This window comes from Nannobrachium achirus (genome assembly GCF_963921795.1).
Source record: "Nannobrachium achirus genome assembly, chromosome: 8".
Lineage (NCBI taxonomy): Eukaryota > Metazoa > Chordata > Actinopteri > Myctophiformes > Myctophidae > Nannobrachium > Nannobrachium achirus.
The window spans coordinates 12,273,423-12,345,160 of NC_137817.1; the positions used below are offsets into that span (position 1 = coordinate 12,273,423).

The 71,738-nt window shown below is 41.9% G+C and overlaps 4 protein-coding genes across 5 annotated transcripts in view; 2 read left to right on the forward strand and 2 right to left on the reverse strand.

The window, feature by feature from the left end:
* LOC308289923 (zinc transporter ZIP4-like) overlaps positions 1-1,163 on the forward strand; it is a gene marked incomplete at both ends in the record, with an annotated part of 17,961 nt that extends 16,798 nt beyond the window's left edge. Inside the window, 2 exons of the mRNA XM_080731704.1 lie at positions 126-313; positions 1,032-1,163. Coding sequence (XP_080587830.1) covers positions 126-313; positions 1,032-1,163 — 320 coding nt within the window. The remainder of the gene's footprint in view (positions 1-125; positions 314-1,031) is intronic.
* Positions 1,164-3,795: 2,632 nt separating this feature from the next.
* Positions 3,796-21,183, reverse strand: LOC308289924 (kelch-like protein 21; the record flags this gene model as incomplete). The annotated part of the gene is made up of 12 exons (XM_080731705.1): positions 3,796-3,991; positions 5,114-5,321; positions 9,661-9,828; positions 14,832-14,978; positions 15,890-16,052; positions 17,436-17,579; positions 18,242-18,433; positions 18,974-19,108; positions 19,884-20,081; positions 20,520-20,607; positions 20,722-20,738; positions 21,094-21,183. 12 exons carry the CDS (start codon positions 21,181-21,183, stop codon positions 3,796-3,798), a joined length of 1,746 nt encoding a protein of 581 aa, XP_080587831.1.
* A 3,717-nt stretch (positions 21,184-24,900) lies between these two features.
* On the reverse strand, positions 24,901-49,279 carry klc3 (kinesin light chain 3). 2 transcript variants are annotated; one of them, XM_080731616.1, is made up of 14 exons: positions 49,198-49,279; positions 42,405-42,643; positions 41,529-41,594; positions 40,707-40,871; positions 39,734-39,809; positions 34,921-35,066; positions 33,746-33,828; positions 33,042-33,129; positions 31,290-31,391; positions 31,026-31,199; positions 30,274-30,373; positions 29,986-30,148; positions 29,803-29,869; positions 24,901-27,692 (listed from the first exon to the last, which is right to left on the reverse strand). In XM_080731616.1, the coding sequence occupies exons 2-14, from the start codon at positions 42,612-42,614 to the stop codon at positions 27,618-27,620; spliced, it is 1,515 nt and encodes a 504-aa protein (XP_080587742.1). In that variant the 5' UTR covers positions 42,615-42,643; positions 49,198-49,279; the 3' UTR covers positions 24,901-27,617. The 2 variants fall into 2 exon arrangements, with proteins under 2 accessions (XP_080587742.1, XP_080587741.1); XM_080731615.1 differs by having other exon boundaries at positions 48,993-49,235.
* A 21,729-nt stretch (positions 49,280-71,008) lies between these two features.
* Positions 71,009-71,738, forward strand: part of ckmb (creatine kinase, muscle b) — a gene marked incomplete at both ends in the record, with an annotated part of 4,124 nt that continues 3,394 nt past the window's right edge. Inside the window, one exon of the mRNA XM_080731578.1 lies at positions 71,009-71,101. Within this exon, the coding sequence (XP_080587704.1) occupies positions 71,009-71,101 (93 nt within the window). The remainder of the gene's footprint in view (positions 71,102-71,738) is intronic.

Below are 71,738 nucleotides of genomic sequence, written 5' to 3' on the forward strand. Positions count from 1 at the left end.
ATCTGCTATTTTTCAATAGTTAAAGCATAAAATATTGATACACAATATAGTGTACCCGTTCTGATGGTAAATAAATACCAATTACGCATCTAACCCTGCTCACCTGCTATTGTGTTTCTCTCTAGGTGATTTTGCCATATTGCTTCACTGTGGGATTTCAGTGCGCAAGGCCTTAATGTTGAACGTTGGCAGTGCCATGACCTCCTTCATAGGCCTGTATATTGCTCTGTCTGTGGCCACCGACCTCGCCACCAAACAATGGATTGCTGCCGTCACCTCAGGACTCTTTTTATACGTGGGACTGGCTGATATGGTGAGTGTTTGTGTGTCTAAAGAATTATTAAAGGACAACTTTGTTTTTTTTTACAACAAGGGTTCATATTTTAGATTGTAATTAGAGAAAAGAAAAAGTGAGTGTTAAAATGTTTTAATTTGCTTCGTTCTATTGTTTTATCCCGTTTACCGTGCTGAAATGTGGGGCATACGTACGCATGGGGGCATGCGTACAAGTGGGCTAAATATGACTTTTTAGACACAATAAGCCAGCAGTTTCTTTATTGCTATTTACAGTTATACTTCCCCCATAAGTCACATCCAACCATGAAAGGTTGCGTTGTATCTTGGGAAAGGGCTTATTCTGTGTAAAATGACATATTTAGCCACTTGTACACATGCCAACCACTGAAAAAAGAATCTCTAAAACAATGGAAAGAAGTAAATGAAATAATTTTAACACTCATCTTTTATATTCTTTAATTACAATCTAAAATATGAACCCTTGTTGTAAAAAACCTAAAGTTGTCCTGTAAACAATAGACACCTGCCAAAAAGGCTGGATTGTTTATATACATAACGGTAAGACTAATGAAGCATGTGTCAAATATGTGTTCGAAAATTTGACATAAAGGAGGGGAATTGGAGTCTAAATGAGTGCACGTCAGCCACCAGGGTACAGTAGATGTTTGCTAAACGTTTTCTCCCTCCCCTGCCCTCTCCTTATTCTTCCTCTATCCACCGTCTCTGCTCTCTAGCTCCCAACTATGGTCCACATCAACTACGAGAGACCCTGGCTGATGTTTCTCCTGCAAAACCTAGGTCTGCTGAGCGGCTGGGGCATCCTACTGCTGCTGTCACTGTACGAGGACCAGATAGGCGTCTTCTAAACCAGGGGTTCTCAAACCTTTTTAGGCTGTGACCCCCAAAATAAACATATATGAACTGGTGACAAGGGAACCAATAGACTTTAAAAGTGTGTACTGACTGACACAGACAGACATACATTTCTCATTGTATACTGCGACCTTCGGTCGCAATGAATATAATGAGGATACAATCTACCGATGATGAAACATTTACAGCAGGTCCCTAATTATGATAATAGAGTAGGCCTACATCACCAACAAATGTGGATCAGTGCTTACATCTCACACAACTGCAGATAGATCTGAGAGGATGGAGACATTTCATATTACACTAAACAACAGCACCATCTAGTGGTAAGATATAGAAACACACCTACATACTATGATTCTCAAGGTGGGGTCTGCCAGAGGACATGTATAACGTTGAGGGGGTCCCCGGCCGGAACATTGAGGAACAATTCAATTTTTAATGTATAAGAATGTCGATTCAGATGCTCCAATCTTATATCCCCACCTGCAGTAAAGATGTAAAGTAAAGAAGAATTATGAACTAAAATGTATCTAACAACTTCTCCAAGGATCCCCAACACAAACTATTAAAATGGGGGACTGTGGCTTTAGTTATCTGAGGGTCCTTGACTTGAAAACGTTGGAGAAACATTTCTATCAGAGCAATCCAAAGTACCAGGCCGGGGGCGCAAATCGTGGCACAAGGGCAGATTTTATTTGGCCTGTGGCTTCCTTCATAAAATGTGTTCTTTATAACCTGTCTGCTATATTTATCTGTAGACTGTGCAAGGATTCCCAACCACTTGTTCCATTACTCATTCTCAAGATGTGAAAGAAAGGCTATTTTTATATTATTTTTATTAATTTTAGATTTTTGTAGATGCCTTTTCTCACCTTTTCTCAACCAATCTGCAATGAAACTGAGAGATTTTGTTTAATTGTGTTCTATTTGTTATGTGTTACCACTTGTGTAGTTGTTGTAGTTGATGATCATTATTAAATCAGGCTAAAGATATTCAGATGCCAGAATCACATTGTTGCTGAAAAAAAAGAAGAAAGAAAATAAGTTTCCATCTGGTCCCATGCAGTCACTATAGAGTTCTCTTCTTGGCAGTGCTGTAAAACTCCCACAAGCTTGGTCAAACATAGCTTTGGCCTTAAAGGAGTAGTTCACCCCCAAAATATTTTTTTTCTTACCTATATACAGTATACTGTAGGGATGTGGCCAGCATTTATGTTATTTCATGTGGTCACAAGTTATCATTGATTTACTGTAATAAACTATTGACTGGTGCTGGACTGGTTCTACATCTTGACTGTTTTGAGATTTTGGAAATAACAGAAATAAGCGGAGAAAACATTATTAGCCTACGTAGTAAGCGAGCAAGAGTGGCATATAGCTAATGTATGCTAGACTCTGTTGAGGAATTCTGGATGTAAACAGAGTTGGAAACAGGGTGTTGATTGTTTGTAGTTTTGTTTGTACTGCAGCATCGATAGACCACATCTAATGGTTTTAACCGGGCCTATAGGCAACATTGATAATGTAAGGTCATTGTTACTAGGACTCAGTAGAAGACTCTGTCAGTCATCAAATTATTGACTTAGATTTAGAATGAAAAAATAAAAAGTGAGTGAACTACTCCTTTAATAGCGGATCACAACGTTTCTTATTCTGCATTTCAGCGCAGTACATTTATGGACAATAAACTGAAGCATGGTTTCAGGTGAGTAAGATGTAACCTGACTTCACTGCCCACAGCGACCCAATATTCAATTATAATAATAATGTTATATCAATTGATATGATGGAGAGAGCAAATACACAATCTAGTTAGCTGGGAAAGGGTGTAGCGGGTCTAGTTACTGCATATAGGCAACTCCCCATACTGTAGTCACATGGGGAGATGTGTCATGATTAGGAAAATGAAGACTCACAACTCATTTTTTGATTCCTTTAATACAAAACTTCTTCATTCCAAACAATATTTTGATCCACTCAATTCAAAAAGTGACTTTACAGAAAGACGGATCATATAGGCTATTATGTACAGTCAATAAACAGAATATACTGTAATGTGCAACATACTGTCATTTACAGTGAAACATGAAGAAATATTAAGTTAACAACTTAAACCCCAGCATCTGTATTGTGGGTATGCAGCTTTCACTGGAAATAGAATTCACCCTTTGTCAAGTCCCGCCCATTGTCCTGCCCCTCTCCACACCCATTGGTTGCTTTGACTTGGAGGGACATTCAGTGGGACATTCCATCCACTGCCATGTTAATTCAGTTGCTTCATATAGTTATTCTGTGTGCTCAATTCTCATTTCAAACTTTGTTTCAGTCAATTGGAGCTGCTAAGTGGCAGCATAGTGAATCAGCATGTTTTTAAATGTTTTTATATCTCCAAAAACTAGGTTTTAGCTAATTCAACATAAAAAAGGCGGAACCAGGGCGGGACAAGGCAGATAGAGCCTGTTGGTTGGTCAGTCAAGGACCAACCAGGAGGCTAACAAAGGGTGAATTGACAATAACAGAAAAGACCTGAGCCCTGAGGGACTCAACCATAGTACTAGTAGTGTTCATTCAGTGGTGCCAGGGATGTCAGGGCTCATGGAATACGAGGACATTTTATTTCCACTACCAATGATAATCATCAGAATCATAATCATCATCCTCAGCTAACCATGGGAAGTCATCCCTCAGCCTGAAAGACACACAGTTGAGAGGGTACTCAGTGTGGCGAGCACGGTGGCGAGAATTGGGCTTGGGCAACTGTCCCACGGTTTCCCACGAATCTGTCTCTTCACAGTATAGCTCAATGCTGTTGGGATACCTGCACAAAGAGAGACCAATAGCCATGAGAGAAATGTCTGTGGACAAGTCACAATTAATACATAATCGCAATTATTTTAGAATGTTCATACATTTTATTTACACATTCCAATGTTCAATGTCAAAAAGACAATCTTTAATCGCATTTATTTGTAGGCCTATTGACTATTAATCATCAAATGACACGATATTAGGGCTGGGGGCGGTAACCGCCATACCGCCGTACCGCGGTGTCAGGGTCCTTACCGTGGTCAAAAAAGACAAAAAATTGTCTATTTTTTATTGAGAACGAGCGAGTTTTAAAACAGGGGAAAAGCAAGGACCGCATGCGCTCCATGCCACTCGGCTCTGGGCCGCATACCACATGTTTGGAAACTCGTGCCGTGACACGGACAATTCTTATAACGCTATGGACACGGAGAGTTAGAGAGTCTGCTGCTACTACAGGCTGCAGCAGCGTTAAACTTTCTCGATAAACCACACAACACAGGTATGTTTATACATACAGTACCTTGTGGCAGTTTCTTTTTTATTCATACGGGCGTCGGGCGGAGCGCGAAGACTAAAACCGAAAATGAAACTAGCGCTAGACACTAGCTTTTACTTTTTCCACCCGTCGGCGATTTTACAACCTTTTGTGTCAAGTCTGGTAACTAAAACCTGTCTATATGTTTATATCACCACTCAATCAATGCGATTTGAGACGTGAGTTTGCAGAATCACAGTGCACGATCTATCTACAGGTCTCTCATCTGGTTTGTTGACTTTGTTCAAATCAAACACAGCGTACTGTGTCTGAAAAGTCCCAGTAGCCACGTTACTATAGTAACCGACATTCCACAGATCTACAAGCTCAGAACGTGTCGCGGATGCGACGTGTTGTGAGCTTGTAGATCTGCTCCTTTTGAAACCAGACCCGCTGTGCTGTACGGGGATGTATAACTGGTGCAGTCGGGCTGTGGAGTGGCGAATTTTGGGCAGATGATAGGAATAATTAATAGATACGGGGTGCGGTAATTACTGCAATACCGTCGGTAATGGGAAGACGATAACCGCGATAACAAAATGTCGATACCGACCAAGCTCTAATGATGATGGTGACAGGCCTTTAGTAGTGTCTTACTTGTAAGAGTGCCATTTCCAGTAACCGTTCAGCCCTCCTAGAACACAGATCTTTCCATCTGCCACCACCACACTATGCTCAAAGCGTGGCTCTTTCATGGGGGAACAGATGCTCCACTGGTCTGTCTTGGGGTTGTAGCATTCCACCGTGTTTATCGCCTCGTAGTATGGACTCCAGCCCTCATCATCGTCTTTCATATTTGCACCACCTATTTTATCAACAAGATCGAACAGATAGTGACTGTCAGTGGGCTCTATTGAAGTTGAAGTTTGTCCATTATGGAACTGAGAGCGATAGTCAAAAGTCACTTAACACATTTGCTCAGGGGCGCTGGAAGTGGGGTGCTGAGGGACCTTTTTTTTATATAGGCCTACATACACACACAGAGAGAGAGAGCTATATTAAAACAATAATGTATTTGACTTTGAGGAATAAAATATGTTGAAAAAAGGTGTTTGATTATCACATGGTCACCTAATCACATGGTCACCTTGCCATCTCCGGTCAGAAGGGAAGTCGAGTTTAAATGTTGTTTTAAAATAAATCCCGCTTTAATGGCACACCAAAGTCTATTTATTTGAGAACTAGAAACTGTCTGTAGGCTCATTGTTGCAAACTAGAGGATGACAAGGGAGTGGATTTTCACTCCTGTCCCGTCCCACTCCCGCAGAAAAAATCCTGTCCCATCCCAATCCTGGGCCAGAGTAAAAAAATAAATCCCGTCCTGTCCCACTCCTGTACAATGACTCCTGGTCCCATCCCGCTCCTGGTCAAAATCACTCCCGTTCACTTCCCTCTCCCGGAAAAAAATAAATAAAATATAATCGCGCAGATGTTTTTCTATTTTGATCCATATTGTATTTGATATCATGTTTATTATTATATAATGTATAGTTTTATAATGTTCGCAGTTCAAATACCTAACTTTCCTGTGCAATTTATTTCTGCGATTTGATGAACTGGTCTGGGATGATTCCCGCTCCGGCCCACTCCTGTTGATTTTCATTCCTGTCCCGTCCCGATCCTGGCATTAATACAAATTTGACTCCTGTCCTGCGGGAATCCCACGGGACCCACGGGAATTCCTGTCAAATGTCATCCTCTATTGCAAACCAACACTGTTGGGGAATAAAAAACTGTAGAAATAATAATAATAATAATAATAATACCCGATTTTGTAGTGTGTGCGTGAGTGTGTGTGCGCGTGCGTGCTGTGTGTTGCACTGTGTGCTAAACTAACTAGTAACTATACAGCTCCTTGTTACACCGTTGTGTGGACCCGAAACCGTAATAAAAATAACCCAAAACCGGATAAAAAACGTGAATTTTTGTGAATGAACTCCTCCAAGCTCAGCTCCCCTTGGGATTTGGGAGTTCCAGCGCCCCTGCATTTACTCAAGTACTGTGAATAAATCAAGTGATTATGAGCAGCTTTGCAGTCATTTCAGCTCAGTTTGAGAACAGTTTGATGTTTCTCCTGTCTCCTTCATGCCCTTTGTGAAGCAAAGTTTGTAAGTTAATATGTTTGAAGTCTGTTTAGTTACATTTATAGGGATTTGAGGAACATGTATACTTTATTACTACCATGCTTTTTGGTATATTGTGATTTTGTTACATCTAGAGTACTGACTACAGATCCATACCTACATTGGTTTTGCTTGCCTGTGATAACTGATGCTACAGTTTGGTTTTGTACTTACTGCTGTTCATGTCTGTTTGTTATTGCTAGAAATGTAAAGAATATCAGCTTTATTGCTTAAGAAATAATTATTGAATTCATATGTTTAATGTTTATGTACATTGTGTAAACTTGTAGATCGGCTACTTTTACATATGCTGTTTCTTTTACAGTTTCACAGCTTCTATAAAGATTGTCAAGCTCAGCTCCTGTCTTGGCTCCTTTATTTATGAAGATTGTTTAGCTTGCTGCATAGCCACATACGCAGACGTGTGGTGAGGGCAGAAGAGTTAGGGTAAGGGTTAGGTTGTCATCATGACACATGGAAACAGCAAAACGCTCCCTCATGGGACATAGGAAACTTGTGGATATAATTACTTTGCAGAATTAGATTAATACAATATTATTAAAATGACTGCTGCTGAATAGCTCAACCTAAACCATTACATAATTTATCAGTTAATTGAACATTAATGTGATGACCATATCCATATCCATATCCCATCCCAATAAGATGATTGTGACATTCTGCATAATGACTTATGAGTACTCTCATGTTTGGTTACTGCCAGAATATGTTTATGCCAATATTTTGGCAATTTAATTTGGTTTAAGAACAGGTATGTTATGTAAGCAATTTACCCCGAGTGAGAGGACATTATGCTCTCATAATGTCCGCAGTGAGGGTGTTATCGGACGAGGCGCAGCCGAGTCCGATAACACCCTCACTCAGGACATTATGAGAGCATAATGTCCGACCCCGAGTGGTAAATAGCTTTTCTACCACTTTTTCCCTTATACATGAAAGAAAACACATAGTTGTAACTTGCAAGGATCTTAAGTTACAATCATTATTGCCTATAAAACTTCCGCGAGACAGCAGATAGTTCCACCAACAACATCTTCTACTCACCAACAGATGGCGCCAACTCCATACTAATCCATGCGTCTAGCTTACAGCTAAGCTAACGTCAGTTAAAAGCACCGTTCCGGCCGTAAATAGAGGCTGTTCGCTTCCAGAAAGGCATAGGTTCAGAGAAAAGGGGCTTTAAAGTTGGCGGATTGCATTGGATCCAAATAAATCGGCGACGATAGTACGCACGTTAGTAAACATAGGACCGCTGCGACCTTCATTTGTTGGTTGGGGGAAAGGTGTTCCGACTACCTCCTGAAGTCCCCGGATGTACACTGAGGCGCATTGATCTCGGACAAGTCCCCACACAACTTTGCGGCAGTTGTCCTCTCATAACCTCCGGAATTTAGCCAATCAGAATCCAGTATTTGAACATGTGACTCGAAAAAGTGGTAGAACTATCTTTAAGAACAGGTATGATACCTATGAGGTAGATCTTTAAGAACAGATATGATACCTATGAGGTAGATCTTTCCATTTAGAGTGCAGGCAGCTGCTTTATAACGAGGAATATGCATAGGAGAGACTTCTGTCCATTCAGATGTTCCAGGATTGTAGTTGCCCACCTGAGGACTTGGAGGGCTGCCTATGGCCCAGGACAGACGCGCGCGGTGCGCACGCACGCACACACACACACACACACACACACACACACACACACACACACACACACACACACACACACACACACACACACACACACACACACACACACACACACACACACACACACACACACACACACACACACACACACACACACACACACACACACACACTTCAGCCATGGATAGACATAAAAACATAATTTAACAATAGCAAAGCAATATGGAAAATCTGTCCATTAACTCCAAAACGCTGCTTATATAATAGTCCGTTGTCAACTTTCCAGAAATATCACCACACATTTTTACTTATAAGGCACCCGAACGGAAGCTAAACCGGCTCTTACACTAGCAAAGAACGTGCATTGCCAGTGTTGTATTGCTAATTTAAGCTCGTTCCTATGTTAAGGGTTGTTTTACATCGATGCATGTCCATGTTAACCTGACTTTCGCCAGATGGTGGCAGCATTGCGTTGCATTGCTTTACCATCTGGGCTCGGTCCGGCAGAGTTGATAACACTCGTAAAGTCCCGGGCCGGACCAATCAGCGGCAGCTATGGGCGGGCTCTGAGCGGCTCTGAGCCAATAGAGTCTGATTGCAGACCACGTGGAAACCCAGGAGGCAGATTCTGGGTGCAACGTCATGCAGACAGGCCAATATGAGTGGTTGGAGTTGGCACTCCCAGACTGTGACAGAGAGACGGCCATATCCAATCACCTGCTATAGAATTTGAAAAAATGGCCCGCCCCTTACATCGGTTCTGCCGGAGCGAGCCCAGATGGTAAGCAATGCAACGCAATGCTGTCACCATCTGGCGAAAGTCAGGTTATGTCCATGTGCGTGCTTCCCCTAAAAAGGATTCAGGGTGGTGTGTACGCCACAACCCGAAATCCGCAAAAATGATTTTCACACAAAAGACCCCTTAGCTGAGAGAGAGAGAAAGCAGGGACCCAGCGACAGCTGCGCAATTCAGGAGAAGAAAAAAAATGACCTGGTCCGAAAATAAACAAATAATAATACGGACGAAAATTCACGAAATAACAGGCGGCAGTTTGCAAATGTGATTGACATAACGTGAGGTCTATTTTTTCATTTATGTGCTCTGAAATTCGCTCCGAAAAAAAAAACAAGAAAAAAAAAAAAAAAACAAGCAATGTGCAACAAACAAAACATATCCATGACTAAACAACATCACCGGGTAAGTAAACTATAACTTGAAGGGTGAACTATTCCTTTAAGCCCCCGTTGAGGGGTATTAAAAGCAGAAGCATGGAATCCCCCCTCCAGTAAATTGAAACCTGATTACTCTTCAGCAGACTGAAATGGCTGACGTGCAAACCTGTTCCATACCAATAAAATAGAGCAGTCCATCCAGCGTGACCACAGGATCCGTTTGGGAATGGGCTGACAACCCGACACATTTGATGAGCTGCCAGGTGTTGGTGCTGGGATCGTAGCGCTCCATGGAGTCCTTCCAGCCATGCAGTGCATACACATAGCCGTCCAGCATCACCAGTCCTATGTGGGGTTGTGCAGAGGAAAAGAACACATCACTACATAATGTAAAACATTTTTATTTTATTTTTTTGGACAAAATGTGTAGGGAAAATATATATATATATATATAATTCAATTCTAGAAAAGAACATTTCTACGAAATTTTAAGTGTGACTGCAGCTCGCTAAGTGTGTGCAACCTTGTGTAGCATTAACATTAACAACGTCATTAGCATTATAGCATTAGAATTTTTAGCATTAGCATTTTTAGCATTAGCGAGTTTGAGACCAGTAACATGTTGGGAAGTGGAGTTATGGCCGTTTAAAGCCCAGCCAATAGGAATACAGAGGGGGGGGGGGGCTTAAAGGGGCCACACCATGCTTTTAAAAATATATATTTTATATAAATATTGTTCCATAATACGGTTTTATACTGGGTTTAACCTAACACTGCACTTCCGCCATTCCTGTTTTACCAGTCGTGCCAATGAACTGCAGCGGCGGATGAGGTATCTAGCTATCTGTTCACACACCAAGTTTCGAGACAGTGGGTGCGTTCGGAAACCCGCACCGAGTGTGTGCTCGGTGTAGTGAGTGCAGTGGGCGTGACGTTGGAGAGTGCGTTCAGTGTGGCTTATTTACGAACGACCAGTTTTAACAGGGAGCTGTGTGCTTTTTCACTCTGAACTCTGAAGGCAAACTTTCTGAAAAGCAGCAGTTGCTAAGTATGCTAACATAACATTGACATTGAAAGGAGATGTAATTCATAGCATTGGCATACCTGCTGTTAGTTTACACGTTAATGTGTGTTAAACTATCAAGGCCAAACGACCAATTAAGCTGCAAATGCTGCATTTTGCGGTAATTTCCTCCATTCTTCACAGCTGAGAAGCGTTCGAGACATGGCTATGAAAACCAACCAATCAGAACACCGAACCACCGCACCACACCGCCTAACCCCATCTTCTGAGTAGGGTTGGTGAGTGCGTGCACTCAACACACCAGTGCGCCGCGCACTGGATTTCCGAACGACAACGCACCAAGTGCACCGAATAAACGAACGACAACATGGCACACCAGTGCGTTGAGTGCGCATTTCCGAACGCGCCCAGTACCATGTTGCGAACTGGAGTTATGGATTTTTAAAGCCCAGCCAATAGGAAGACAGCGGGGCTTAAGCAATTGGAGTTCGTCCCTATTGGCCATCTAAGTACACACACCAAGTTTCGAGACAGTACCATGCTGCGAACTGGAGTTATGCTGTTTAAAGCCCAGCCAATAGGAAGACAGAGGGGTGGGGCTTATGCAAATACAGATCATTTCGAGACGGTGCCATGCTGCGAGCTGGAGTTATGGCTGTTTAAAGCCCATCCAATAGGAAAACAGAGGGGGCAGAGCTTAGCAATTGAAGCTCGTCCCTATTGGCCGTCTAAGTACAAACACCAAGTTTCGAAACGGTACCATGCTTCAAACTGGAGTATAGCTGTTTAAAGTCCATATCTGTTTTGTGCTTTCCCCCATTCAAAGTCAATGGGGTTTTTGGGCGTCTTTTTTGCGAATTACGTCACCATGGTAATGCGGATCGGAAAGAAAAGTAATAGCAACCCATTCCCGGCCGAGCCGTAATGCGAGGTTTTCACCACTATCCTACTTACTTCTGTAGCCTACAACTCTTTTTCTTTTTTAATTTGCTGGTTCTACAGACAGGGATCTCCATGTATGGGAATGTATGGGAATAAAAGGGTATGATGTCAGATGTCATAGACATCATAGGACTTTCACATAACAACTTTCAAATAACAAATGACTGAGTAAGCATGTTTGGGCTCTCACAGAATATCTCCATACATGGATCTCCATATATGTCCATATATGGGTAACTGGTCCGATATACATCACTTCGTCTTACTAGTTATTGATTAGCAAATGACATTAAAGAGTAGCACCTGACAAACTTTTGCTGAATTGAAAAGGTTTCAAACAGTATACGACTTTAAATTAAATGCCATAGATTTTATTTAATTTTTTATCTTAAGCTGGTTGCACACTGCTGCGTTTTTCGGGCCGAATATCGGAGTGAATTTCGGAGCACGCAAATAAAAAAATCAACCTCACGTTATGTCAGTCACGTTTGCACACTGCCGCCCGTTTCGCGCACCACTCTGTCCCCTGCTCTCTCTATCTCTCTCTCTCTCCTTGCCCTGAAAAACGCATTTCGCAACGAAAAACGCAGCAGTGTGCAACCACCTTTACTTGAGTATTGTTCATTCATGGGAGCCACCTCCAACCATGAGTTACGGGTAACGTCATAGCGCCACATCTCTGACTTCATCTCTGACTTCTCTCTCAAATACACAGTAGAGCCTATGGTGGGAGAAGAGCAGAATTAAAACCAGTTATGCCTTGATGATTGTCAAAGAAATACATTTTAAATCATTTTAATATTATGTATACACAACTTGAGAGCATAGATCTATATTATTGTGATGGCTCACTTGTCACTGAACTGAATTTGAAGTGAAAATGAATCAGTAGGATCCATTACTGGCAATGGTGGGAAGCAGAATTTCGTCATTTTAGGGGCAAGGCCACTTGGCTTTTGGTGTCGTCCATTTTTAGGGCACAAAGGCCAAATGCCAGGGCAGGAAGGCCATCAAATAAAACAAGATTTTAGTCCATTGAAAGAATTTGTTGAATTTAAGGGTTAGGGATGATAACCTAACCTGCAGTGAAATAGATACATGATGGAATTTACAATCCATGCTCAGCCCTGCACCAATCAAAGTCACTTGATTGGTTTAAAGATTGGGACTCGGGAGTTAAGATTTCAGAATCTCAACAAAAAAACACTGGTGTCTACATGACAAGAAAGAGACACCGGTGTCTACTGTCTACATATTGACAAGAAAGAGACAGAGGACAAAGTGGTACAGTCAGCTGGGGCATTAAGGCCACTGTGGCCTCAGGTCATGCCATTGGTTTGAGGGGCACAAGGCCATGGCCTTCATGGCCTCCATGAAATTCCTGCTCTGGTGGGAAGTAAAGTAAATTTACTTGAGTACTGTATTCAACCCATTCTGGACGGGTACACATTAAATGTATTACCTCCTCAGGCCGGTGCATTTGTGTATTACAGTTGAGTATGTACAGTATGTAGTACAGTAATGTTTGAAAAGATATTTTAAGTTTTTCAGATTTTTTTTCTATGAAAGTCAAAGGTGTAAGCCAGGGGTCCTCAAATACAAATCTTGAAGGTCCACAAATATTTCTTTGAAACAGGCCCGGGTCCGGGGAAAAAATAAAACAATTAATATATATATATATATATATATATATATATATATATATATATATTTTTTTTTTATTTTTTATTTTTTTATATATTTATATTTGCTTATTTTTATTATGTCGGTCAATCTTAAATAGTAGACTAAGATACAAAAAAGTACCAACCAGGGGTTGACACCATGGTCTCAGAGGCACTTGTCCGTCTGGAAAGTACAGGTCATGTTCTACTTGCCCTCAGTCATGGCCACTTGCCCTCATTATTGTTCATCTTACAAAATTAGGGATCCCTTTCTTATTTTTTTACAATGGCTGATGTGTTTTTTTTATTTTTAGTAGTAGTTTGTTGATACAGTAATAACCTCGCCCACCATGGGGCTTCATGCAGTAATGGTCTTTTCCCGTTTCTTTCTTTATCAAAAGGGTCCTTAAATTATGACTTCACTGTCATCTGGGCTGGGGACTTCTCCAAAATCATTTGGGGGCCTTACTTGATTGAAGAGAAACAACCCATTAAAGCAGGGAGAACAGAATGTTCAATGGAGCAGAGATATTTTGCGCTAGTGCTCTGGTTTCTTTTAACAAACTGGGATAATCTTCGAATAATTTATGCTTGTGTCGCAACGTGAATATCGATATGAAAACAAGGTGTCGCGCGTCAGAGACAGGGGAGCACCCGGAGCACACACTGAACGCGGACGGCTGCGCAGCGTCGCATCGTTGTATCGACGCACGTTAAGTGCCGCACGGTAACCCCAACTGGATGTGGCGCGCTGCCACACAGCACATCCATTTCCCCCGGTGGGGAGAACCATGGGAGAACAACATCCATGCAGAAAGAGAGGCAGCCGTCACGGGCCGTCGGGCCGTGGCACGTCGCAACAAACTCTGGAGATAAGATTACAATCCTGCAAACGTATTCACGTTGATGATGTTTTGCGTGAATGAAACCCCACTGATTTATAACTAGTTGCATGCATTGTTGGTGGCTGAAGCTTCTTATTATAACTCTATGGCTGAGGCTACTGCTGTTGCTGCTGCTCTGAAAACTTCCGCGGTCTGTAGCAACAGCCTATCAGCGCATCCTTGTCAAAGACATGACAGCCCATAATACTTTGTTGCCCGGCATCAGCCAATCAGCGCGTCGTTGTCTCTCTCTCTCTCTCTCACACTCAGCGCATGCAATGAAAGTGAATGAATACGAGAAGTGGAAACAAAAACGTGGAGATGTTTTTTTTTTTTTTTACTATAATTCGTCCTGGGTCCGGTCGGCGGTGCCTCGCGGTCCGGACATGGACCGCGGTCCGCCTATTGAGGACCCCTGGTGTAAGCTATTAAATAGTTTGGGAATTTAGTTTCTAACTGCTACAGAGGTTGAGTAATAAGTATGGATTAAAAAACATTTGCAAAATTCCAATCTGCTACTATTAGAATAGAAATATACTTTTTACTCTACATTTCTAGAAAGGGACTCTTTGGACTCCAAATTACAATAATACATACTGTACATTTGAAATATAGTGAAAATAGACAAACTAGAATCCCAATTCATTACTTATTTAATAATTGTATTATATACATCCAAACTTGCTTTTTAAAATAACGATTATGTACTGTCTAATGTACTGCTCGACGACACTGAAAATGAGTCTAACGACTCAGCTGTAATTTCGAGAATAAATAAATATTGAATGAATAAAAAGGCGATCATGTAATAATAGTGACAGGCCCTCTACTCACCTGATGACACCACAGAATAATTTTTAATTTTATTCCACCCTACTTCTGGCAGAAGTCTCAGAGTCTTCCACTGCTTGGTCTGGAGATCAAAGCTCTCCATTTTGTCAGAGTATGTTTTATGACGACATACTCCCATCGTCACGATCACTTCAACAAGCAGGGGAGAGGGAGAGGGCGGGTGAGACATAATACATTTAAGAGTTAAAGGAGAAACCAAATCAGGGTTACCACACAAGTATTTTTTTCTCCATTTCCAGGCCTGTAGCAATCATACCACCATATAATGAGGCTCTTACTCCAGTGTGCCAAGAGGTGCCAGAAGTCTGCAGGAGCCTGCAGGGCTTAGATAAGCTGAAGCAGCTTGTACCAAAATAAAAAACACTAGTCCTAGTACTGCTTTGGAGTTGTTATGTATAGTGATGGAGAGTTGAGAATATGGTATCTAGTTCCAAAAAATAATAAAAATAGATCTACAAGCTCACTACCCATCGCAGTGTGATATTTATCTACGTTGTAGATCTGGTATTTTCACTTATTAGTACTAGTAGTAAGATAAGGGGATGAAGTGGTTATTAATAAAAATAGAAAAAACACAGCACCAGGTTACACAGTCGTCAGCTGAAATCATATAATAATAATATATACCTATACCTATATTTCGTCCCACGAGGGAAATTACGTATTTTCTGCCCAACCCATGATTCGCTGCCCAGAAGGAGCATGTGAGCAATTAGGGGTTAAGAGTCTTGCTCAGGGACACACATCGACATTGCTACCCTGGCCTGGAATCGAACCAGGGACAACCAGGGGCTCTGGTTCCCGAGGCGGACCAACCATTCAGCTATAACGCCCCAAATGTTCTGATAGCCCAAATTAGCAGTCACCGATATAATCTTTACATTTTGATTTCATCAAAAATCAGTTTGTAAAATCTAAATAATAAATCATGATGCAATAATAATAATAATAATAAATAAAGCAAACTAAACCCTTATTTTTAGAGCAAGGGATGTTTCTGTACAGACAGATATAGTTTCATTTTGTGTGAGGCAGGGTACCTGTTCTCCTGCCTGGGCGTGTGGTACCACAGGGCTCGCCCCGGGTCGTGGCCGCTGAGATGAACCTCTGGCAGCCCTTGTATTCCTTCAGCGTGTCCAGAGACTCATTCACAGTGTGGAGGTAGGATGGGCTGATGAGAGGCAGACGGATCTGCTCCAGCACCTTACAGAGCACATAGAACCCTCGTTAGGCTAAAGGTAGGGGTGGAAAAAGTACTCAAATCTTTAAACTAAGTAAAAGTATCAATACTGCAAGTCCGAAATTCAAGATTTACTTGAGTAAAAGTACAAAAGTATTGGCATCAAAATGTACCTGATGTATCAAAAGTAAAAGTACTCATTATGCAGAATGTTCCATTTCAAGTTATCAATTGTGTACACATATTTTGAAAATATTATCTATCAAATGGCCGAAATGTATAAAGAGCTGAAGTGGTTACTGAATGTTTTGTAATAATAATAACAATCTACAAAGTAACTAGTAACTAAAGTACTCAAATAAATGTAGTGGAGTAAAAGTACAATATTTGGATCTGAGATGTATTGGAGTAGAAGTTAAAGTATTGGAAATTGGAATTACTCAAGTAAAGTACAAACAACTCAAAAGTGTACTTAAGTACAGTACTTAAGTAAATGTATTTGAGTCAAATGAAAAACTAGGTAATGGTCATAGAGAAGATAAAAGGCCCAAGAGTATTAACCCTTTGCCGTCCGAAATAGAATGGTTGTTGGTAGATTAGCCGTGAAATTTCTATTATTATATTATGATCTGAACCGCATTCATTTTACCAGACATCCAGCGCTATATCACGTGGTCTTCATCCCCCATTACCATTCCGCGATCGCTGTTGTTGTACTCACCCCAGATCCCAGTGAAGTTCTCAATCTGCATTGGCTTAGAGTGGGAGATTCGGCTAACGCATCATGTCCCCGTGCGTTTCACGTGCGCGATCCGTTCACGTAAATGTCCCCTCAAATAATCCATGTGTGACTCAAGAGCAGAACTGAAAATTTTCGCTAGCATAGCCCCCAGCATGGCTGCGGTACAAGCACTAGTGTACAGACAGCAAACAGATGGCTGGAAGGTGCCTTGGAGAAGGAAAGGAGCTGACGTCACTTCTGCTTCATGTCAGACCAGCCATGAGCTATCAATGCACGAGTGGTGACTAGGGAAGGTTAGACGATCGCCGATTTTCGGATGAAAATCATTTATTTCGGTAAATACGGGAAAGTACGGGAAAAGACGATTGGCTGCCCCTCCCCCCCTAGGAAGTCCGATATAGTACGATTTTAATATTAAGTGGCTCCACGTGGCTGTGAAACTGTTAAGAAAACTTTTAGTTTTTAGTCAATTCACTGCAGAATGAGAATATTTAACCAAACCCAGAACTCATAGGTGAGACTGTCCGTTGGTCAGAGTAGGTTATAATTCAACAGGTTAGCATTGACCAGCGTTGGCAGGTATGGTGTTGGGTATGGGTATAATGTCTTCAAAGACCATTGCAAACAATTTGGTCTGCAGGGACCTTTATAAGAGATAACTGACCTTTTCAAAGGTCTGCCTGCGGGTAGGATCCTTGTCTAACCATAACATGGCTGCCTCAAACACCATGTCCTCCTTGGGCACGTTGAGATGGTCACTGGAAAGAATCTTTGTCAGTCTTTCCATAGGCAGAGAGAGGAACTCTTCCTAGGGTTAGAAATACATCGATAAGCTCAGTGTTCAGTTCAAATACTCGTAAGAATTCATAAATAGGAAAACAACCGAGAGGTTATTGTAGTTATGGTAGTATGTACAGTTAGGGCTGAATATAAATAAAAAATCAGAGTTTGTGCACGCAAGTGTGTGTGTGTGTGTGTGTGTGTGTGTGTGTGTGTGTGTGTGGAGGGGGTGTCTCAGCTTGTGTCAGACTTAATAATGGGTGGTCCAAGGAACAAAAGGTTGGGAACCACTGGATTAGCTGATATATTAAGTTCCCACACTTCAAACTCCTCTGCAGTGCTCATTGGCGATAGATGGTTTGTCCAGTATAATTCTAATACTAGCATAGTGTTGGGAGAGGGAGTGCTTCAGCTCTTTCGTGACCAGCACAGCTGATATCTTTGTTTGATGAGACCTGTGTGCTCATTATTCGCACGGGTAGAGAGCTATTATAAACAATCAGATTGCTTTGTCGAAACTATCCTGTTGTATAATATAATATTAATCACTGACCAATGACTGAAGGTTTTAACCCAGGTCTGGGTGAGTTGTGGTGGTGAAAAGGTTGAACGATGGTAATAAAACAAAGTTATAGGAGATAAAGCCAACCACAGACACACAGACTATATTATGATCCCTCAATCACTGACCTTCTGGTAGACGACACTGAAGTGTTCCAAGATGTAATCCATGCTGTGTTCCTCCAACTTTTCACAGGAGTGAGCGTCAGCGAAGCAGTAAATCCCCACACAGTTGTTTGTGTCCAAGTGACGCTCCATGTAGACACAGCAGGCCTCTCGAACAGCCGTGATGTCCCACAAGTTTGACGCTGCCAGCAGGGCCTATAGAGAGAGACCAAATGAACAAAATTCAGTTATGTTGAACAAACTACTGAGACAATGAATAAGGTTTAAAGGAGCTATAGTCAACTTTTTCTTGAAAAACGGATGCTAAAATGAAAATAATGTTTCGAAAATATTTTATAAAAAATCACACCCGTGTGAACTGAGCGGTGGTCCCCCCCCCCCCCCCCCCTTCCCCCCTGTGTGTGTGTGTGTGTGTGTGTGTGTGTGTGTGTGTGTGCGCGACTGCGCGTGTGTGTGTGTGTGCCTGGTCTGGCCTGGCCTGAACAACAGCGCCCCTCCCTTAACATGTGTGGTCAGAAAAGGTTACTGCAGGCTACAGACAGACAGACAGACAGACACGCAGACAGACAGACAGACGGACAGACCCACACACACGGCCACGTATAGGAGCGTTGTGACCACCGCTCAAAAATAAGCTTCATATATGTGTTTCAATTTTTTCGAAACATTATTTTTATATTAGCATCCGTTTTTCAAGAAAAAGTTGACTATAGCTCCTTTAATGATGGTACTTACCTGTACATTTGCAGTAGAGATGATCACCTCCGATGTGTAGGCATAGTCCAACAACAAATCAATCGTCTCAGGTTTAACTCCACTGATAGTCACCCTTTCACTGGTGGACTCCTTCATCCCAGATGTAAACATGGTCTGTGCAAGGTTGAAATGAAAAGTTGAACGGTTGGCTTGGTGTTCATAGTTAAACCTTTCTAATTAGCCCTATTCACGACCCGCCCACCCAGCAAATTTCTCAGCATCCCCCGGGTGCTGACATCAATTTAGAAGGGGAAACTATAACAGAAATAGCAACAAATCATTATTTCGAACGGTAAAGTAAATTATAATGCTTTGTGCCTTTTACTATCATGTGTTCTTGATCATGCTAGCCGTATTTTATACTTTACTATTCGGAAATTGCATTAAATTTGCGATTTCTGTGTTAACTCTATAGGCTTATAGTAGGATTTTCCCCTTCAAAACGTGACTTCAGCACCCGGGGGATGCTGAGTGGGCGGGTCGTGAATAGGGCTAATTTCGAGGACCCCCCAGTTTAAGCCAAGGGTTCCCAAACGTTTCAGGCCGCGACCACCCAAATAATCATATTTGAACTGGGGACCACCCCCACACTTGTGAGGCATGACTGAGAGAATGTTGGTGGTTCCATTTGTACAGTCTCTGAGTTACAGACCTACAACTCATCAAGGACCCCTGTGGGGTCCCCGGACCCAACATTGAGAACCCCGGTTTATTTATATATATATATATATATATATATATATATATATATATATATATATATATATATATATATATATATTTGTGTCAACAACTGAATGATCTTCACTGCACCTGTGAGCCAAAGTAGGAATTGAAAGTCATTCCCTTAACAACAGCAGGTCAATAAATGCTGTGTGTTTCTGTTTACCTTAAAATAAGGGCTGAAGGAGGCCAGTACGCAACGATGGCAAGGGAAGTCCTGTCCCTCACTGCATAGGATCACGTCACAGAAGGTATCGTCGAGGCGCAGACTGTTCAGGCCCTCTAACACTGTGTTGGGATGGTCGCGTTCCACAAACAACACAGCATCCATTGAGGGTAGTAGAGACTCACTGCTGCTTTCCTCCTGAAGTGCAATGGCAACATGCAGAGGAAGATATAATCTGACAAATAAACAGCTATTCATCTGTGAATAATGCTGCTGCTCTGATAATGGTGGCTTTGAAACTGTCCTTGTGTACCATGTGAAATGTCATATTTTCACAAGTCTCCTTGCCCCGGCACAAAACGTTTTCATATGGGGGTCAAATACATATCATTTTGGGGATCCTTGAATTACGTCTAAACTCTATTCACTAGCTAACAAGAAACACACCATGAAGGTTTAAGGGTTTTAATGAAGTAAAGGGCAGATAAATAATGAGCGGTGATCGATGAGCAGACATGGATCTATGGTGTAAACGATCATGAATCGATCAATGATAATAATGAAATCAAGCAGTAATGAGTCCGTAGTGGAAGGAGGGGATTGGGGAGGGTGTAGGTTCCGGGGAGGGTCGCAGACCCTGGAGTCTTGGGGTAGGGGTCGTATGGCGTAATCGTCTGCACCGTCGGCGTCAGTGGCGACGTGGACTGAACCCCCCGGCAGGAACCTGAGAATAGAAAAAAGAGAGAGGAGGAGAGGGGGATAGGGAGAGGAGAGAAAGGTAGAGTGAGAGAGAGAGGGGAAAAAGGGCTGTGGTGGTGTAGGGGTGGTGGAGGGATACGAAAAGCAAGAGGGGTTCTGGGAAGTTAGAGTGAGGATAAATAGAGCTAGGTAGATGTCTAGGTGGTGTGAGAGCAGGTAGGTGGAAGAGGGGGGAGGAGTCATGGTGTGTTTCTCTCTCTCCTGAACTTCTGTTGTTCCAACACCATTTACTGCCAAAGATGAGTATAATCGTCAATTCGTCCGAGGTCCACAGCACCAAAGGCGAGTGAATTGTGAAGGCCTCATTTCAGTGTTTTTTATGATGGAAGGCTCTTGTCCGAAGTCTGTGAATAATCCCAGCAGATCAACAACTATATCTCCTATATATATATATATATATATATATATATATAGTAGAATTTTCAAACAAGTTTAAAAAAGTGAAACTCACATCATCATCATCGTCAGAGTCCAGTCTCATTCTCTTGGCAGGCTGTGGAGATTCACTCCCGCAGGCAGCAGCTGGGATGTTGTCAGCCATGGCTGAGATGGGGTGTAGTGTAAAGCGCACACACACACACACACACACACACACACACACACACACACACACACACACACACACACACACACACACACACACACACACACACACACACACACACACACACACACACACACACACACACACACACACACACACTTACTGTTACATAATATTCCAAAACAGTGGTTCAGTGAAATATCAATTACTCAATTCATGTTGTATTTGTGCCAGGGGTAGCTCAGTCGGTATAGAGCACTCGGCTTTTGACCACAAGGTCATGTGTACGGTCCTGGGCACCGCCAACTCAGCGTATGGGTGCAAGTCTTGCAGTTTAAGGGGAGCTGATGGTAGGTGTAGTGCTGCCGCTCCACCTCAGCAATCTATGTCCCAGGGGGGGTAACCGGTCACTTCGCCAAAAATCCAACTCGCCAAATTGTCCAGGTTCATTGGGCAGGCTTGTCAATGCTCCTGGATTCTCCAGGATGATAGGCAATTACATCTACTATGTTAAATATTTTCTGGGGGAGGACCCCCAGATCCAGATGAGAAGTCATTATTAAGGATGTCTTACTTTGCTTCAGTCATCAAATTTGTAAACCTACATTTGGCATTTTAAGGCTGAAATTGTACCCATGCTAGTAAAGCAAGCCTGATAAAAGTATCAAACATGCACAAAATTCAACAGAACACAGGAAAATATGTATCTGTTAAGAAGTTTTGGGGGGAGGACCACCAGACCCCTGTTGGGGAGTTCCGCGCACCCCCTAAAAATAAATCTCCTGGATTCTCCTGGACTGACAGTCCAATGTTGACAACCCTGCTCATTGGCGAGGTGTCCTAGCAAGTTGATTTGGCGAGTTGGATTTTTGGCGAAGTGACTGGTATTCCCCAGGGGGTCTTCAACAGGGGGTCCAGGGGTCCTCAGAGTTACTACAGGGGGGCCGCCAAGTCTTTGTGATTCAAATTAACAACTTGAACCCTTGCATCCATATTCTAAGGATAACTTTAGCCAAAAATAGCAGATCTACAAGCTCTCAACGCCTCGCAGCACAAGTTGTTGAGAGTTTGTAGATCTGCTATTTTTGAGCTTGTAGATCGGCTATTTTCGGCAGATATGTTTGGTGTAGAGGTGAAAAAGAGCAGACCAAGTACAGAGTGAAAGGTCCAACATAGACTGATGACAGTGCTGTCAAACAAGTCTATGAATCTATCTTTCTAGGAAAATCGGCATCACGTATTTATACAATGTGTAGAGGGGGTCCCTGCTTCATCTCTCTCTCAGCTAAGGGGTCCCTGGCCTGAAAACGTTGAAGACCCCTGGTCTAGCACATTGTAATGGGGACAGACTCCCGCTTCATGGCTGATACCGACTATAAGCCTGTCTAACCTACTTGTTTTTTTACATTTTGGAGGGGAAAACAAATAGATAATTTAACAGTGAGATGTGCAGACTTATCAGGTGCTCACTCTTCCAGTTACCCACCTTCCTATCAAGGCAAATCACAACTCACTTATTCTGAGAGTACAATATGGAAGCAAATGGACCCGCTAACAAGATTATTGATGATGTACCAGTATATGTTCAAATGAAATCATGTATATACTTTACATTATCATTATCATTTATCACAGCTTTTATCATTTATTTGTGGCTGCACAACATTAGGCAGACCGGTGCTCCTTTCTTGGATATTTGTTGTTATGTAGTAGATGTATGGCTTATGTCAGCCAACTACTTTTGCAGACTTCAGCCAAGTAAACCAGAAGGTTAAGAAAAAAATAGCACTTTGTGGACGTAAAGAATGTTCATTGTGTCTGGAATAATAACCTTCAAACATTGCCATCAGTTGAGTTCAAGCATATTTTCGTTTACCAGATAAAAAGTCTTGGGTAGAACTTTACAGTTACTTAATTCATGACATAATTTCATGGTTTGCTGATGAGCTGGGGTTGATTACCAACAACACACAGCACTTATCTTATGTGTACAACAACACAGAACACAGTCATGTTATGATATAAATGAACATACCTCGTAAAACCGCAAAGGAAGAATATGGAATTAGTTCGTAAACAAACTGAATAAAACAAGGCTGCTTTTAAGTCGTTTGTTTTTCCTCCTCCCGCTTGTCGGCTTCAAACTAAAGTTGACATCATTCACATGGAAGCGTGCGTAGTGTTTTGTGTTACCACTAACGGTGTCCTCCTAACAACACACTCTACACAAGCAGTTCCGGGCAGAAACGTACGTGTGTGTGTGTGTGTGTGTGTGTGTGTGTGTGTGTGTGTGTGTGTGTGTGTGTGTGTGTGTGTGTGTGTGTGTGTGTGTGTGTGTGTGTGTGTGTGTGTGTGTGTGTGTGTGTGTGTGTGTGTGTGTGTGTGTGTGTGTGTGTGTGTGTTTGTTTGATTGATGATCATCAATGACCATAGAAAATAATCATATAATGGGTTAATCACAGATCTGTGTTATTGCTTATCCTGTGTTTCTTAAACTCATTTCTCATGTTATTTTCAATTAAGTTAAATATATGATATGTATTCAAATCTGATTTGATCACTTTATCTAGTCATTAATATTATTTTAAAATGAATGAAACGTATCAAATGGATATTTCTCTGCAGAGAGGAAACCAGGGAGATGGCGCCCTCTTGCGGCAGTGACGACTTGATTGATTGGATACTTTTGTTTTTGTAAGTTTGGAAAAGTACTGGGTCAAGGTCAACTAAATAGGCTTGTTTAAATTGGGGTCCCTTTAAGTAAATTCATATTTCAACTTATACAAGGTCAACTAAAAGGATAAAGACACAAATAAAGCTTTTAGGCTTGTTTAAATTGGGGTCCCTTCAAGTTTATTCATATTTTAACTTATATTGAACGTTGATGGTCAAGAAGTGAATTTTCTGTCATTCAAGATTATGTAAGAACCTGCTTAGAAGTGGATGTACAACAGCTGGCCTGCTGGAGACGGATTCAAACCAGCATCATGATTAAATAGTGTTTCTAGCAACAGGTGGTCTGCTATGTAATCACTGATTAGTAGATAATTACTAGTGATTTAAGAAGGACTGAGGAGGAGGGGACATGGGGCGTATAACAGTGATTTGGAGGAGGGGAGGGGAGGGGAGGGGAGGGGAGGGGGGGACTTTGTTAGAGACCTACCACAACATCTTTTTCCAGTCATTGGCCTATGACAAGACCATCATACAGACGAGACCACTGTTACTTTGTTTCAGATCCCACTGTATCTGTACTTAGATCTTTTTTTTCCCACTTGCAAACGGCAATATAAACTACATTTTATATTTCATAATTTGACTTGTGGCTTTGATCAAATATAATTGAAGGGATAGAGTAGTTTTAAAAGGCCAGCACAGAAAATATGCTCTACCCTGCTGCAGTACATTACACTATACTAGTAACGGTGTCCAAATTCACAATTTACTATCATTCAGTTATTGTTATACTTGTTGACTCAAAAGAAAGAAACCGACATTTGTAAATACAATAAAACCAAGACACAAATGTCATTGTGAACTGTAAAACAGAGAAAGGCTTCAAGACTCAAAGTTTGAAAGTAACGTTTTATTTTACACATCAGCTTCCAGATACAGTACAAAAAAAGATTAGTTTTACCCATAAAACAGCACAGCATTGAGTTGAGTTGATGCACTCTCAACAGAGTACATAAATTAGGTATAAAGTGTTCTGCATGTGCTATTTTCTAAGTTCAACATTTCTTCTAGCATATTTAGCTAGGCTGGTAACAGACTCGTTTTACACTGATTAGTGCAGTTGTGCAAGTGCAGCCATCATAAACATTCGACCAAAGGAAATGTACAATCAGATTCAGTAGTTATTAATTAGAAACAGAATTATTGATCAGCTAGCAGGGTTACTGCTAGTGGGACGGGAGGACTTTCAAAGGGGCTTCCGATCGCCAAAAGAAGCCTGGGTTTCCGAGGCTAAGGGGCTACAAACCAGATGATTCAGAGAAACAAGTTTACTCTTGGTTGTGGTGAGCGCTGCATCCCTTTATAGGAAGAGATCAAGTCAAAACCCATATTGAAATCTGTCAGTTTAACAATATTAACCCTAGCGTCTATTCTGGGATGAACATTCTGCTATTTTCGGTGAAGAGATTTAGAGTAGATAAATAAAAAAGGAGCAGACCAAGTATAGAGCCCTTGGAACCCCAGTCAAGCTACAAACATATTTATAGTGCATATTATAACCTTTACTTTAACAGTAAAAAAAAAATACATTGAGTCAGTCTCTTTTGCAAGTATACAGTATGCACTTAACAAAGAATCCTTTAAGTCTACATTTAAATTCGGTTTACGAAATGGGGCACCAATATTTCTCTTTTCCCCATCAAAATGTAGACTGTGGGGTGGTGACCAGCATTAAAGAAGATATTTCATTGAAATAAAAGCTTCTTAGCTGATCAAATATGGTGCCAAATTAACAACAAACTATTATTTAACCCATTTAGGCCTAGAATTATTGAATGCTTTAGCTATAGAAAAATAGCAGATATACAAGCTCGCAGCGCGGCACTCGCTTGTAGATCTGCTATTTTTGAAAAAGTTGTGAAAATGTGTGCAAATCTTTGAATATATGTATTTTTTAAAGCGAACGTTTGTAACTCAAATTTTGCTTCTGGGTGGTCCCTGGAACTAGATATTTTGAGATGGGGGTCCGTGGCCAAATAAATATCAGTTTGGGGGTCCTTCACATGAAAAGGTTTGAGAACCACTGACATAGTAGTCTCTCAAGAACAGACTAACTGAGCTCCAGTTAAGTGAAAAGGACCTTTTCTTTGACAATGGCTGGCCAGATTGCTGACATAGAAACATATAGGTTTTTCAAAAAATCTTAGGATTCAAAAGACACTTATAGAATCAGGTAAAAATTCTAATTTTCAAGATTTTTCAAAAATAGCAGATAAACAAGCTCGCAGCGCGGCACTCGGTGCCGCGCTGTGAGCTTGTATATCTGTAGTTAAAGCATAAAATAATGATACACAATAATATGTACCCGTTCTAAATATTAAAGGGCTTGGGTTACGGTCAAAATGTTTATATGCATATAGGCTACAGCATTCTTGAACAGAACCCAGAAGTATTTGGTCACGTAGGTCCTGTCAGTGTTTTAAAGTGACATGTAATTAATTGTTCACTCAGTCACACAACACTTAACTCTGAAGTATCAAGATAGCTTATAAAATGATTGCCTTTCCACATACTGTATATTAAAACTGCACAGTAATAATAGTATAGTTAACAAAATGTACCATATTCCATTTGTTTTGACAGCTCCGGATTGACATGGTCAATTCTGAATAAGCAAAAGGTGTTATTGTCCTGAAAACAATACACAATTTAAATACAGCAGTAAACATTTCTAGTAATTATACTTTGAGAGAATGGATTCAATAATTTGGAATGATACACCAGAGTGTAGGACGTAAAACATGTTTAACATTAGCTAGTAAACATGAAATAAGCCACAAATGGAATGTGCAACATTGTGGGAAATATATTTTCACATTCTTAAAATTAGCATAAAAAGTACAAATAGACAGTATACACTTTAAGATCAATATTCATTCTGTAACACACTGAATAGAATCATTCCAAATGTATTCAGCGTTTCAATGTACATACCAATATACAGTATATGTCAACTGCTACCTGAGAAAGGTAATTCTACCTCAAAATATATTTTAGCTGTTGAGTGTGAACACGGTTAGAAACTCTGCTTTGAAAATATAATCTACTTGCATCAAATTGTAATTAGTAGTAATGTGTTGGATTACATTAATAAAGTATCCTGAATATGGTACTCTCGGTTTGTTTTGAATTACGGATTTGTATAAAATATATGAAGTAAAATGTGATATAGTCCAGTTTAACATCTGATTTGATTGGATATTAAAATAATAAATAGATAACTCTAGTCATTATTTAAAAAATGTATGGAAACCATTTCAAATTGTGAATAAGCAGTGTTTAGTTTTGTCAGCAATAGTTTCTGAATTCCTTCTGAATTCCTCCAGTGCTCTGACTGGACTGAATTTGAGAATAAAGTACTTTATCATTCCAATATAGATGGACAAATTATTTAGTTCGTTGTGTCAATATTCTTAGAATAGAAAACAGCATTGTACTTCAATACCTCTTTTCTGAGTAATTAAGCATTCACCTGCTTTTTGCATTGTCTAATCTGATCACTACAGGGCACCTTTTAGTATATTTGTAATCAGATTAGAGTATTCGCATAACTTGAAATCACCATCCTTTTGCAAAGAATGATATACATTTTAAGGTATGAAGATGGTGTGTGTGTGTGTGTGTGTGTGTGTGTGTGTGTGTGTGTGTGTGTGTGTGTGTGTGTGTGTGTGTGTGTGTGTGTGTGTGTGCGCGCGCTAGCTGGCCCCGCCGAGTGAGCCTCGTCTAGCCAGGCTCAAGGCGCTGGAGCTGTAGCTCATGCTTATTGTCGGCTGGAAAAGAAAGAAAGAAAACAGTGTCATGATCACACAGAGATGTATTTACGTTACATTAGCCTATGACTGGATGTATGTGCATTGTTGTTCAATTGTGTATGATAGGACAACTTGGAACGGTACTCCATCTTGCTTGTGTATTGCCCTCTCGTTTGAAAGTGTCTGTGGTGTATTTTAGCTCGTAATTATACGACTTGTTTTAACTTTGATACCCCACGACCAGACCTGCCATTTCAACAGCACAACTCATAGCATTAAAGGAGCTATAGTCAACTTTTTCTTGAAAAACGGATGCAAAACTAAAAATAATGCTTCGAAAATATTTTATAAAAAAAATAAGCTTCATATGTGTTTCTATTCAAAAATGACCACAAAAAGCGTAAAATAATGATAAAATAATTATTCTACCACTTTTTCGAGTCACGTGTTCAAATACTGGATTCTGATTGGCTAAATTCCGGAGGTTATGAGAGGACCACTGCCGCAAAGTTGTGTGTCCGAGATCAATGCGCCTCAGTGTACATCCGGGGACTTTCCCCCAACCAACAAATGAAGGTCGCAGCGGTCCTATGTTTACTAACGTGCGTACTATCGTCGCCGATTTATTTGGATCCAATGCAATCCGCCAACTTTAAAGCCCCTTTTCTCTGAACCTATGCCTTTCTGGAAGCGAACAGCCTCTATTTACGGCCGGAACGGTCCTTCTAACTGACGTTAGCTTAGCTGTATGCTAGACATCTTTCTCTGCATGGAGTTGGCGTCATCTGGTGGTGAGTAGAAGATGTTGTTTGTGGAACTATTTGCTGTCGTCGCGGAAGTTTTATAGGCAATAATGATTGTAACTTAAGATCCTTGCAAGTTACAACTATGTGTTTTCTTTCATGTATACGGGAAAAAGTGGTAGAAAAGCTATTTACCACTCGGGGTCGGACATTATGCTCTCATAATGTCCTCTCACTCGGGGTAAATTGCTTACTTTTGGACATTGTCAGACCGACACTTTGTTTACATTCTAGTCTATAGACTAGGATGTAAACAAAGTATAGCTCCTTTAAGCGTATCAGACATGACTGTCTTTCCGGGGGCCGTCCAATAAACAATAAAGTCTCTCCCCTTTACCTCCCATTGCATCGCATTTTACACTGGTTATTATTAACAGGAAATAGGTGTAACTTAACAGCGACACCGTAACAGGGTCTATCTTACCACAGCGCATGCAATTTGTGTGGGAGAGAGAAAGAGAGCAAGAGAGAGCCCGCAATCTTCCTGGTCTAATATTATTTTAATCGTTGTCAATCATCAAAACTAAAGTAAAGAGCCTGTTTTGGGAATGTACTGAGTTGAAAGTACAGATACTTGGGTTAAAATGTAACGGGTAAAAGTAAAAAATAAATACTGAGTAAAGTACAGATACCTGAAAAAAGTACTTTGTTACTTCCCATCTCTGAGGGCAGGACAAATGTGTTGTAACTGCCATAATGGTCATTTTTGTTCATATTTATTTCCTTATTTTGTCATGAATATAATTTGCCTCTGAACCTGGTTCGCCATCTAGTTCAGGTACCGGAAGTATCCAATTATGCTGGAGCCCTTTATATGGCGCTAGTTTCCATAGTCCGACTAGTGTGTAACACCTGTACACTTCCGCTCAGTGGCGAGGGAGCGTTTGAATGTGTCGCAGGACAGAGACAGGTTCGTTCTTGAATTGTGTTATTGTATTGTGTATTGAAGTCAAGTTTATTTGGGTTGAATATGGAGTTAATTGTATCATCCTTCTGCAGTTGTATGTTTGTTCCTGGACACTTGGACTCGTCCTCACAGCCTTTGGTTGGTTACATGCAGCCAGCGAGGTGTGTTTGTATTCTCTTTGTTTGTTCATTACATTTGTTTATGGTTTGTTATGCTTTATGTTCTATTATTTATGTGCTTGTATTATTTGTTCTTTATTTATACACTTTTACGTTGGGTAATTTGAGCCATGAAATCGCTTCAATAAATCCACCAGTTCGAGAAACAAGCTGTGTGGAACAAGCTGTGTGGTTTTTGGGCCAAAGGCAGTGATATGTGTGTGTGGATCATGAACTAATGGATAGAGCATCTTGCTCACCTTTGCACCCTCCTGACTCTCTCTGGTAACAACATTCAACACATTCAGAGAGTTGGCCCTCTTCATTCTGGAAAGCAAGTATAATCAGTATCAATAAACTATGATCCAACAAGCCTTATAGTTTATCAGATTGGGAGGGGGGACTATTTAGTAAATGCATCTCTAACTATATACAGTATTTACCCAGTATTCATTGGGCTTGTGTCCTGCGTCCCAACTCCTTTGAGCTTGCGGACCAGCTTCTCGCTGCTGCGTCGTATGGATTCCCTGAGCTTAGTAAATGAGCCACTGCGCTTCAGGGTGCCCAACCCATCCTCCGAACTGGACCAAGTAGGACGACCGTCACCTAGGACAAATAGATGGACAAAGTTAAAGACAGACAGACAGACAGACACACAGAAATGTTAATCCAAATAGGTCCAAAAATCCAAAAACGATTAATAGACAAACAGAGATTGAAAGAATGTTTACCTTCAACAGATCCAAACTCTTTTTCGTGTGCTCTTGTCAGAATTTCTTTGTAGAGAGCTTCAGCTTGCCTATACTTCCCTTGCTTCAGGTAGCACGATGCCTTGATGGAGAAAGATATATTTGAACTTTTGTTATTTTAGACAAACAAACAGGTATTTGGGGGGGGGGGGGGGGTGGATGAGCCAAACATTGTCTTGTAGGTGCAAACAACACTGGTATCAATAGTCTGTGAGACAGATCATATATATCAAGACATTCTTTCTGTCCTAGAGCCAAAATTGTACTAATCGGTAACAAAATTCACGTTTAAGTTCGATACGTTTCAGTGGTGATTTTCAAATTCTAGACGGAACTGTCCTGGGTGTGCGGCGAAGCTGCGCTTCGGCTCGTTCCTGCAGCAATGCAGGCGTGCCGATATTCACGATAACACACACCTTCTCGTGTAATATTGCTTAATTGTAATATCCTCTGTTTTGACCGAGAGCCAGCGAGAACACGGAAGCAGAGAAAATGGCCAACAAAAGAAGAAGAGAAAAAAACAGGAAGCAGACAGAGATGCAGTTTTTCAATTACGGCATTTCTCGTGTTACGGTTCCGGTGTAACCTGTGAGGCTTATAAAATAATCTTGTCATAACTCGTCATTGCCAGTGACTGAGTAAATGATTTTCCTGTTTCTACTACTAGATACGTTTCAACATCCAAAAGGTAAATTCTCTAGTTTAGTTTAGTTCGGTCCTTCAGTTCCACCCACCAGGTTGTTCTTGGTCTTGGCTACATTGGCGTCATCAGGTCCCAGTCGGCTCTGGTAGATGTGTAGGGCTCGTTCATAGTACTGCTCCACCTCCTGGTACTTCCCTTGGTTCTGACACAGCAGGGCCAGGTTGTTCAGTTGCTTTGCAACATCTGGGTGGTCAGTGCCAAGGACCTGTAGGTACATTTCAGAGAGACCAAGTTAGTTGCACTATGAACCACATTTTACCCTCTCCTGCTTATCCCCACGACTCTGTTTTATCACCTTCTCACGGATCTCCAGAGCTCTCTTACAAAGTGGTTCTGCTTCCTTATATTTCCCTCTCTTCCCATAAAGCACTGCTAGGTTGTTCAGTGTTGCTGCCACCTGTTGACACACATAAATGGATGCAAAGAATTATGAATTATCACTCTTGGTTATGAGTGGGTATCACTCCTCAGTGAAGCATTTTCATAAGGCATATAATATCTACTATATGTGTATAACTACAACTAACGTATTATGGTCAGTGACAAAATGGGGTTGGCAAGATGACAAATTAAAAAATCTTATTTTAAAGTTGTACCATGTAACTTTTTTTATAAAACAAATCTTAAAATTGTCCTAACTGCTAAATCGCTAAAGTTTTAGAACACCCACTCCGTTATTTTCAGCTTCTGAAGCCTTCTCTTTATATGTTTTCTATGATCCTGGCCGTGGACCGGATTTCGCGCCAAAATGACGTAATATGCATCATCTGTATACGTTGTGTATACGTTGCCCAATCACATCGCCGATCATGCACACATGGTACACTACCGGCCAATCACAGCGCATCTTGAAGTGGGGTCGCCATATTTGTAGTCGCCCGTGTGTCTCTTTACTCAAAAGGTAATCTCGCCTACCAGGCAGGGTGAAGTAGTCCGTTTCTCCGGAATGCCTGAACGCACAGGAACCAGGGACCCCTCTAAAGATAGCTCTCGGCGTTGTGGAGGCAGACGCGGGGGTGTGAAGGTACGAAAAACGGGCGAAAGACGCGAACGCGACCGCGGTTTGCTATAGGGCTACTGACCACTAGTTGAGCATCTTACACAGTATAGCTTTAAAGGCATGTAGCAGGTTTGTTATTATTATTATTATTACTTTTTAATCATGTTGGTTTGATGCAATTTTAAAATACATTTGAACTATGTTCACAAACCAAAACACAGTGCAATAGTCACACATTAATGAGAGAATTTTTACTCGTTGCATAACAATAGCATCTCGCAGATAATACAAATAATATATTATAATTTGCTCAGAGTCCGGAGATTGTTGGGGTTCATTTGAGTCTGCCATTTGAGGATCACTGATGTAAACAATTCGCAAAAACGTTTACGGCTCAAAAACCTGTACTGTCTTTCTGAGCAGTATGTAATACAGTATGTACAGTAGTCACTGCTGGAACAATGTTCCAGGCAGTAAGTGAACTACAGGTCAAAAGGGAATATTCAAATAGATCCAGTAGAAATAAGTCAAGGCATTTTAATTTGGTTGCACTCTGAAAATAGCTGAAAATAGCAGATCTACAAGCTCACAATGTGTCGTAGCCACCTTGTGAACGTGAGGTTGTAGATCGTCTATTTTCATCATGCAACCAAGTGTAAAATCCGTCATTACAACGCCATCAAGGCCTGCCAAAATACATTTTCGTTGGGGACTGCCCCACAGGTCGAACTCCCGTTGGGTCGAACAGCGTCGGCAGGTTAGATAATCACCCGCGAGCATCGGCAAGTTAGATAATCACCTACGTCACGGTTACTGAGGTTAGGTTTAGGGTTAGGGTTAGGCATAGTTTTACTGAGGTTAGGATTAGGGTTTGGGTTAGAGTTTGGTGGTCGATCCAAAGGGTGTTCGACCTAATGACATGTTACCATTTTCGTTGACAAAATCAACTGCAGATTTAGTCTATTAAAATCATAATATGATAGAGGTCGACTAAAGAAGTTCTTCTTTTTTTCCACCACTAGGGGGAGGGTAGGGTGGATAACCTACAGCTGGATGGTCCATTCCCAGAGTTTTCTCTCTGATCGCCAGAGCATCATTCAGGAGGTTTGCTGCCTCTTTGTACTTGTTCTGGTCCCTGCAGAAAACACAAACACCATGTAGTGCTTCAGTGCATGTTATCGTAATGAAACTGAAACACATACACTGGTTTCAAAATGCAATGCAAATAGTACTGAAATATTAAGTCATTTATGAAAATCCCAAAACTTTGCTCAACTTGGATAATATACCTCATTGAAAGTATGGTTATTGCTTCATTACATCTGTGGCATAATGAATGCTGTATTTTAATTTGGTAGATTTTTATCCTCAATTGTCTACATTGTCTACACCAGGGCTCAAACCAACGCGTGCGTGCGTGAGTGTGTGTGTGTGTGTGTGCGTTTGTCAGCACAAGACTGATGATGATTTCAAAATGAGTTTGTTGTTTCACGCCCTTCGTGGTGTAAACTCTCTACATTAGCACACGGAAAGCGGTGTTTCAACAGCCAGTGAATCTGAGTGAAAGGGCCTTGTTTTTGTAACTTCCCGTATAATCAGGAAGATCAGAGCGGGAAAATGAATTCACATGCGTGTGAAGTGAGCGTCCGTAAGCGGCCAGCGAGAACGCATTGCATTCATTAAAATGGAGCAGAAGAAAACTAGCGCCCGGTGGGTTTCAAGCGTTAAGTATTCTAAGGTGCGAGCCTCACCTGTAAACCAGTGCTAGTATGTTTAGCATGGTGGCTACATCCGGGTGGCTGTGTCCTGAGGACTTCTCCAGGTCTTCCAGGGCCTGTTGAAGAGTAATGAAATGTTATCTTTAAATGTAGGATATCACCTCTGTCGGGTGGAAAACCTCATTTGTTCAAAAACTGTTACTTTTCAGGATTCAAATTCAGAAATAGTTTTGTGTGACGCTGTAGTAATATGATGACTATGCTCAAATAAGCTGTTCATTTACTAAAGTTAGAATATGGAGATGAGAGGTTCCTGCACGACAGAGACTATACGTGTCTATAAATTGCCAAAATGTATATATTATTGAACTCAACTGAGCTGAATTTGAACATATACAGTATACCAGTAAGACTCCCTAATCGGGAGATAAGCGGCCGTCAGGTCGCATGTATACACAACCTCATGGTGGCGCTAGAAGACGGCCATGTGAGAAATAAGGGGCGGAGGTTGTGGTTTGCCAGCCAAGGAGTGTGTGTGTGTGCAAAGTTTTAGCCTGGCTTGGCAAAACTATATACTAATGCAGCTAACTAACAAAGACAGAAACCTCAGGAATGCACCCCCCAGGAGCCAATCAGGGGCTACTCACGAATCTGGAAACACAAATTTGAAGAGCTAGCACACGAAACTAGACCATCCCCACCTTGTTTTAACATGGGTGGATTGTTTAGCTGTGCTAGGCTAGCAAAGTTTGGCATGGATAGGGGCTAGGGATGGGACGATAAGCGATATTATCGTGATAAAAAACACTCACGATAATCGTATCGTGGAGATTTAATTTATTGTGATATCGTCCTCTGTCATGCACTGGGAACAATTCACCTTATTTGAGGAGCTGCATATCTGGTACCATTTAAACCCTCTATAATTGGTAAAAGGTACTTATAATATACGTACTTGATAGTCCTTTTTTCCACTCTATCAAATGTCTTTGCCAAAAAATAGCCGATCTACACGCTCACAACATGTCGCAATTTTTGGCAAATGTTCCGTCCCAGGATAATAGATTTTGATTATCATGATAATGTCGTAAATCGTGATTTATTTTGTCACAATCGTGATATGACATTTTCATATCGTCCCATCCCTAATAGGGGCATAAGAGTAGGGTCAAAAGTGTGCCGTGACGGACAGACGGGGTAGGACACACCTGTTTGCAAAGTGGTACAGCGACCTCGTAGCGTCCCTGGGAGGCGTACTGGATGACCAGGTTGTGTAGGGTTCTGAGACGGGCTGGGATCTCATAGCCGCCCTGCTGTGCTGCTGCCGCCGCGCTGCTTTGGTGGGGCTGTGACACTGAACGGGGACAGACGAGGGAAGGTGATGAACATGGGAGGCATACAACACAGTACAAAGAAAACACCCACACAAAAGTGCAGGTATTTCCTGCAAAACAGTTATTATAAGCCAGGTGGCCGCTGCCTAGTCTGGGCCCTGTGCCAGAATGTAGGCTCACTCTGTGTGTGTGTGTGTGTGTGTGTGTGTGTGTGTGTGTGTGTGTGTGTGTGTGTGTGCGTGCGTGTGTGTTTGTGTGTTTGTGTGTGTTTGTTTGTTTCTTAGGTTTTTATATAAAGCTTTTTTACTGACTAAAGCCCTTAGCACACAGGCGCGTTTATCCGCACGGATAATACGGACAATTTCATTTTTTTTAAAGAAAACAATGATTCTCTACGACCTCATGCACACCGGATCCGAATTAGCCGTGCGACGAGTGGCTGCGGCCGTGCGTTTTTTTTCTCGATCGAACCCAGTTCGATTCGTGCGTCTTGTCGCATGCGGTAAAAAACTCAACACTCCTTTTATGACTCCTTTTGGGATCCGCAGCGCCGATTCCGCACAGCATTGCACACCAAATCCAATGCGTTTTATTCATGCAGCAAACGAAAAAAAAAACGCAACTGTCCTGTGTGCAAAGGGCTTAAGTGCTCCGTCTACCTACGTTATTTTTGTCTAGATTGATATTTGTATTACCTTGCTTATTATATTGATGCACCGTTTGAAGTATTACCTTGCTTATTGTTAGTCGCTCTGGATCAAGAGCGTCTGCTAAATAACAAACAGTATGCTGTTGGATATGCATTTAAGCTCAGCTGAAAAGCAGGGCCAGCAGTTTCACCCACAGAGTAAATGACTCCTCACCACATGTAACAGCAATGCTCAAAATGTGACATCACTGCAGAAATTGTCCCTAGGTCTGGCGATGAGCTAGATGTTGTTGAACTCAAATTTCCATCATGAGAGCATTCATAAAGTATTGAGAGGCTAAACGTTAAAAGTATTCTACTACACTGCTACACATTTTACTGTGTAGAGCAGTGGTTCTTAAAGTGGGGTCCCGGGGACCCACAGGAGACCTTTGAAGGGGTTCCTACTATACTGAGAAACAGTCGACAGTAGAGCTTAAGATTTCTGGGCCGGACAGAATTTGTCACATATTTGTCAGGCTTTGGGATGGGCTTGGGCTGTACATTTATAGACTACGTTTACAATAACAGCGCAGCCTAGGACAATAGGACAGTGTGTAGTGAGCGAAGCAGATAGACAGACAGCCTGTCAAATGTTTAGGCCTGATTAAAGCTATAAAACAGTGATTCTCAACCTTTTCAGGCCATGACCCCCAAAATAACAATATTTTAACTGTGGACCCCCCACCCTATGAGCACTAAGAGTTGAGGCATTACATTTTGTATAACACGGTTCTATTGTGAAAATAGCAGATCTACATGCTCACAACGCCTCGTCATTTTAGAGGTATTAAAAGGTCCTTAAATTGTCACTTTAGAAATATACCCTCTAGTCTATACACGTAAAGTTTGTGTTGGTTTGTTTACTGTTGAGTGAGAAAACAATGTTGCACGTTAATAGTGTGGTACGATGTGTACTTCCGTAGGATTTTTGTGCTAAAATTGATTTTTTTGCAGATCCTGGTTCTATAGAGTCCAAACTATGAGAAAATGATGGGTGCCAACTTTTCCGGACCCCCGCCCCCTTTCTGGGGGTCATCTAGTTTGGGACCTCCCAGAACAGTACGCCAGCCAGTTAATGTCCAATTTTCTTAATATTAGGATTGTTTTGTAGGTTTTAAAACATTCTGAGTTCATTTATTACACTTTTGAAGCAGCCGGAATAAGCTCACATTAGATCTTAATTGAATAAATGTTTTTTGTAGCTGGGCTCTAAAAACAAAAATGAGTAGTAGGCAAATACCAGGGGTCTTCCACAGGGGCTTCGGGACCCCTAGGGGGTCCTCAGAGACAGAGTTACTACATAGTGTACTTCTAATGATTTTTTTTTAGCTGAACTTAGGCTTTTATAGGGACCAAACTGATGAGTGTCAGATTTTCCTGACCCCTTCCCCCTTTTCTGGGGGGTCATCTATTTTAGGACCTCACAGAACAGTATGCCAGCCAGTTAATGTCCAATTTATAATATTAGAGCTGTTTTGAAGGTTTTAAGACATTCTAAGTTCATTCATATATTGCACTTTTGAAGCAGCCAGAATAACCTTGATAACTTTTGGTGGGGGTCTTTTCTCATCTGGGACCTGGGACATTACAGTCCTTGCTCTGCTCCTGCTCCAGAACAGTGTCAAATTAGATCATAATTGAAGGATAAAAGCTTTTGTAGCTGGGCTCTGACAACAAAAATGAGTAGCTAATACCAGGGGTCTTCCACAGGGGGTCTGGGACCTCCAGGTGTCCTCAGAGTTACTATAGGGGGCCAGCCAAATCTCTGGTCACCCCAACCTCCCAGTCAGCCAAGACATCTGACTGGAAAATACCCCCCACTCTCTGAATTCCATCCATTTTCTTCAATTGGTGGAAGCTCAGGGCAATTTGTCAGGTATCATTTATACTGCATTGTTGGCATGGAAGGTATGTGGTAGCAGTGCAGCTCCAAGTTCTTTGACTGAAATCCCATCCCATTACCCTGCATTATCACAGATGCAGGGTTGTTGGATCAAAGTGCTCCAATGACTCCAAATTATGATGGAAATAATTAAGCCTGGACAGTGGACATGATAATAGTTTGTCACAGGGACATACCCCAATCCAGCCTTTGATGCTGAGGTCATACATTCAAGATGTATGACAAGATGACTGTGTGTGTGTGTGTGTGTGTGTGTGTGTGTGTGTGTGTGTGTGTGTGTGTGTGTGTGTGTGTGTGTGTGTGTGTGTGTGTGTGTGTGTGTGTGTGTGTGTGTGGTAAATGGACATGTTGTTCTGCGTGCCTGCTCTGACATCACACTCTGGCTTCACTGTGATGGCACACTAACAGCATCCCTTTTATGACCATATAGCCTATGGAGTTCCTTGATGTCTTTTATATTAAGCCCATATCTAACAGGACTTCATATGGGAATGCCCATATGGAGGCACATCGGCCACATTAACAGAATCCATATATGGCCAAGACAGATGGCCAAGACAGCCCATAGCTGTGTGGCTGGTTCTATAGACAGGGATCTCCATGTATGGGCATAAAAGGGTATGATGTCAGTTGTCATAGACATCATAGGACTTGCACATAACAAATAACTGAGTTAGCATGTTTGGGCTCTCACAGAATATCTCCATAAAGTATATGGATCTCCATATATGGGTACCAGGGGTCTCCATGGGTAACTTGTCCAATATACATCACTGGCCAGATGGCAAAGAATTGGCGCCCTGAGGCATCTTACTAGTACTGAGAATACTAATAAACCATCAAGTACACTACATAAACCCAGGATGCATAAAACTAACAGTTTCTTTTTTTCTTTTTTTTTTAATAAAAAAAAACTAACAGTTTCTAATATTATTCAAAAAGAGAGCAAATTGTAGAACTGGTTGCAAGAATAGGGCCAAAACTGAAATAGCCGTTTGGCTGGCCCCCTGTAGTAACTCTGAGGACACTTGGGGGTCCCGGACCCCCTTTGGAAGACCCCTGGTATTAGCTACTACAGGTACAAAAGCTTTTACGCTTCAATTATGATCTAATTTGACACTGTTCTGGAGAAGGAGCAGAGCAAGGACTGCAATGAGTACTGAGATAGGCACAGGGGTCATTACGGGGGTCCCAGGTGAGGAAAGACCCCCACCAAAAGTCAGAAAGGTTATTCTGGCTGCTTCAAAAGTGCAATATATGAACTTGTTTTAAAATCTTCAAAACAACTCTAATATTATGACAATTGGACATTAACTGGCTGGCATACTGTTCTGCGAGGTCCTAATATAGATGACCCCCCCCCCAGAAAGGGGGCAGGGGTCAGGAAAATCTGACACCCATCATTTTCTATACGTTTGGTCCCTATACAAGCCAAAGCAGTAAAAAAAATATTTTAGCAAAGAAATCCTTAGAAGTACCCTTCGTATCACACTATGTAGTAACTTTGAGGACTCCCAGGGGTCCCGAACCCCCTGTTGAAGACCCCTGGTATTTGTTACTACTTATTTTTGTTTTCAGAAAAAAACCTTTATGCTTCAATTATGATCTAATATGACATTGTTCTGGAGCAGGAGCAGAGCGGTCCCAGGTGAGGAAAGACCCCAACCAAAAGTTAGAAAGCTTATTCTGGCTGCTTCAAAAGTGTAATAAATGAACTCAGAATGTTTTAAAACCTACAAAACAATCCTAATATTAAGAAAATTGGACATTAACTGGCTGGCGTACTGTTCTGGGAGGTCCCAAACTAGATGACCCCCAGAAATGGGGCGGGGGTCCGGAAAAGTTGGCACCCATCATTTTCTCATAGTTTGGACTCTATAGAACCAGGATCTGCCAAAAAATCTATTTTAGCACAAAAATCCTACGGGAGCTGTTTTTTGGACGCATCGTACCACACTATAAGGTTAATCCTCTGGGGACCCCGCAAAATAACTTGGGGACCCCCCCCTGGGGGTCCCGACCCACAGGTTGAGAAGCACTGCTCTAACAGACCAAACAACGTGAGACATATGAAACAGCAACATGGTACTCACTCTGTGACGGTTCCTCCTCTTCAGTAGGAAAGAGATCATCTAGAGATTCCTTTGTGGAGGAGGTGTCCTTATCGTCCTGTTGGGAGAAGAAAAGAAACAAACCAGGAAATGAACCAGCTGATTTTAGCATGCTTGTTTATGAAAGACTGGACATGCGGACGGACGGACAGGCAGACAGACAGATGATCTAGGCCAGGGGTTCTCAAACCTTTTCAGGCAGTGACCCTCAAAATAAACATATTTGAACTGGGGACCCCCACCCTGACAAGCAATTGGAATTGTAGGTATTACATTTAATGTGATTCGGTTCCACCGATAAATATTGTGAACTGCAGTTTGGTCAGTTTGGTATTAAAACGGTCTTGAATCTTATTGTCACTTTATAAATGTGCAGATACCCTGTATACACTTATGTAGGTTTGTTTACCGTTGACTGAGACCTTTTTTTACATTAAGCTAATCATCTGGGGACCCCACAAAATAATTTGGGGACCCCACTTGGGGTCCTGACCCCAAGTTTGAGAACCACTGATCTTAGTATGGCTCATGTTGAATTTGATGTTTGCATGTAACATTAGTAAACTCATAATGCTGGTGCAAACTATAGTGCTTGGGCCCATATTCGGTAATATCCCATATGATATAGCATGTAGATACCGTAATAAAACATATTTCGATGTACTGTATATTAACACTCGTGCTGCATAGTTTTGCCATAACTAATGTAGATTAACTGCCATGGACCTTTCCTGATTATCAGTGGTGCCGCACCCGTTATGTAATATATGGTCCATAGAAAACAGGCAGTTTTGAACAAACAAGCCATATGGGAAAAGAAGCGGCTTTTGCGAGGCATCGTGGGAAGTCTTTTCGCTCACTAGCTATCACGTCCATGTGCCTGGACGTGATAACAAAGTACACACAACATAAAACTATAATTTAGGAAAAAACGAATCCTTTTGTCAGTTCTCACCGGTGGAGGTTCATCCTGGTCATATTTGCGAATGGAAGACATGAACTGGAGGTGTTTGTTGTTCTCCTCCAGAGTGACCAGCTCCTGCTCTCTCTCCTGGAGATGCTGCTGGGCTCCAGCCAGCTCATCTCTCAGCCACTGGTTCTCCTGACACAGCCGTCGCACCTGAGGAGGAGGAGAACAAGAAAACTTGTTTTTAACCCATTAAAATATATATATATATATATATATATTCAAACTAAAGATTTGCAAAAATGTTCACAATTCTTCAAAATTAGCAGATGAAGTGACTCTCTCGAAAATTTGTGACACACACACACACTTGCCCAGTGTTTCATGCACACAGGTGCAGCAGGTGATGAAAAAGAGGGAGTGATATCTTATCTGTTTTTAACACTTAATATGCATTTAATAAAGAAAGCTAATTAATATTCAAGGTCTCTTGAACGCTGAGAGAAGCAGTGTATTGTTTAAGACATGTGAAACACAGTTTTGGTCTGTTTTTTAAACGTGAGAGGGGCTTTTCTTTCCAAACAAGTCTAAAGAGGAAAGTTGACAGTGAAGATGGTACATTCAAAGAATTGATAGAGAACTATGAGTTCTACTATGAGATACCCTACCTACTGTATAGTTGTGGTCAAAAGTTTACACACATACATGCCATGACAGAACCTTTGTGATTGGAGCAAATAGTTCTTTGACACACACATGAATTGATATTAGAAAAGGATTTACAAAATAATTTGCTTGTGGTGCCAAAAACAATATTAAATCACTAATTGCAATTATTCGTGTATAATCGTGTAATTGTGACAGCCGTACCTGTGAACGTAGCTTCTGTTTCTCTGCCTCAAGAGAACTCAGGTGGGCTGACAGTGCCATCATGACCTGGAGGGAGGAGAGGATGCATGATGTGAAACAGCCTATAGAGAAACCTTTTGTTTGAGAAAGTAATGCACAAAAACCAAACAAAACCAAACCAAACTCTTTGTGTCACTCCAAAGAGTTTACTCTGAAGCTTGTTTGATGTTGTTTTTTAAAAGGGCAATTATCTGAGCCAGGTAGAGATTCTGCTTTTGTTTAGTAATGTGTTATAGGCTAGAGCAGTGGTTCTCAACGTGTGGGCTGGGACCCAGGGGGGGTCCCCAGATGATTAACTTAATGTGCAACATTGTTTTCTCACTAAACCGTAAACAAACCAACACAAAGTTTAAGTGTATAGAGGGTATATGCACATTTGTAAAGTGAGAATTTAATATTTGACAATTTGGCCAATTTGTCATTTTAGAGGTATTAAAAAGTTCTTAGAGGCCGAAATTGTGAAAATAGCAGATCTACATGCTCAAATAGAACTGTGTTATACAAAATGTAATTCCTCAACTCTTAGTGCTCGTCAGGGTAGGGGGTCCCCACTTAAAATATGATTATTTTGGGGGTCGCAGCCTAAAAAGGTTGAGAACCACTGGACTAGAGAGACAATAGGGAGGGAGGACAATGATATGGGAGCAGTGAAAGAGCTGGTTACAGACAGAGCCATTGACTTCTATTTTCTTCTACTATTAATTCTAATCCATAACAAGAAATGTATTCTACTGTAAGAGATCAATTCTGTTCTGCTCTGTCATGCACTTAGCCCGTTTCTGCTTTGTTGTAGTCTATTTTATTCTGCTGTGCCGTTCGATTCTGATCCATGTTTACCTGGGCCTCCCCCAGTCCCAGCTCTATCCTCTCCAGTGATTGGCTGATGATGCAGCTTTTCTCTTGTTCCACACTGCCGCTTTCTGCCGCTGACCTGCTCTCCATGGCATCCTGCAGTTTCTCCAGCAGAGAGCGGTTTTCTCCTCTCAGCGCCTCCAGCCCAGCTATCACCTGCTGTGTGCTGCAAAGAAGTTCTTCACCAGATAACATGGTTCAACGTCTAGAGTTCCTCTTCTGACCTGGGAATTGGTGTGAAGTAGTAGTATTAGGACAAGTAGTACCAGTAGAAGCAGTTGTAATCACAAACAGACTTTATCCCCCGGCCTTAACACAAAAGGTATTGTTTAAACATCCTTGGACCAACATTGACAAGTGAAGGGTCACATTCACTCAGTCACTCAAGACTCAGAGTAACAAGATGAAGGCATTTTTTTTTTTTTTTTGCCATCTATACTATAATTTTGCGTCCGTCCGTCCGTCCGTCCGTCCGTCCGTCCGTCCGTCCGTCCGTCCGTCCGTCCGTCCGTCCGTCCGTCCGTCCGTCCGTCCGTCCGTCCGTCCGTCCGCCCGCCCGCCTGCCTGCCTGCAACAGCGTTTCTCCTCAGTGGCTGGAGCAATTGATCTGAAATCTGTGAAGCCCGTTTGTCACTTTCACAAATCATATACTGTATATTAGCATTTTTATGGTGTATCTACTATCTATTCTGCATCTAGCATGAGGCACATCTATTCTGCATCTAGCATGAGGCAACATGTTTAACCAGCTCTCTCTGTGTGTGTGTGTGTGTGTGTGTGTGTGTGTGTGTGTGTGTGTGTGTGTGTGTGTGTGTGTGTGCAGGCAGGCAGGCGGGTGTGTGCGCAGGCGGGTGGGTGGGTGGGCTGGGAGGGGGGGGGGGGATGGGGGGGGTAGCCATTAAACGAAACGGGTATTTCTTACATTGATGCTCCTACATATTATCATGCAAGCACCAGTTAAAGTTACTTTCCATCCCTCATATACTGTATGCACAGTGCACATCCCATAACCCACACACTGCACATCATTTTGGAGCTCATATCTTTGAACGGGTAAGGGCTAGTAGGGCTTAAAAATGGAAACAAGCGTTTTGGCTATCCAGCCTTCGTCAGTGGAGCTTGTTACATAAACAATACATATCGTAGCTGTCAGGCAGAAACCTCCTATCTCCATATTCTATTAGCAAATTATCATACTAGAGCGTCACACAACAGTATCAAAAGTAGCAGATCTACAAGCTCGAAACGCAGCGTAAATTGACACGTTTTGAGCTTGTCGATCTGCTACTTTTGCTGTCATTGAATTTGAATCCTGAACAGTAACAGTTCTGGACTATGCATATTACGTTTAGGCAATCACAGGGAAAGTAACTGAATGTAAATTTAGTATAGCCTGCTCCTCTGTGTCAAACCTATGTGACAATACCTGATTTGTGCTGATTTGTTAAACCTAATGTACCCAGCCCACTTTCAGCACCATCTGTGCTTCAGAACAATGTAATAAATGAATGATGAATAATGGACCCTTTTCACAGCAGACATTTTGACTGCTGAAGGCAGGGATGGATTAAGACTCACAGAAGCCCCTGGGCCAATTATTTTTTAGGAGGCCCTTCAGGTGCCACCCAGTACGGTCCGTCGAATGGGCACACAAGCAGAGTACTGGAGTTGTAAGGTGGGGGTCAAGAAAGTACCTGTAGACATTTTATCATACAGAATTTTTACATGGTATTTATTTGCATGTAAAAAAAATCTTAAAAGAATCTTGTTAGTCAGATGGCCATAAAGGGGGGGTGGGGGGGCTTTGTACAGTATACACTGAGGGGGCCAAATGTTTGAGTGTTAAAGGAGTAGTTCACCCCCAAAATGACTTTTTTTCTATTGATTACTCATGCCATGGAGAGTAGAGTTCAATAATATTTTTTGGTTTTTGTCACATTCCTAAGACAAAAATTAGTAAATGTACCCCCATTGATTCCGGATGGTGACCCGTTTCGAAACGGGTCACCATCCGGAACGAATGGGGGTAAATTTATTGTTATCACATTTTTGTCTTAGGAATGCGACAAAAACCAAAAAATATTATTGAACTCTAGTCTCCATGGCATGAGTAATCAATAGAAAAAAAGTCATTTTGGTGGTGAACTACTCCTTTAACCTACTATACTGTATACTATTACAAACATTTTAATAAATTGTCGATCAGCCTCGTGGTCAAGGACCCATGGACACTGGCCCTGTCCAAAATACATCCATGGCTGAAGGTAATAACAACTACCTTCAGGCCTGAGCAATTGCTTGCTCAGGGTGGTGTCTCTGCTCGGGTGTCTCCTTTTGTCTGCTTTGTAGCCTATGTAAAGTGTCTTGAGATAACTTGTTATGATTTGACACTTTATAATTGAAAATGTAATTGAATTATTAACTTTAATTGTGGGGTGTGTTTCACACACACCCATTGCTATGGCAAAACGCTGAGGAAAACACATTGCTATGGCAAAACGCTGATGTCAAGTGGCTACAGATAGGTCTAGGATGTAATTGGTGATGTAATATGGCTACACACACACACACACACACACACAACACACATATTGCTATGGCAAAAAGCTGAGGAAAACACATTGCTATGGCAAAACGCTGAGGGAAAGTGGCTACAGATAGGTCTAGGATGTAATTGGTGATGTAATATGGCTACACACACACACACACACACACACACACACACACATATTGCTATGGCAAAACGCTGAGGAAAACACATAGCTATGGCAAAACGCTGAGGAAAAGTGGCTACAGATAGGTCTAGGAGATGTAATATGATGTAATATGGCTACACACACACACACACACACACACACACACACACACACACACACACACACACACATATTGCTATGGCAAAACACTGAGGAAAACACATTGCTATGGCAAAACGCTGAGGAAAAGTGGCTACAGACACACGCACAGCCACTCTATGGAGCGGTTTACCACCGCTCAACAACACAGGAGTTGTCTAATACCTGAATTAAACACACCCATAAATTAAACTTCAGCTGTGCGTTTACCAGTCAAAATGTCTGTCTGTCTGTCTGTCTGTCTGTCTGTCTGTCTGCTGTGAAAAGGGCCCAATGGTAAATGCAATGAACCAAGGTTTACATACAACATCATGTTATATAATAATAACAGTGATATGACATCCTGTAAAGCTGTAAAACATTATCATCCAAGCAGTGTCAACAAATATACAGTTATCCACTAAACTATTGATGTGATCATAGGCTTGTGATGATTCTTCTTCGTGTGCTTTATTTTCGGTCAAGCTCAAGACAATGTCCCATGTATCCCTGCGGTTGCACATGACCGTTGGCAGCCAATATAGCATTCCTTGGGTAGTAATGGGTACCATGATGGCGTCATCCATACAGGGGCAAAAAAGCACAATTTTCGCAGCATAGAAACCCATGGGTTCCCACTTCCCACCGTCCATATTTTTTACAGTCTATGGTTTAAACATGATTGAACCAATGAAAAGTATTAACAAGAGCATGTGACTAAATAATAGATAAATAGATAGATAGATACCTTTATTATCCCATGGGGGAAATTCAGTTACACAGAGGTAGCACAGCAGTTTAAGGTTACAAGTTACAAAGACGTAGGAAAAAGAAAAAGATTACTGTAGTCCAAAGAGCAAGCACAAAAAAAGAAGAATATAAACAAAGTGTCGAAAAGCTATTGCAAAAAAGAAGAATATATACATAAAGTGACCACGAAACATTCAACACTCATAAGTGACACGTCACACACACACACACACACACACACACACACACACACACACACACACACACACACACACACACACACACACACACACACACACACACACACACACACACACACACACACACACACACACACACACACACTATACTCAAAGCACAACTTAACAGACAGTGCCAAACAAAAAAGTGCACATAAATGTCAATGCTAGTCAATGCAACACAAATATCACACTGCCATGTCAACACAGCAATAGTACTCAGTTCAACCAACACAGCCCAATAGTGCAGGGCCAGAGAATAAATAATAACTACAGTACATTTGATCCATTGGAACAGAACATTATTATTATTATTATTTTCTGAAAGGTTTTGGACATACAAGGTTTTGCCATCCGACAGCGAGGAAATGTAAAAAACACCCTGCCTGCAGTCAGTGCAGCAGGGTGCTCTACGTAAGGTTGATCTCATCCCCAGATAACAACATGGTTTCACTTCTCTGGTTTCTGTTCTCTACTCTGACCTGAGGGGAGGACAGAGGATTGGACAGAGGAAGGAGAGATAGAGATACTGTAGGACTGTACTAAAGGAAACACACACAGGCAGGACAGACTCTTAAGCCTGATTTGTACTTATACGATATGGTGTCTCTTGCCGAAAGTCGCCTGTAACTACAAGCTCACAACACGTTGTGATTTGGCTATTTAACTGTAATCTATTTTGTTTGGTTATATTTCCAGCTTTGTCCTATTTGCTAGCCTACGATATCATATGTTGTCATATTGGAGTGTCAATTTACAGTACATGCTGTATACTTGCTGTTGCTAGGATTGAAAAACTAAACAAATGCGGAGAATTGATAACTTTGTCATTACAGTAACAGTAATGGGGAACCATGAAACTGCAGCCAACAGGGGAGTGGACAAACTGGACATATATAGGCTACTACTACAGTAGAAGGGGAAGATGTTCAGATAGATGGGGAAGTAAAACATATAATACAGAACAATAAGATTTACTAAGATTTAGACACACATGAAAGCTTGGTGTCAGCTGTGCTGGGGACCTGTGGCCAAGCCAGCCTACTCATGTTACTCGTTAACACAATGTATATAGGCCTATATTATTGACTTCCCCAACTCTAGGAGCGATATTATCAATCATAACCCCAAAAAGACAAAATAAATGGGTCAGATTTGTATTATAGTTTAGTTAGATGTTGATATTCAATAGGCTAAGCCGCTGTCATAGTAGGCTACTGCATGGTGTATTATATAGGTGACCTAATCCTCATTCTTTCAACATACAGGCTGTACAGCCCAGCCCTATAGCCTCAGGACAACTAAAACACACAGTGAACAAGTCTATCCTCTTGTCATGAACATATCTGATGAATCATCATCATGAACTTAAGGGATATTGGAGTGACACTGCCGCTACTCACCAGTTAAGAGTGGGGTGGCTCAGAGTAGATGACACATGACACAGAGTACAGCAACTTGCAATGGGCCTGGTGTACAAGATACACTACACCACTATGATACCCATATACCTGGCAAAATACTTCATAAAGGTTAAGGATGTCCATAATTACAACACCAGAGGCAGCGCCACAGATCACGTTCAACCCAGAGTCACCTCAAAGAAAGGGTCAAACTCGTTCTTCTGCTATACCACAAAAATGTGGAACGCCTTACCGAAGGCCTTAAAGGAGTGTGGATCACTAGCATCCTTTAAAATCGCCCTGAAAAACCACTTACAGGCAGCAGCCGTTCACAACTGGTAAAAACAAACTTAGCCCAGCCCTACCCTCCCCTGACCCCTCTTTGTATTTATCTACTGTATGTTTTTATTTTTTTATTACCCCTCTTTGTATTTACCTACTGTATGTTTTTATTTTTAAATTATTTCCCCCTTTTTTCCTGACTATCTACTGCATAGTACTGTGTTCTATCCGTCTGTCATTCAATGTTATGAGATACTTAAATGGTTTCCTATGGAAATAAGCTTAGTCTTTCCTAGGATCTCCTTTTAGTAGACCTTACCGTCATGAAACTGTACCTTTTTCTATGCAAACTTCTAATAAAGTCTTCAATCAATCAATCAATCAATCAATCAATCAATCAATCACTCCTGAGTCCTGGCCATTGGCAACGTGTCCATTGCCCTGTTATTATAATCCCTAGTGGTGATGGTGGTGGCCCGGCTGCCATGCACCCACAGTGACTTCCAAACGTTCAATTATGTATTATTATCGTTCAGAATCATAAAAGAAGCTGGATTCAAGTTGGCAGTGAAAGTGTCATGATGGAAGAGAAGTGCAGGACGAGGAGGAGGAGAGGACCAGGGCAGGATGAGATCTCTGTGAGATCTCTGCAGTCAGTCCCGATGGCATTTCATTTAGAGTTGTTGTCATCCCGTCTCCATGCGTTTTGTTTACGATGGGCGGCGCAACAGGCCTGTACGTTTCCATGCACTGTCAGTCCGACCAACCGACGATGAAGATGATCACAGGCGATAAGAAGTGCAAAAACAATGCACTGCACTGTCTGCACATCGGCTGCAAATACGATGAACGACTAGTTCACACATCGTGTATTTGTCCCAATAAATGTCGCGGTTAACAACAGTGCGATAAGCTGCGAGTTTAGCCTTTTGAACATCATGTTGATCATAAATATGTAATATCGCTGCAACAACAATGACGCGAACAACGGTGTCATCATGTTCACACAAACAGGATTGATGTCACACAACACACACTTTAATAAAAAAGTTATTTATAGCTCACCTGTTGTTATTATACTACCAAACTCCTGGCCTGGCTTCGATCCTGGTTTGTATTCACTCCGCTTTGTTAGATTTGAACATATGGGGCTCCATTAAACTCGCGGACGCATAGCGGCTCAGAATCCGTTATTCCACAGTAATAGAGCGGTGTTATAAGGAAGGAGTGATGGATGCGGGACGGTGAAGTAAGATAGTAAATCATTCACCTGCTGCTTCCTTCCTTCCTCCGGTAGGCTCCTCCAGACGGTTCCTCTGTCATTACAGCTTTACCTGATCCGAGCTCCCACCATGCACCGCGTGCATGTCATGTCATCCCGGGATAAGGCCATCTATCTGCCGCTCACATGAACTGCCACTGGGCCTGCCATGGGCCCACATCAACCACACAGCCAGGGTCTCTCTCTCTCCCAGGGGACGGCGATTTGCCACCATCTAGCGTTCGCATTTTACCTTAAAAAATAAAATAATGCATAGCCTATTTCAGGGGTCTTCAACGTTTTCAGGCCAAGCAGGCTCGGCTGTAGGATGAAATGACTGAGGGGGCAGTTGAAATTAGTGAGGGGGCACATCTCAATTTTATATTAAAACAATATATGTTTTGATGTTGTTCGTTGAGTGGAAACCTTGTTTGTCCAATACCGTTGGTTTTGTATTTATCATTTAAAAAATTATGTAAACTAGTGAAAATAGCCGATCTACATGCCTCGCATCGCGAGGCGTTGTGTGCTTGTAGATCGGCTATTTTCACTAGTTTTGTGTGATAGTCTTGGAAGATAAGGCGGGGCTTTACTTTACGATAAAACATAGAAATTTGAAACTCGGAGATACAAAGTTTCTGCCCGACAGTGACAATACAAAACTTAAACTGAGGGGGCAGGATTTGCAATTGAGGGTGAAAGGCCCCCTCTGGCACCCCCGTGGCGCCGGGCCTGAGGCCAAGGACCCCTTAGCTGAGAGAGTAATGAAGCAGGGACCCCCACTACATAATGTATAAGATTGTGTTGCAGATTAAAACATGTTCATAGATTTCTAAGACAGCTTAGACTTCATGTTGGACTAAGGTGTGTTTTCAGACATTTAACCACTTGAACCGTCAAATACTAGTCTGCTCTGCTCTTCTTTTCCCTCCATAAACCTCTTTGCCCAAAATAGCCGATCTACAAGCTTAGATCGGCTATTGTAAGCTTGTAGATCTACTATTTTTGGCTAATGTTCCACTTAGAATAGGGATGCTACTCTAGGGTTCAAGGGGTTAATGTATAAAACATGATCCTTATCACACAAATAGTGGTGGCCCCCCTGTAGTAACTCTGAGGACCCCCTAGGGGTCCCGGACCCCCTGGCTTATTTTCTTCACCTCATGCTCGTCCTATTTTAGGCGAGCATGTTCAATTTCTTTTACTATTAGTATTAGTATTAGTAGTAGCCTAGTAGTAGTAGTAGTAGGCAGGCTAGTAGTAGTAGTAGTAGTAGTAGTCTATTATTATTGGGCCTAATTGTTATTAAATATTATTTATTATATGAGAACAGTGTATTTTAGTTTGCAGTGTTCGGATGCTCATTGTAGCAGGTGTTATGCTGACTATTCCTGCCAGTGTTGCATCAAAACGCTGAAGAACATACAGAGAACCAGTCCTCCTAATTACCTCTAGATTGAACCATTCTAGAGGGGCTAAACAGGTTCTTTGTATGACAGCCTCGGACCCCATAATATTGTGTGCCAGGTGAACTCCGTGCATGCACGATTTGTGTTGGTTGTTAAAGTTTCAAGAAATAGAGGAATAGCTTCAGGAGGACAGAGACCATATGGAAAAGGGTGAGAGGGAAAGAGTGCTGTTAGAGAGATAAGTGGCTGTGACAGGTTTGAGTTTTCCATGATGTAGAGAAGGCCAGGGGCATCACAAGGGGGAGAAAAGTGCATGGGACTGAGTTACTAGGGCCCAAGGTGGAGGGGCCTTAATTATTTTATACTAGCAGATCTAGCAGATACTAGCGGAAATAGCAGATCTACAAGCTCACAGCGCGGCACTCGGTGCCACGCTGTAAACTTGTAGATCTGCTATTTCGTAGATCTGTAGATCTGCTAAGTCGTGAAATGTGTGCAAATCTTTGAATATGTGTTTTTTAAGCGTACATTTGTACCTCAAATTTTGCTTCTGGGGGGTCCCTGGAACTAAATATTTGGAGATGGAAAACATAGGTTTTTCAAAAAACCCTAGACAGATTTGAAATATTCAATATAAGACTTGCACACATTTTCATGATTTTTCAAAGATAGCAGATCTACAAGCACACAGCGCGGCACCGATAGTTAAAGCACAAAATAATGCGTTCCCAGTCTAAATGGGTTAAACCCCCTCCCCCTATGAAGAACATTCATGGGGGGCCCGCAGTGAATCCTTGTACCCAGGGCCCAGAATTTGGTGCGACACCCCTGGGTGACATGTTTGCTTCCATGATGGAGAAGCCAGGAGCAGCTGCAGCATCCTGTTGGCCAAGGTACGATGTGTAATTCCGTAGGATTTTTGTGCTAAAATTGATTTTTTTGCAGATCCTGGTTCTATAGAGTCCAAACAATGAGAAAATAATGGGTGTCAACTTTTCCGGACCCCCACCCCCTTTCTGGGGGTCATCTAGTTTGGGACCTCCCAGAACAGTACGCCAGCCAGTTAATGTCCAATTTTTTTAATATTAGGGTTGTTTTGTAGGTTTTAAAACATTCTGAGTTCATTTATTACACTTTTGAAGCAGCCAGAATAAGCTTTCTGCCTTTTGGTTGGGGTCTTTCCTCACCTGGGACCCCCCAGACGGTCCCCTGTGCCTATCTCAGTAATCGCTCTGCTCCTGCTCCAGAAAAATGTCATATTAGATCATAATTGAATACAAGTTTTTGTAGCTGGGCTTTGAAAACAAAAATGAGTAGTAGCAAATACCAGGGGTCTTCCACAGGGGCTTCGGGACCCCTAGGGGGTCCTCAGAGTTACTACACAGTGTACTTCTAATGATTTTTTTAGCTGAACTTAATTTTTTTACTGCTTTGGCTTTTATAGGGACCAAACTGTCAGAAAATTATGGGTGTCAGATTTTCCTGACCACTGCCCCTTTTCTGGGGGGTCATCTATTTTATGACCTTGCAGAACAGTATGCCAGCCAGTTAATGTCCAGTTTTCGTAATATTAGAGTTGTTTTGAAGGTTTTAAAGGTCCATATATTGCACTTTTGAAGCAGCCAGAATAACCTTTCTGACTTTTGGTGGGGGTCTTTCCTCACCTGCATGGGACCCCTGGAATGACCCCTGAGCCTATCTCAGTACTTATTACAGTCCTTGCTCTGCTCCTGCTCCAGAACAGTGTCAAATTAGATCATAATTGAAGCATAAAAACTTTTTTTGTTGCTGGGCTCTGACAACACAAATGAGCAGCTAATACCAGGGGTCTTCCACAGGGGGTCTGGGACCCCAAGGTGTCCTCAGAGTTACTACAGGGGGCCAGCCAAATCTCTGGTCACCCCAACCTTCCAGTCAGCCAAGACATCTGATTGGAAAATACCCTCCACTCTCTGAATTCCATCCATTTTCTTCAACTGGTGGAAGCTCAGGGCAATTTGTCAGGTATCATTTATACTGCATTGTGACGTAGTTGGCATGGAGGATATGTGGTAGCAGTGCAGCTCCAAGTTCTTTGACTGAAGTCCCATCCCATTACCCTGCATTATCACAGATGCAGGGTTGTTGGACCAAAGTGTTCCAATGACTCCAATGTTGATGGAATAGGGCAGGAGTCTATATGTCCTGTTTCTGTGAGGCAGCTTGATGTACAAGTACCCCTGGACAGTGGACATGATAATAGTTTGTCACAGGGACATACCCCAATCCAGCCTTTGATGCTGAGGTCATACATTCTGATTCAAGATGTGTGTGTGTGTGTGTGTGTGTGTGTGTGTGTGTGTGTGTGTGTGTGTGTGTGTGTGTGTGTGTGTGTGTGTGTGTGTGTGTGTGTGTGTGTGTGTGTGTGTGTGTGTGTGTGTGTATGTAGTAAATGGACATGTATGTACTCCATATATGGAGTTCCCTGATGTCTTCAATATTAAGCCCATATCTAACAGGACTTCATATGGGAATGTCCATATATGGAGGCCACATACCACACTAACAGAATCCATATATGGCCAAGACAGCCCATAGCTGTGTGGCTGGTTCTACAGACAGGGATCTCCATGTATGGGCATAAAAGGGTATGATGTCAGTTGTCATAGACATCATAGGACTTTCACATAACAAATAACTGAGTAAGCATGTTTGGGCTCTCACAGCATATCTCCACATACAGTACATGGATCTCTATATATGGGTACCAGGGGTCTCCATATATGGGTAACAGGTCACATATACATCACTGACCAAAGAATTGGCACCATGAGGCATCTTACTACTAAATAATACTGAGAATACTAATAAACCATCAAGTACACTACATAAACCCAGGATACATAAAACTAACAGTTTCTAATATTATTCAAAAATAGATAGCAAATTGCAGAACTGGTTGCAAGAATAGGGCCAAAACTGAAACGGCCGTTTGGCTGGCCCCCTGTACACCTTGGGGTCCCGGACCCTGTGGAAGACCCCTGGTATTAGCTACTCATTTTTGTTGTCAGGTAGAGCCCAGGTAGGGGTACAAAAGCTTTTATGCTTCAATTATGATCTAATTTGACACTGTTCTGAAGCAGGAGCAGAGCAAGGACTGTACTGAGATAGGCTCAGGGGTCATTTCGGGGGTCCCAGGTGAGGAAAGACCCCCACCAAAAGTCATAAAGGTTATTCTGGCTGCTTCAAAAGTGCAATATATGAACTTAGAATGTTTTAAAACCTTCAAAACAACTCTAATATTATGAAAAGTGGACATTAACTGGCTGGCATACTGTTCTGCGAGGTCCTAAAATAGATGACCCCCCAGAAAGGGGGCAGGGGTCAGGAAAATCTGACACCCATAATTTTCTGACAGTTTGGTCCCTATAAAAGCCAAAGCAGTAAAAAATACATTTTAGCAAAGAAATCCTTAGAGGTACAATTTGTATCACACTTGGTAGTAACTCTGAGGACCCCCAGGGGTCCCGAACCCCCTGTTGAAGGCCCCTGGTATTTGTTACTACTTATTTTTGTTTTCAGAAAAAAACTTTTATGCTTCAATTATGATCTAATATGACATTGTTCTGGAGCAGGAGCAGAGCGAGTACTGAGATAGGCTCAGGGGTCCATCTGGGGGTCCCAGGTGAGGAAAAACCCCAACCAAAAGTCAGAAAGCTTATTCTGGCTGCTTCAAAAGTGCAATAAATGAACTCAGAAGGTTTTAAAACCTACAAAACAACCCTAATATTAAGAAAATTGGACATTAACTGGCTGGCGTACTGTTCTGGGAGGTCCCAAACTAGATGACCCCCAGAAAGGGGGTGGGGGTCCGGAAAAGTTGACACCCATCATTTTCTCATAGTTTGGACTCTATAGAACCAGAATCTGCTAAAAAAATCAATTTTAGCACAAAAATCCTACGGGAGCTGTTTTTTGGACGCATCGTACCACACTAACAAGGAGCAGGTGCTCCTTGGTGCAATTGTTCTCGAGCCATGTACATGCCGCTGTACTGTATGTTGCAGGGACTTACCCCCAGTCCAACCCTTGATGCTGAGGGACAAGCAGGGAGGCATTGGGTCTCAATTTTATAGTTTTTGGTATGACCCGCCTGGAGGATTGAACCCGACCTCCGGGAGGTCCAAAAGTATTTGTTTTTAAGATTCATCAGAAGTTTGATGTGACAGGATGCCCAGTCGCGTTGCAGAGATAGATGGATATAATGCAGAAGATCAGAAGTGAAAGCGCTTTTGGAGGTGCACTCCATAGAGGGCCCTCAACATACAACAGTTGTGGCTGATTGCATGTGGGATTCAAAAAGAGAGGCCGGATTGAGACTTTGCAGTCCCCTGGGCTATGATGACCACTGACCAGGCTTAAAGCCCACCCCCCCATCCCACACTCCAGCCAGAAGGAGACCTGTAAAAGTGTTTCAGAACCACAGACAGCGCCTTTATTTTACCAAGACAAGGACATATTCTATAAACTTTGACACCAGGATGCAACACGAATTAGAAACAATTGATAAAGGCAGCCTAATATCTGATTGTGTGATCATTTACAGTTGACTAATGTATGTAAACTTTCCACCTTAGGAACTTGTGTGCAGTTCATAGGTGTGCAGGATATGTTGTCACATTTATAAATATATGTATGCCAAGGAACTGAACAGCATCTCTCTCTCTCTCTCTCTCTCTCTCTCTCTCTCTCTCTCTCTCTCTCTCTCTCTCTCTCTCTCTCTCTCTCTCTCTCTCTCTCTCTCTCTCTCTCTCTCTCTCTCTCTCATTGTACAACAGGGTGTCAGAAATAAGCACACTATCTTCCTATCTCAATTCAATTCAAAGGGCTTTATTGGCATGAGAAAACATACTTTTACATTGCTAAAGCAGAAGTGTACACAATACAATACAATATAATACAATCAGTGGTTGGATTCCATTTGATATCCTTCTCCTATCTGCTCTCTCCCTCTCCCTCTATTGCTCTCTCTATCACTGTCCCCCTCTCTCTCCATCCCTCATCTCTTTCAATCTTGCTCTCTCCCTCTCTAACTTTGCATGGTGTGACTGGCATAATGTCGTAATGATCACTAATATGAACAACTTCTTCACAAGAACAATGTTGGTGGAATTAAGAGATTAGGTAAAATAAAATAAAGGACAGTGATTTCCATTGTGTGGGTCAGACACATGATTCATTCTCAAAAGAGAACTCATACTCTTGACTGAAAGTAAAGACTGTAGGAATCATCTCATTCATCTCAATCATTCAATCTCAGTCATTCTAAAATACTTTATTAATGCAGACTTTGCACTTGTTCCTTAGCATGACTCCTTATTTCTGCTCTACTATCCTGAGAAGAGAGTGGGAGAGAGAGAAGGTGAAAAAAAGTATCAGAAACAATGAACGGAATATTCAGAGAGGGGGAGACAGAGAGCAACTCAGCCAAATGGGTCAGCCAAAAGGGATAGACCGGATAGACAAGAGACCCTGTGTGTGTGTGTGTGTGTGTGTGTGTGTGTGTGTGTGTGTGTGTGTGTGTGTGTGTGTGTGTGTGTGTGTGTGTGTGTGTGTGTGTGTGTGTGTGTGTGTGTGTGTGTGTGTGTCTGTTTGCGCGCACGCATGTGTTGTGCATGTACCCACATTGCATGCATATGTACTCACACATAGGTTGTGCACACTTGTGTGTGCACAATTGCTAGTGCTCTTGCAGGCACAGTGACAGTTATACGAGTCACTTGATGGATTGCACAGCTGTCGGGAAGGTAGAGTAGCACCAGCCAGTGACTGGGATCCACAGACTAGCGGGAACAAACCATATAAGGCTCTTTGAGATAGTGCTGTATGTAGGCCTCAGTGGTCCATACGTATCAGTGTCCATTCTTAGGGTCCACTGCTTTCACCATCTATAGGGAGGGATTGGGGTCATGGGGTCAGATAGTACGTTTCCTAGGAGGACCTGTTTTGTTTTTTGTGAGTGTGCAACTCTCAGACGAACAGTGCCATATTGGAGACGGGTTGGATTTTAGCTTGTGTAAAAACTTGTATATTTCATATACATATAAGTGTACCAAGCCATGTACCTGTAGTTTACATGTAATCAGAGTGAGGGGGTGTCCTGCATTGCAGAGGTGGTCAGTGACAAGCTCAACAGTGCCTTGGCAGAAACATTTTAAGCACTTATAGCCTCCATAGTTGGCTCCAATGGGACACAGAGGGCACAACAGGTACTATTGCATAACCGGATGGGGCATGCAATGCATTTCCAACTTGCAATGTTACCCACTTGCATCGTTCACAAGTAAGCCGGCACGGCACTAGTGGTATTAACTTCTCAAATCCAGCCTATGATGTATTTCGCTTAAATACATACAGTATATTCAAAGATTTGCACACATTTGCATGACTCGGTGCCGCGCTGTGAGCTTGTAGATCTACTATTTTTCAATAGCTAAAGTATAAAATAATTATAAGGCCCCTCCATCTTGGGCCCAAGTAACTCAGTCCCACTTTCCCATTTATTATACTAGCTCTTGTTACTTACAGTATTGTGTAGGCCTAATGCAGAAGACCACACAGAAAACATATAGGGTCACTTGTGTACATACAGTATATTCAAAGATTTGCACACATTTGCATGACTCGGTGCCGCGCTGTGAGCTTGTAGATCTACTATTTTTCAATAGCTAAAGTATAAAATAATTATAAGGCCCCTCCATCTTGGGCCCAAGTAACTCAGTCCCACTTTCCCATTATTTTACTAGCTCTTGTTACTTACAGTATTGTGTAGGCCTAATGCAGAAGACCACACAGAAAACATATAGGGTCACTTGTGTTATCCCCAGGACTATGTGTAAATATGTAGATACATTGTTTTTCTCTCTCTTTCTCTTCCACTTGCCCAAAAACAATGGAGCTTTCATAAGAAATAATTTCACCCACTGTTTTACAAATGTAAACCTGTGACAATAAAGTTTTGATTCTGCATGTTGATTGTTTTTCTGTGAACCAGTTGCCAAAGAATATCTCAATAAATGAATAAAATCAATCAATGACATCGGAGTGACCCAAATAGCCGTATAGTTGGGGTGCGTGCCATGTCTGGCAGCAGGTCCCCGGTTTGACTCCTGGGCCTACTTTAAGTAGCATGTGAGAGGTCAAACTGTAGGTTTTTCATGATTCTGAATACATTTCAAGCATTTGTTTTGTACAAAAAACAGTCCTTGGGCTATAAAACGAACCAGCAAAAGTATGAAAAGTGAAGAAAAGGACAAAAAACTAGGACTATAACTAAGGACAACTCTGGAACCCCCATAAAGGACCCTTGAGGATCCCTGGACCCCATGTTGAGAACTAGTGGTCAGTGGCGTTATGAAGGGAGGAGGTGTGGCCTTTGGGGAGTGTGATGAGCAGGTGGTAAGCACAGGGAATGAGGGGAGGAGATCCAGGGGTGTCGCACCAAATTCTGGGCCCTGGGTACAAGGATTCACTGCGGGCCCCCCATGAATGTTCTTCATAGGGGGAGGGGGTTTAACCCATTGGAGGGGGTTTAACCATTTAGACCGGGAACGCATTAAGCAGCATTATTTTGTGCTTTAACTATTGAAAAATAGCAGATATACAAGCTCACAGCTCACAAGTCTTTGAATATTTCTGTTTTTGGAAAAACGTATGTTTCTATGTCAGTGGTGCTCAAACTTTCTCATGAGAAGGACCCCCAAAATGATATGTATGTGGCCACGGACCCCTATCTCAAAATATCTAGTTCCAGGGACCCCAAACTTTGAGTTACAAATTTCGCTTAAATACATACAGTATATTCAAAGATTTGCACACATTTGCATGACTCGGTGCCGCGCTGTGAGCTTGTAGATCTACTATTTTTCAATAGCTAAAGTATAAAATAATTATAAGGCCCCTCCATCTTGGGCCCAAGTAACTCAGTCCCACTTTTCCCCCCCTTAATTGCGAAGCCCCTGGGGAGGAGATCACAGGGAATGAGATCAATAATCTTGTGACAGGAATGGTGGTAATGTTTTACACCGGCAACACCAGACTAATACTGTCACCCTGACCCAACATACAGCTGTCACTCGGAAGGAATGGGATGACGTGCGCACGGTGCGCGCACGCATGCGTGCCTGACTGTGTCCATTTGTCATGCTTACCTGACAAATGGATGGGTGCAGCACAGGAGTGCATAGTTGCCATTGCCTCATGGGGAAAATGCATACACAGTACAGTATGCAAACACATGGTCAGAGGATTACGCAACAACAAAGGCCTAAGTCTGGCTAACAGTAGCTACACGCAGACAGTCACACACACTCATGCACGACTAACAGTGCAATCTGTCAGATTCTCAGCTATGCATGCGTGTAGATTTTAGTGCTCATTGTCTATGGTTTAAAGGTTGTGGTTTGATCTTTTTGGCAATAACACAACGTATCCTACGCTGTCAATCTGCAGCCTCAGTAAAGAAAAATAGACCTAGGTCAGGATAACAGAGAGGCCATTCTCCAAAAACAAAGCAAAAATAAAAACCTATCCACTATTCACAGGTCACATAAAGGTGGATGAGCGGATGGTTGGAATGGAGGTAAAGAAGGCGGGTTGGACAGTCTGACAGCTGACTCGATGCAATTCAATCAGGCACGCTGGCATTGGAGATTGGAGAACCTGGTGATGCTGAACTAAACATAGCAACTTGGGGTTCATCCCCCGACCCCTGGTCCCCCCATGTTACTCTAGCCTACTCCTTACTGCTGCAGTATAAGCTACCAAACTACAGTAAAATGTGTTAATGTGTGAACAGTTAATGAGTCAATAGTGATAGGAGATTGTGCCAGTGCATGACAAGCATCTGGGAACAAATGTTAGTGAGATGGAAAGAATGAACAGAGAAGACAGGTCAACACAAGCAACCATTATGCACAAACGTAACATTATTATACAACGTTGAATGTCTGTGGATGTTTGGATGTGGAACTATGGATGTGTTTTAGTTTCACTTCTTGACACCCCCTCCCCCATTCAAACATTCAAAAAGAGACACTTTAAATGTTTTTTGTCTTGTAATATCCAGCTAATTTGCACCTCATTCAACAAAACAAGTCCACACGTGACAATGGATAGACCTAGGATGCTAACAATATGCCTATGTATATAACAACCAACAAACGCTAATTACCAACAATAATATGTTTTGTCTTTATTAGCAGAATAAAATATCACCGTATCACCACATACAGGCCTGCATGACTTTTGCCTGTGTGAGTGTGTGACATTTGTAACATGGCAGGGACACTGGTTGACAGAATCATCTTACAAAATGCCCTGTGGATCTATTTACGGGCTCTTCTCACTGCTAACATGTTCTTTCCCTGCTCTGGCTGTGGAGTTGTATGTCTGACAAAGCCAGTCCAGGGTCCGGGTCATGCGTGTGAGGACTCCAAAGAAGGTGTGAGAACAGCCTGCAACTTCCTGCGGTCGTCTCCCGCCCGTCAGACATTTAAAGCACAGCTTTGGGATTTGAAGTTGTGGAGCTTTACTAACAGTGGCGTCAGTTCAGAAAAAGCTAAGGTATGGCAACATGACTGGTGTCTTGCACGCGCGCGAAGACACCAGTCATGTTGCCATACCTTAGCAACAGGCATGATACATTTATTTTAAGCAGTACATTTTACTTTTTCCCCCGTTTCTACGGTTTCTTGGGCTGGATATGGCAGCCTGGAACGGTTGTTCAAGTGCAGCTAAACTTGGCAAGTTAGTAAACGTGCCACAATTAACAATAATGAATTGCACCTGACCTGTGCAGCTGACCTGCGGAACCTGGGAATATTCCACTTTGTCAAGATGGGGAGAATACAAGTGTGAAGAATATAGTATAATACCTTGTTAAAGTGACCATTTTGTTAAATGTTGCATTTGTAGTTATTTTACTGTAAATTTAACAACATAATAACCAGCACAGATAGACAAAGAGACATTCATGGATTTATATTTAGAACTAACTTTTATCTTACCCCCCTGGACCCAGGGTATGGCAGCTGCATACCCCTGCCATACCCAATTGACGCCCCTGTTTACTAAACAGGCATTTCAAATGACTCAGAAGTGATCACACTTCCTCCTTGCTAGGCTTTCCATGAATAACAAATGTGTTAATTGACAGGATGGTGTTTCAAGTAACACCTCCGTCACTGTCAATCTGTCATCTAGTTCCATTTTGACGTATTTGGGTGTGATTAAAGTATATACGGTAGATGTGTTAAAAATGAACACCTCATCTTGACACCTTTCATGGCTTTGTGTCAGTCCCTGCACACACCACACTATAGCTGGTCCCTTCTGTCTCCTCTAAATATGGGTTCTGAAAAAGGGAGCGAACCTATGAGGTAACATACCGGTAGGCATGACTAGCCTGGCGTAGCCAGTAGGGCATTCACCAAATATTCGAATATCAAAGTCACTATTCGACGTTGTTCACCGAAGTCGAATATTCACGCTTTTTTTTTATTTATTTTTTTTGTTTTCTCTTTAAAAAATCTATAGTTTATAAAGCTTGGCTAGATAGGAAGTCATAAGAATGAGCTGAATGAATTTGTTAATGCTCTATACCAGGGGTTCTCAAACCTTTTTAGGCCGTGACCCCCAAAATAAATATATTTGAACTGGGGACCCCCACCCTGACAAGCACTTGGAATTATAGGTATTACATTTAATGTGACTCGGTTCCGCAGATAAATATTGTGAAAATAGCCGATCTACATGCTCACAACGTTCGCCTCTTGCTTACTTAATATTTGACAGTTTGGCCAGTCCTGTCGAATATTCGACTATTCGAATACTTTGAGGTTGAATAATTTGAATACTAAAAATCACTATTCGTGAATGCCCTAGTAGCCAGACTATAAACTCATGCAGTTAACACTGTAACTTAACTGCAGTATATAACATGGGTGGAGAGATTGTGTTTGGAGCTATACAGTACATATGAGCATGTGCACTGCATGTCATTTGCCTGGCTCCAGCCCATAGACCTGCCCACTCTCTGAGTGTACTGTCAGCTGAGTCTGAAATCAGGCTAGCATGTCATCATTGTTGGGCAGAAACCTTGTACTGTACGTCTTGAACTGTCACTCAAGGACACTTCTCCCGAGATCGAACTGGTAACCTCACGTTCAGGTTCCACTGCGGAACCTCCAGCCTCTCTGCCGGCCACTCTACCCCTGAGCCACCCATATGTAGCAACGTGTGAATGTATGTATATGTTGTAATTAGTGGCAATTGAGAATGTGGTCAAACGAAAAATAAAGAGACAATTTTTTTGATGACTTGCCTTGTTTAATAAATGTAATAAATACAATTGGATATGCAATTATGAATAAATATAGACAATTAATAGGAGCAGCTTTTACGGTCAAATTTGTATTCTGGTAAGTAAATGTGTTGATGTAATTCCTGTCCACAGCAATCTCGATAGCATCTGTTTGCTATTCTATGTTTAAAATGGTTTAACAGCCACACTTAAACCTAACTATCACACTTTTAACTTGCGCACATGAATATTTTGTGTGAATAAATGTTTGTATTTGTTTTCTGTAAATAAAATTCAACATCCTCTACCAGGTAGAGGATGTTGAAGAGGTAGAGTCTACCTCTACATACGACATCCTCCGTTATGCTTTGTGACAGTTTTTATCCTTTTAGCATCATTGTAAAATCATACCACTGAACTAACTGTTAATAAAGTATTCAATCAATGAAAAACATGCGCGCGCGTCGCGCACACACACACACACACACACACACACACACACACACACACACACACACACACACACACACACACACACACACACACACACACACACACACACACACACACACACACACACACACACACACACACACACACACACCCTTTTTAAATAACGAAAGTAATCGCACTATGGACAAATGGATCGTTTTCATTTCTACATTTCTGATCAGCATCTCATGAGGACAACCATGCTTTTACATGACAGTTGTTACAGTCATAATATCGCCTTAGTCAGGCTAAAATTAGATTATCATTGTGCTTGTTAACACCCAATGAGTCTCACTGAACCCCACTAATCCCCTGCTTTTGTCTGTCAGTAGGGGAAAGACAATGAATAGTGAAGATGTAACTTGTTAGAACTGAGTCAGATTGCGATTTAAAGTTGTACTATGTAACTTTTTTTATAAAACAAATCTTAAAATTCTCCTAACTATTAAATCACAAAAGTTTTAGAAGATCCGCGCCGTGAATTTCAGCCTGTAAAGCCTTCTCTGTATGTAAACTGAGATCCTTGCCGTGGACCGGATCTCGCGCCAAAATTGCGTCATCACACTACCGGCCAATCACAGCGAGGGTTATACAACTGCCGGCCAATCACAGCGCATCTTGAAGTGGGGTCGCTATGGCAGCCATATTTGTTGTCGCCCGTTTGTACCATCCCTTCTCTAGGTAATTTCGCCTACCAGGCAGGGTGAAGGAGTCCGTATCTCTGGAATTACTGAACGCACAGGAACAAGGGACCCCTTAAAAGATAGATCTCAGCGAGGTGGAGGCAGACGCGGGGGTCTGAAGGTACGAAAAACGGACGAAAGACGCGGACGCGACCGCGGTTTGCTATAGGGCTAATGACCACTAGTTGGGCAACTTACACAGTATGGCTTTAAGTCACTGCATAACAGGTGAGTTTTAGGCACAAACAAAAGCGCTGACTGTAGACATGCAATGCAAAATGAAATTGTCAAGATATTAAAGTATAATTTTACATTAAAGCATTGTTTCTCAAATTCTCAATTTCAAGGTGTCCCATTGACTCTGACAGAGAACCCTGGTTCCATTTGTACACTGTCAGAGTTACATTACAGACTTGTATGGGTCAATTTAGACCCCCCTAAAGGAACACACAGATTCCGTGGAATCCACTTTGAGAAACACTGCATTAAAGGATATCTTGCATGCGATAAAACACACACACATGCAAACCTTACCAACGGCAGCCAAACCCTCAACAGCAACAGCTGCATCGGTGTGTACTGTAACGCCTGCCTCCCCCTGAGACCCCTCTCATCCTTTCCCTGCCTCTCTGCTTCTGCCCCCACCATGGATCCCACCTTGGCACGAGGGAATCCCCTCATGGGAACCCCCGGCCTTCAAAACATAAAAAAGTGCACTGTGTACTGCACTTCCCACCGTGTGCATTATCTCAGGGTCCAGGGTGCACTCAAAACTGAAGAGGTTTGAGTTTATTAAATGCATGATGTAATATTAATTGCTTGTAATGTTATCTGCTATCTGCAGAAAGGATTAGACCGACTCTACAGTTGCACTTGTGGATAAGAATATCAGCATCTGTCAACAAAAGGAAAAATAATACCCGCACACCGAATCTACCCTCAAGAAAATGTAACTAGTGCAATGCGAGTCTTTGCCTGGAAGCAAGAGTCACAGTGCAGGCATTCACTTTTACATTTTTTCTTAATTATACTGCCCAAGTGCCCTTGAACACAGCACCAAATCCTAAAACAGCTCCTGAGGTGTTACATGTCAGGTGACGGTGTATGCCGACTCCCTTGCGGAAATCCTTACTATAGGCTATGTATGTACTGTATGCATACTTTATGTATGTAGTACATACTACAAGAATGCATACTTAATGTGTGTGCTATATGTATGCATTTGCATAGGAAGCTGTTTGGTATGTGCATAATATTGAATGATTCATTTATGATTCATCTGCCTTAGTCAGGCTAAAATTAGATTATCATTGTGCTTGTTAACACCCAATGAGTCTCACTCTCCTCTCTTAATTGACTTTTGAATCACTCCATTTCTAATTTCACACTCTCCTTACCACATTCTCACTCTCACGGTTTACCCTTCCATCCGAGAGCAACACGTGGAGCCCTGGCTGTCACTATAGCAACAGATAATAGAAATCAGAAGAATGTTGCACCTTGTCTCCCTTTCTATTGGTGCTGTGGATGTGACTACACCACACCGTGTTCCTGTTTACATAAGTGTCCTTGCTGGGTGCTGCCTCTAGGGCGGCTGTGTGGCCCCCCTGTGAGGGATAGAGTGACACTCTAATCTGGGAGACTGGAGCTATGCCAGAGCATACGATCATATGACCCACACGGATCTAACTGGTTTGAATGGGCAGAGGAAACCACACACACACACACACACACACACACACACACACACACACACACACACACACACACACACACACACACACACACACACACACACACACACACACACACACACACACACACACACACACCACACCACACACACACACACACACACACACACACACACACACACACTTACTTTAGTCAACAAGGAAGGTACAGCTAACTTAAAATGATCAGTCCTGTTGATATGATGCAAAATGCATCATCATTCATGCTGAAATACTAAAAAATCTCAAAACACAGATTGAACACAAAAAATAACTCAGGATTGTGTTGATCGTGTCCCAAACAACAATAAAATAAGATCTGGTTGTCCCAGAGGTGAACTGGCCCTTTAAGTGCTCACACACTCATATCATGTTAATAAAATAACCCCTCCTGTTTCATATCATTATCACCTTACTGTTCATCTCATGCACTTCAACTCTCTCTCACGTCCCCTCCTCTTTCCCCATTTGCATGCATGCAAATGACAATGTGTACTTTATGCATGTTTGTGCATGCACCGCTGTGTGCATATATTATCTGACTGCATACATACATACATACATACATACATACATACATACATTACATACTGTGTGTGCATGCAGTTTTGTGCATTTGTTCACTGTGTGGGATGGGGACAAGTGGGGACATGGTCAGAGGCTAATTTGGTGAGTGCAGTTTGTGGACAGGCAGGTCACAGCTGTGAAACTGGACCCTGCGTATTGATTTAGATTTACGGCACTAAGATAGAGTGTGTGTTCTGACCCACTCCACTCCTCCACTCTTCTGCAGATTTGTAAAAGGCAGCTGATAAGGGTGGAGCCTGAATTGATCCGTGAATGTTTTGGCTTCCCCAAGCCATACGAAGATACCTACACAAGTACAAGGATTACAGTATTGAATGGTGGTTCTGATTCCTGTGTCACTCAGCTGCTAATTGTAAAACAGACAGCACAACACAAGAGACCCCCTCCCAGGGGAACTCAAACAAAACAGAAGCAACAGGTGGATAGGTGTGGGCCATAAACAATCTACAATCACAGTAACAGCACCATCTGCAAGCTTAGCATTTCAATGGACAGCCCTGGTACTGTCATGGACATCTGACACATCACCTGTCTCTCAGTAAGGAAGCTTCAGGGTGCTCCTTGGCTTGATATGCCTCCCTGTGAAAATACAAATAACCATATGATGCAACTCTTGTTGTCTATATGTTTCAACCCAATAATTCAGTTGGTGTGGCTTTTCAGAGATCAATACACAACTGATACATTACTAGCAACAACAAAGACAACGCCACATTATAACTATTTGAAATCTCCTGTAATCTTGGTATGTTGAGGGAAAGCCTGCCGTCTTATGTAATAGCAGCTTTGGTTACTAGCTACTGTCTGTGCCATGGTGTGTGTCTGCACCGCCCCCAAGGATCTCTATTCTATCACATGATGTGGTTGTGATTTAATTTCCGTCTGAGAGTGGATCTGATGTCTCTTGTGTTACAGATGAGGGTAATGGAGCTCACACCTGTGCAACATAAGAGGTTCTTATATATAGAGCATATGGATTTCCAAAGAATCCAAAGAATTCCACATTAAAATGTCACAAAACTGGCACTCTAGGTATTGCAACTATTGCACAACCTTTGAGCATAGAACCATCATTTCTAGTGTGAGCTATAGAACAGCAACTTCAATGTATTGATTATTGTGAGCTAGCAATAGTGGATTTGCAACCTCGTCTGAAATACATTCAGAACTGTTGATGATAATGGCATATGATTCAGTGACTGAAGAGTGTTTTCCTTTTCTTTCCTGCAGATAAAAAACAGATTGTTGTCAAGCAGAAAACCCTAATCTCCATATTTTTCTTCATAAATTAATGCCCTATTTGATCATACTACAGCGTCACACAAGAGTATCAAAAGTAGCAGATCTGCAAGCTCAAAACACGGCACAAAGCGTCAAGTTTTGAGCTTGTCAATCTGCTACATTTGCTATTTTTGAATTTGAATTCTGAAAAGTAACAGTTTTGGACTCAATTTCCACAGTATATGACAGTAAAGCTCAACAATTCAAGCACACAATTAAGTATTACAAATAACGTGCTAAAATCCATTAACAAACATGGAGTCTCAAGGTATCATGAGCAGTCTTAGTTTGTGTGAACAAGGCGTGATAGAGAGACCCCACACTGCTTGGATATATACGTAGCAGGCTGTATCTGGCTTGGCACAGCAGCTGTGTCTTAAAGAGTGTCTAGAAATAGATACAAAGGAATATTAACCTAAAAGACCCCAGCCAGGAGGTGGGTTTTAATGACAGACTTGCTGACATGGAGATCTGAATGTTTTATTTAACACCAAAGCTGTCCTGGCATACCCCTCAGCCCTCACTGAAGCACACATGCATGCACTGTACATGCAGATGTAATTACACATACGGCACATTACACCGCAAATGCCCTCTTGAACCAGATGACCTGACTGATTGATTGAACACTTTATTAGAATATTAGTTGACATAGGAAAAGCACAGCACAGGACAGTACAGTTCAAGGACTTCCAACATAAAAAAGGCTGTAAAATGTCTTATTTGGGATGTTCCTTTTAGGCAGGGTGCTTAACTGTACTTGTACTGTACTACATTTCTATTTTATTGACTATACTTGCACTGCTCTGTTCTCCATTTTTGTCTAATAAAATAATCAATAATCAAAGAGACATGGTCTACTAATAGGATTTAAACCCAAGAAAGCAAAATGGCTTGTTTATATTGGGGTCCTTTTGTACTCAATTCATAGAGGACATACTTTACTTAAAGGAGTAGTTCACCCTCAAAATGACGTTTCTTCTATTGATTACTCACACCATGGAGACTTGAGTTCAACAATGTTTTTTCTTTCTTTTTTTTTGTATTTGTTGCATTCCTAAATTTGATTATATTAAATTTACCCCCATTGATTCCGGATGGGGACCCAAATCCATTCGGGTACCCATCCGGAATCAATGGGGGTACATTTCTTGCAATCACATTTTTGTCTTAGGACTGCAACAAAAACAAAAAAATATTGTTGAACTCAAGTCTCCATGGTGTGAGTAATCAATTGAAGAGAAGTCATTTTGAGGGTGAACTACTCCTTTAAAGTTGCAATTATCCCTACTCTACTTTATTTGCGAATTTACAATTTCTGTATTTAGCAGACGCTCTTATCCAGAGGGACTTACAATAAGCAAGCTAAACACATTTTCCCACAATATCAAATTGGCCCTTTTTAAATCAAGTAAAACATTCATTTGCAGCAGATTGTGCTTGTTGCAGTAAACCTCAAATTAAATCTAATAGTCTTGACAATGACAATATATATTGTTGGTTTCTCACCATCTCTCTCTGACTTTTTACACAGTAAAATCCTCAGAGTTAGACTAAAATGGACCATTTGGTATGCAAGCACAGACCACAAACAAGCAGCCACATAAGAGAGTAATGGCTCTAATGAGATCTGGTGTGCTAAAATGTAGCCCCATGCCAATAGGGCTTAAGAGTCTTAAGTGTTTTTTAATTCATGGAAGGCTATTAGTAAATCAGGAGGTGTTATCCTTCTCCAAACTGTAGCATCACAGGGTCTGTGTGTTCATGCATCTGTAAGGTGTAAAAAAATACATAAAACAAGGCTATCTGCTTTTGCAGTTAAATAGACTAACCTGGTTGATTTCCCCTGATATAAGCCACAACCACAAAGCTATGTGAGATACAGAAAGTATATATTAACAACGTATTTACGAATTGTGGTGACCAGTTATCAGGGTTCCTGCCTTCACTTCACTCTTGATAAGAGCATCTTTCCTAATACCTAAATTGTAATTTGTAAATTGCAGTGGTATTGTGATCGCACCTTCGAGTGGCATGCATGCTAACAAGTCATTATTATTATTATTGTTATTTTATATTATATTGTTTAGAGCGATGCTAGGTTCTAGGTTTCCCTATGATCCTACATTACTGAGGCACTACACTGTCTCTCTGCATTTGATGTACTGTATGTGTTCACCTTACTGTGAGTCACTCTGCATAAAGCCTGCTTAATGTCTAAAATGTAAATCGTATGTTGTATGTTGTATGTTACAGCTACAGTATGTATGTGTGGAGAATAAGAACGCGTGTGTCTTATAATTTCACTGCTAAATGTCAGTGTGTCTTGTAGCCTCATTCTACCTCTGCTCTTCGCTCTCACACCTGGGAACATGGAGAATGCATGTGTTTTTCTTCACACTCCTAAATGTCAGGGTGTTGTAGCCTGATTCTACCTTTTGCTTTTCGCGAACACATGAAATGAAACTATCACCGGGAAAAAGGTGAAGGGTTGGGCCCTTGGTTGACCAGGGGGGCCACAGCTGTTGCCTTGTCTCGAGTGTTGTGATGCACGTTCTTGCCTTTTAGAAACTCACCCAGGCACCGAGGGCCTCCGCTGACCAATCACAAGGAGGGATGTGAGGGCTGGCCAGCCAATAGTGACAGAGTCCTCAGTATAAAACCTAGGGTCACTCACTTAGAAATCGTTGGGCAACTCCTAAACACTTGGTGAACAGGCTCTGATCCCGGGATCTGTTATTCTCTTTTCTCCTGAGCAGGTAAAACCAAAAACAATTATTAAGCCTCTACCCATAACTCAATGGGAATGAGCACGGTGATTGTTGACTTTTTACTTTTATTTTTTATCGTAGAAATATGGAAAAAACTAAACTTTGAGAATACCATCTGAAAAGGAAAGGACAGAAAGTGATGAAGAATTTCTTTTTTTCTGTCACATGTATTCCTCCATTGGTGTTTTCTACACTGGAGCTGTCGTTATTTTTATTTTTTTTCACTTGAGGACTTCTCTGCAGTTTTGCACCTTTTCTTCCTGATATGGGAACTACTCAAATCAACTTTTCTTCTGCTAACAGCCTTAGACTAGAGTAACGAAATGCATGGTGTCCGTTGAATCGTTTGGGACGTCTTGTCTGCCTGTTAAATTATATCAGCGTGGTGTCACAAAGGCAGCGAGTGAACGCCTATCAGTTGTTGCTGACGGCAGCAGGTCAGGTTGAAGAGGCCCTTGGCATACTTAGGAGTGCTTGATTTAGTCTTGGAACTCGTGGCACCATCGGAGATGTATGCACACTCTGACCTTTTGGTGTGGCAGGGAGAGTCATGGCAGTAGGAGGGTGGGAGGGAGAGAGATAGAGAAATGGGAGGAGGGTCTGGCAGAGAGACATGTAAATTGATACAATTGGTATGCCTAGCATGTGTTGCGTTCATCGCCCTGTTCATAATGTGTGCATGTGTAATCTGACTGCTTCAGCATTTGCAGCTCTGTGCACTGAAATTCAGTTGTACCAGGGAATTGATTTCCTTATAGAATGCATTCTAAATGATTTCTAGAGCAAAATAGGTGATTCCTATCTGTATGGGGTTACACAGAATATCCAGCAGCTATTGTATAATCTGTGGAATCAGATTATACATTAGCTAACATCTCTTTCTGCTAGCATCTCTAGCAGAAAGGGAGGAGTGTAGACCTGGCTGTTGAGGTATATCTTACCTCAAGAAATTAGTTCAGAGAGAAAAAGTGTGTGCTTCGGTGTGTCTGCTCAAGCCTTGTAGCATGGTGGGAGGAACACTATGATGTGGACACATGGGAAGCCAAGCTATAAATAGCAGGACAGGTGGTCAGACAGGCGAGCAATGGAGACCACACAGCTGTCAGCAAGGCAGAGAGACAGACAGGTCCTCAGAGGGGAGACACTGAGAAACTGCTCAACGGACAGCTGTTTTCTTTTTTAGGGAGGGGAGGGAGAGGGAGAGACCGAGAGAGAATGGGAGGACAGCGTGAGCTTGAGAAATGATGAGAAGTGGTTTGAGAAGGTGTCTGGTTTTCACCAGGAGGCTCATAGACAAGGCACTCCAGGCTGTTGGAGAAACAACTGACATGAAATATGGTATTTACTGGATCTGGTCCCAGCTATTACTACTTATATAACAACTTAGAAATACCTCTTGTGTTCCTCTCTTATTCTGTGGCTAGACAGGATTCCTGAATGTTTATTACACCTGGCAATTATAGTGATCCTGATGACAATTCCTCCCTCCTCTCTCTCCTCAGGCGGAGTAAAAAGCGCAACCATGGCAAAGAACTGTCATAACGACTACAAGATGAAGCTGCCAGCGGACGAGGAGTTCCCCGATCTGTCCCTGCACAACAACCACATGGCCAAGGTATGGATGGACACCCTGCCCTTTAGCTAGAGCATCACTTGTATCAGACAGCCACAAAGGATTAGGTACCATAATTCCACGATGACAATTGTACCTTTTAACAAGGCATTAATTACATACATCCTCCAGCATGAGAAGCAGACAGCTTAACCCCCTCCAGTACCATTATGCCCTTTAGCAAGGCATTAGTCCTTGCTAAAGGGCATAATGTACAATAACCAGACAGCTAAAATTCATTAGCATTATGTGGTATGGCAAGACATTACCCTTCCCCAGCACAGGAACCACATACTGTAGACACAGTAAAAAATAAACCAATCGCAAAACTCTACATTACACTACACTACACTACACTACACTACACTACACTACACTACACTACACTACATTTCACTCCACAAGTGGATGTTGTTGCTAGTTGTCACTGTGAAATAAAATGTAAATCCTTGTAACCCACGCCACATAGCTCTTAGCTCTTCTATTACTGGACACCATGTCTGATCCATATGCTCCTTACTATAGCTACGAAATGTAGCATTTCCTTACTGTTGCACTCATTATAAACCACTCATTGTTCTATGTCAATGGTTCTCAAAGTGGATTCCAGGGACTCTGTGGGTTCCTTTAGTGGGGTCTA

Bases quoted from the DNA above. Each gene is read 5' to 3' on its own strand.
- klc3 (XM_080731616.1), bottom strand. From the start codon at position 42,614: ATGTTATCTGGTGAAGAACTTCTTTGCAGCACACAGCAGGTGATAGCT. The intron at 41,595-42,404 runs GTAAACATGGAT...TCCTCCCTCCAG, and splicing joins TGGGACTGGGGGAGGCCCAG to GTCATGATGGCACTGTCAGC. The intron at 40,872-41,528 runs GTACGGCTGTCA...CCTCCTCCTCAG, and splicing joins AACAGAAGCTACGTTCACAG to GTGCGACGGCTGTGTCAGGA.